Genomic DNA, 72,089 nt, shown 5'->3' on the forward strand with positions numbered 1-72,089 from the left:
ATATATATATATATATATATACATACAGTTAAGTGTCTATAAAGAAGGAATAATCAACAAGTGTTATTAAGGCATGATTCGTCCCAAGGGAGGCAGAGAAAAATCAATAAATACGTTCAATTGATTCATTAACATACTTACTGCATCCCATGCACAAAGGTTAATGATACATTAAATTAGGGATAAGACATAGAGCAACTGGAAAAGAATGTATCAGAGTCCAGATCACAAGTAAAGCATATAAAGTACGAGTGCACAGCAGGAACTAGTTATACAGTACAAGTTGCTAATATCCAAATAAGGAGAAGAATCATGCCTATGACACAGATGTCACAACATAAGTATATCTTCTAGTGAGAGTAATACACAGTGACACATATAGAAAGTTATGGTCCCACATAAAATGAGAGTACAGCCTAGTTACAACCTGTAGATGGCATGAAAGCAGCCCTGACGCGCGTTTCAAGTCCTGCTTCTCCAGGGGGCGATTGTGTATGGGTGACAGGCAGGGGGGTATATATATCCAAAGTATTTTGGCACGTGTAGCGGGGGTACAGCGACGCTTCCAGTGGCGGAAGCCAGCGCCGGAAGCCAGGGAGTCAGTGTCCAACGCAGCAGGTGCCCGCCTCCCGCTAACACGTCAGTAAGGAGGGCCCGAAGTGCCGCGTCATAGGGACACGTATTCATGGCAACCAGGTGCTTCTTGCCGGCTGGCAGAATGTGCACAATCATCAGGATGCCAAGAGATGCAGACATACTTAGAGGGAGAGAAAGAAATTGCGGAGAACATTACCGGCCCATACCTGGTGTAAGTTAATCATGACTTTCTATGTATATATATATACTAGCTATTGAAGCCGTTCTATGCCCAGGTGGCGAGCATTTTTATTGGTATATGGTCTCCCATGCTGGTATGTGTGGTATGTGCTGCCCCCCTCCTGGTATTTGTGCTGCCCCCATCCTGTCCGCACCATCCTATCCTGGCATGCATGGCACTCCTCATCCCTATCCTGGTATGCATGGCCCCTCATCCGAATCCCGGTATGCGTGGCACCCCTCATCCCCAATCCCGGCATGCGTGGCACCCCTCATTCCCAATCCCGGTATGCGTGGCAACCCTCATCCCCAATCCCGGTATGCGTGGCACCCCTCATCCCCAATCCCGGTATGCGTGACACCCCTCATCCCCAATCCCGGTATGCGTGGCACCCCTCATCCCCAATCCCGGTATGCGTGGCTCCCCTCATCCCCAATCCTGGTATGCGTGATACCCCTCACCCCACAATCCTGGTATATGCATGGTCCCCTCACCCCACAATCCTGATATGTGTGGCCCCCTCATCCATTTCACACTGTACACACATACAAAAAAAAATAAAGAGTTATACTCACCTTTGTTCTCTGTGCTCCAGCGCTGCTGCGTCCTCTTCTGCCGGAGGCCGGGGGAGGAGAGCAGCGCCGGGGCACTGCGCTGTCCGGCGCCATTTTGCTGAAGACACACTGTAAATGTGTCTTCAGTAAAATGGCAAAGGATAGCGCTATGTGCACGCGCCGATCCGACGCCTCACTCCTGCCCCCGGTCTCCGGCCAGAAGAGAGGTGCCGTGGCAACGCTCCTCCCGGTCAGGTAAGTATGCAAGTATGGCGCCGGAGAACGCGGTATGCGTTCAGTGTCTACGCATACCGCGATCTCCGGCGCCATACACCTCCTCTTACCTGTAACGGCTGGATGCATGATTCTGTCTGAAGCCAGACTGTGCGTCGCGCATGCGCAGTCTATCGAGGCTTCAGACAGAGGGATGCATCCCCGGTTATATTATATATATATATATATATATATATATATATATATATATATATATATATACAGGGTGGTCCGAAAGTAGGTGGACAGAAAGTGTAATAAGGTTATGAAGGGGGAGATTTATCAAACATGGTGTAAAGTAAAACTGGCTCAGTTGCCCTTAGCAACCAATCAGATTCCACTTTTCTTTCCTCACAGACTCTTTGAAAAAAAAAGTCTATTTTCAACAAGTTGGGGCCCCTCCACATTATTCAAGAGTAATCCGCGAGTATCCTGATGAAACATTTCCTAATAAATGGATTGGCCGAAGAGGCCCACTTGATTGGCCGGTACGTTCACCAGACTTGACCCCAATGGATTTTTTCTTTTGGGGAGAACTCAAGGACAAAATTTATAGTCGAAAACCAAAAAGTGTCAGTGACTTGAAAAATGACATAAGAGATGCACTTCAAGAAATTAATACCCAAAGAGACTTGTGCAAAAAAGTTTGTTGAAGCGCAAGAGGCGACTTCAAAGCTGTGCAAATTGTAATGGAAAACAGTTTGAGCCCCTGCATTGATAACATTTAAGGGCTTTTGTGTTATTGTTCAGAATAAAATGTAATTGTCAATGTTATGCTTGTGTTAGTAAATATAATTTTATATATAAATCAAAATAAATGTTATTATTTTCTGTCCACCTACTTTTGGACCACTATATATATATATATATATATATATAAATACACAAAGATACAAAGATGTAGATAAAAGAGGGAAAATAATATATGAAAACACACAATCAGGAATAGACATCATATTGTGAGAATTATATACAACATATGTGTATAAAGTATAATGTCCACCAAGTAATACCCAAAGTATCATTATTAAATATAAAGGAGTATATATAGAGAGAGTCATGAGACAATATAATATAATATGTACTCAATATGGTACAGAGAATATGGGAATACCATGAGTATCAACAGAACAAAGTTATAAATTGTGCATAAATGTGCAAAACTAATGATGGTAAAAAAGAGGGGAGGGAAGGGAAAGGGAAAAGGAAGAAAAAATGAAGATGTGACAAGTGAATGAAAACATGGAAACAATAATAAACAGAGAGTGCACGAATTGTGTGAATATTTTTTATTATTATTTCGTGACCAAGCCCATGTGGTGCAGATGTCGGATGCATCCAATGGCAACCAGAATCACAGCAACGTGAAAAACCACATATGTTACGTGAAAGTGTTACACTAGTGAGTAGTGATGAGCGAGCACGTTCGTTACTCGAGATTTATGAGCATGCTCGGGTGTTTTCCGAGCATCTTCAGTGTACTTGAATATCATGTTTGAGTCACTGTGTGTGCATGATTTGCGACTGTTTGACAGCTTTAACACATGTGAGGAATCCCTGTTTGTTAGGCTTTCCTCACATGTATTAAAGCTGTCAGTCGCAAATCATGCACACACAATAACTCAAACATAACACCTCAGCACGCTGAAGATACTGGGCGAGCACCCGAGCATGCTCGCCGAAAGGGTTAACAAACCACGCTCGCCCATCACTACAAGTGAGACCAATCACAGGTAAAATAAATATAATAAATAACAATAGTATGAAGAGATAGTTAATGTCACAATACAAATGTATGTGTGCCCTTCACATACGAGTGAGCATAGACATGTGTTATATAGTAACATAGCTACTGACATCAGTATAATGGAAAATGTACAATAAAAAAATCAGAAAATTATAAGCCACAATGGGCAAGAGGAATCGAAAAAAATAAAATAAAAAATATACAAGTGATAGGAATACTGACGTGTCAGTGTGACACAGGAAGTGCATCTTAAAGTGCCCTTTTTTTGCATCCAAAATCACAGATTTAAAGCAACAATAAACAAAGAGTAAAAGCCGATGAATAACAATAGTGAGTAAAATGTTTTATAAAAAATGCTTATAGCGGATGGAATCAATTAGTGGCACACCGCACAGGAAATAGACAGGTCCGAAAAAGAGAGAGCAGCAGGGCGGGATGCTGCTGAAAGGTGAGTACATATCCATAAAAAGGGAGACGCGTGGAGCGCTGGCCCGCAAGGACGATCAGGCACCCGGTCCCCGAGGGGGGCAGAAAAAGGGAGGGAGGGAAGGGAGAAGAAGATCCTCCAAGTGAGTGGTGGTCCAGCATCTGTCTCACAGTAGAGTGTACAAAAATACTGGATACCCTGCATGTAAATAAAAAAGTGAGAAGTTATAAACAGCATAAAACATAAGTAAAACCTAAACACAATAGCACATTACAAGAAAGGGACAAAACTGAGGACCTCGTTGAGGCCTTTGGGGCATATGCAATCAATTTTCATAATCCACCAACGGTCTTTCTCCAATCCCCCCCCCCCCTAGTCAATTAATATCCTGTCAATACCCCGAATTTGGAGGAGGCTAGCATCACACCCATGTTTTAACTTGAAATGCCTTGGGATAGGCTTCAATACAGTATCGGCAAGAGATTCTGATGCATTCTTAATATCTTGCACGTGCTCCCTCACACGCACTGTCAGTTGGCGAAAAGTAAGACCCACATAGATGAGGCCACATGGACACAAGGCGTGGTTGATTACGCCTTCTGTATTGCAAGATGTATGCTGTGTGATTTGAAACTCCTTATGACCATCACTTGATGGGAAGGATGTACACCGCACCAGATTTACACAGGCCGCACAGTTCTTGCATGGATAGAAGCCCCATCTGGGGCCTTTTGAGCTGAAGGCTTTCTCTGGTCCCGGATCTTTATGGTAACTATGTACCAGCAAGTCCCTCAGGTTCATCGCCCTTCTATAGGTGGTGGAAGGGACTGGTGTAGTACATTTGGAAAGGACTAGGTCTTGCTTCAAAATGGGCCAATATTTCCCCAATGCATTTCTAACATCTATCACAGTAATTGAAAAGCCAGAGATGGTAATAAATCCTCTCTACCTTCTCTATAGGGAGTCCGACTGTGACTGCCGGTAGGCTCGGGGCTGAGGTAACTGCACAATCTGGTGCAGGTGTTATACAATGTAGTGTTGTTTTAGAACAGACCTGCACAACAAACAGCTCATGTACCGCATGCAGCCCACCAAAGTTTTGCTGCAGCCCATGGAGCCGTCCAGGATATGGAGCTCCCATCTTCTTATATTCAAATGTTTCAGACGCAAACATATTTGAACACTGTCATCGGGACTAGGGTAAAACAGCGCTCGTCAGTCCCAGCCTCGACATGCTGCTGCTCGGCACGCTGCTGACGTCATCACACTATTGTCGGCACCCAAACACCTCAGAGGAGAAGAGATGGCACAGCCAATAGTAAGTCAAGGAGCCAAAGATTAAATTAATTATATCATTGTGGATGAGGAAGGAAGGGGCTAATGTTACAGTGAGGGCACATAATGAGGGTGACAATTGTCAAAGGGGGCACAATTGTGGTGGGGGGTCCTTCATTCAATCGGGCAATGTACAGGGGAATATTTTGGAGAGGGACAGTATGTGGGCATACAGTGGGTACAGAAAGTATTCAGACCCCTTTAAATTTTTCACTCTTTGTTTCATTGCAGCCATTTGGTAAATTCTAAAAAGTTCATTTTTTTTCTCATTAACGTACACTCTGCATCCCATCTTGACTGAAAAAAAACAGAAATGTAGAAATTTTTGCAAATTTATTAAAAAAAAACCCTGAAATATCACATGGTCATAAGAATTCAGACCCTTGGCTCAGTATTGAGTAGAAGCACCCTTTCTATTTCAAGTGTTTATTTCTGTTAATGTTGATGACTATGGCTTACAGCCAATGAAAACACAAAAGTCATTGTCTCAGTAAATTAGAATAATTAACAAAAAACACCTCCAAAGGCTTCCTAAGCATTTAAAAAGTCCCTTAGTCTGTTTCAGTAGGCTCCACAATCATGGGGAAGACTTCTGACTTGACAGATGTCCAGAAGGCAGTCATTGACACACCCCACAAGGTCCCAGAGTTCCAATTTTCATTTGGAAATCAAGGTCCCAGAGTCTGGAGGAAGAGTGGAGAGGCCACAATCCAAGCTGCTTGAGGTCTAGTGTGAAGTTTCCACAATCAGTGATGGTTTGGGGAGTCATGTCATCTGCTGGTGTAGGTCCATTGTGTTTTTTCCAGGCCAAAGTCAGCGCAGCCGTCTACCAGGAAATTTTAGAGCACTTCATGCTTCCCTCTGCTAACAAGCTTTTTGGAGATGGAAATGTCATTCTCCAGCAGGACTTGGCCCCTGTCCACACGGCCAAAAGTACCAATACCTGGTTTAAAACCAACAGTATCACTGTGCTTGATTGGCAGCAAACTCGCCTGACCTTAACCCCATAGAGAATCTATGGGGTATTGTCAAGAGGAAGATGAGAGACACCAGACCCAACAATGCAGACGAGCTGAAGGCTGCTATCAAAGCAACCTGGGCTTCCATAACACCTCAGCAGTGCCACAGGCTGATCGCCTCCATGCCTTGCCGCATTGATGCAGTAATTGATGCACGAGGAGCCCGACCAAGTATTGAGTGCATTTACTGAACATACATTTCCGTAGGCCAACATTTCAGATTTTAAAAACATTTTTCAAGCTGTTATTATAAAGTATTCTAATTTACTGAGATAATGACGCTTGTGTTTTCATTGGCTGTTAGCCATAATCATCTACATTAACAGAAATAAACACTTGAAATAGATCACTCTGCTTGTAATGACTCTATATAATATGTGAGTTTCATTTTTTGTATTGAATAACTGAAATAAATAAACTTTTTGATAATATTCTAATTTAGTGAGATGCATGTGTATGTAGCCTCTATTTATTTAGTGTGGTAAGTACCATTTTGAGGGTATGTACCATTATTATTCATTGTAGCAAAATGGGAAACAAAAAATCCACTACTGTTGTTGCAGATTCATGGTTTTGCATAGCTTTGCTCTCCTGCACTGATTATGGGGGCAGAAACCTCAGGGTGAAGATCTTTTATCTTGCACCATTTATACTCAAAAAACACATTTCCAACAAATGCATATAAAATTCCCCTCCTTGCTATTTTTTTTTCTTAAAGATTACAAATAGTTTATTAAATAGTAATATGTTGCAATAATCTCATTTATTTTAATGCAGTTATAGTACTTCACATATAACATTTATTTATATTCTCTCATATACAATAAATATCCATACGCTTCAATCATCTGTTTAAGAAAAACAAAATGGAACAAATATTAACCCTTCCATATTATTCCATCATCCCTCCTCCCTTGAATCAAAACAAACCCCACCTGCACCCCCAAACTGAAGGGGAGGATACAAGGAAAACCCTTCACCCCATAACTAGCATTGCTCTACACCTGTCCATTCTTCCCAGATATGCTCATAAACAGTTGTCTGATTTTTATTATCGTAGACCACTTTCTCTTTTTTCGCTTATCAATTAATTTAATTCAGGTTGTTCTTTTACCTTCCATTTCCTCATAACTGCAAACAGAGTTTGAGACAAAATACGTATTAATAAGATCTTATTACTACTTCTTTTAAGACTCAAATATCTACATCTAATAAAGAATTTTTAGGGTCATTTTATAAATGCACTTAAACATTATTTAATACACTATTGAATTACCATACAATATCTTACTATTTGTTTTCTTAAATTCTGTGTCAGTGGCTAATCTAAGGGTTTTTGAGATGTAAATAGAGAGATATTCTCCCTTACAATTGATTATGGAAGATTCATTTATTTAAGGCAGGTTAGTTGGAGGGTGGGTGGATGTCTGGTTGAGGAGTTCTCTAAGAACTCGTTCACACTGCTGTATGACATAGTAGAGTGCTCTCTGATGTTTTATCAGACAGCACTCAGCCCAATATTATACTATGGGGCAGTGCAGATCTGAAATGTTTTTGCTCATGACGATTCGGCATGGGAAAACAATTGCAGCACGCTGAGAGTGGCTCAGCAAATCGGATCACATGCACCCATACAAGTCTATGGGTGCGTGTAAAACCTTGGCCCAGACTTGGATTTCATCCCAGTGCAGTTTGATTTATGCAGACACAGACGATGGAAAAGTTGGAGAAACGAAGTTCTCCATCTTCTCCGCACCTGTAATATGATTGTCTCAAACAAGAGAAACGGATCCCAGTAAACTGACACTCGGCTCAAACTCTGGTCAGAGCTTGAGCCTAGTGTCATTAGCATAAATGATCCAATTCTCTCACATGAGAGAATCAACACTTGTGTGACCCGGCCTAACGTGTAGTTGGGGAGCTAAGAGTGGGAGATGGTTTGAAGGGGTGAAGTGGAAGGTGGAGTGGGGGAGGTATCAGAAGAGGAGGGATATTTTAACTTAATTATTATTTTAATATGGTGAAAGTTATCTAATTTAATGTTAGAAGGGTTTAAGATAAGTTGAAATGGTATTTCTTTGCTTGGATGAGAAGAGATCTGATGTCTCTGATATGTCTTCAAAAGACACATTCAGATAGTGATTCAAGAAAGTAGCTAAAAGTGGGTTGTCAAGTACATGTATATCATGCTGTACATAATATCTACTCACGAGGGTCTTTATCCTTGTTCAAAGGGGTGTAAATATAAATATGTATTACACAGGGTAGAAGTAAGATATATATATATATAAATATATATATATATATATATATATATATATATATATATATAAACTGTTGAAATGTAAAATTAACAACATAAGGTTAGAAATTGCAAACACCTGTATTCCTCTCCCATATAAATCTGAGCTTCACTATGAAGAAAGTGAAAACTTGCAATATCCGATTTTGATTGTAGGAGATTTTAATACTGTAATTGACTTTACCTGTAATAGAAAATCATGTAGACGTGCGTCAAAGTCTAGTGATACAACATCTTTTCCAATCCTCTGGAAGAATTTTTTGGGGAAGAGGCTTATTAATCCCAAGGATTATCAGGATTCATGTTACTCTAAGACTTAGCAATCCTGATTCCCTATTGATATGGTTTTTGGCAATGGAGAAATTTTGTATAAACTCCTTTAAGGGGGTTGATACTCACTCAGCAGCTTTTACGGGGATCTCCCTGGGCAACCCAGGCTTGCACCGACTTTGGAAGGGAGTGGATGAACCTGTCCATGATGACCTTTTCCACCATCTGTACTGGGGAGGAAGATTGAGGTTACAACCACTTTGAACCAAGTGTAGGAGGTCGAACATTTGGGACCTGGGAGGTTTGTCACTGCAATAGGCCCAGTGGTGCACCCGTTGCACCCTAACAGTCAGAGTCACTCCCAAGCGCGCCAAAATTTCTGTTTTTAATTTGGCGCACTCCTTTGCGTCCTGCAGGGCCAAACAAGTCATAATGGGCTTTCTGAGGCTGGCCCACTAAATATGGCACCAGCACCTCCGCCCACTGCTCTGGAGGCAATCTCTCCCGCTCCGCCACCCTCCCAAAGAACGTTAGGACCTCGACGTCATCACCCGGAGTAATCTTTTGCAATGCTCTTCTTACCGTCTTCCTGACGTGTGAATCATTACCTGGAGTTGAGGGAGGGACGGCCTCTCTGCTCCGAACTTTCCCCGCTAGAAGTTCCATCTGCCGTTGTTGCTGCTGAATCTGCTGCATCAGAAGTTTATTAGTCTCTTGCTGCATCTGTTGCTGCTCCCGGTGCTGCTGTTGCAGGCTCTGCTGGCTCTGCAAGTGCTGCCGGTGCTGCTGTTGTTGGCTTTGCAGCAGGTGTTTGAGTGGCTCTTTCATGGTGCCGGACATCTCTGGCTGGCTGGCGGCCTTTACCCAGGACATCCATCGATCTCTGTGGCAGGTACACGTTTTCCTGGAATCTTGCCCACATTCTCCACTAATTGTAACTGGGTTGGTACTCACTCAGCCACTTTTAAGATAGTCACAGGAGTCAGTTTCTTTAAAAATGTCCAAGGTGGGTTTATTCGGACTTCATAAACTGCACTCTCCAGGTAAATTAAACATTTTCTCGGTAATTATTTTGATTCTAGGCTACATATATACCGGGACACGAGGATATGTACTTTAAATGCCCCTGATGAAGCCACCGTGTGTGGCGACACGCACTGGGCACTGAGGTCCCATTTGCACCTTCCCATTTACAGGCTGATTTGATTGAGTATTTGCTTTCTATGATCATATTGTTTAATTGGCTCTACTATTATTTTTTGCTGGGGCAGCACGGGTGGCCACAATTGAGTGTATGTGATGGAGTGGTTATGGAGTAGTCATCTCCAGTGTGAGGTGAAAGGGTCTATTGGCAATCGCCAGTTTACAATTATACTGTTCTATAGACCTATTACCCTGTATACAGGGACACCATATTGATTTTCACACAGATACCTGTTGTTGCACTTTATATACATATTGTTTTTTGTGTATTCTCTATTTATATAGAATACTTTGGGCTTGTGCAATATTGACCATCATAGATATTCTATACAGCCTGTTAGAGTTCATCTATTTGACTGCACTTTATTGTATTTTCTGTCATTATAATATGGGAAGGTCTCTAAAGTAGTGGGTTCCTCAAGCAGTGGATTCCTCCACTATTTTTAATGGTGTTTTAAAATAATTTTTTTTGTGCGTATTCTTATATATGTGTCAGGAGATACTGTAATAAATTGATGTAATTTATATTCAAATATTCCGTAATTATTTCTTCAGGTGATCACCGCTTAGGTGCATGTCTTCTTTTCTTTTTGAAATTCGTATGATGTTGTATGACATGTGGCAGGTAGATCCCAGTTATTAGATGGTGCCCTCCTAAAGTAGTAGGTGCATGGGGTTATGTCCCAGCTTTTTGTCCTTTTTATGGGCACAAGACATGGATTTCCTAATCCAAGCTGCTCTTTGCCCTACTTATTGACCATATATAAGGCTATGTGCCCACGATGCAGAAATGCTCAGGATTTTTTCCTGAGCGTTTCTGCATCTCCCTGGCAGAAAAAAACGCATGCGGATTGTACATGTGGATTGTACATGCAGATTGTACATGCGGATTGTACATGCGGATTGTACATGCGTTTTCCTGCCAGGGACATGCGGAAATGGAGCTTTATTCACTGACATTTCCGCATGCGGATTGACAAGCGCTTTCCAAGCGATTAGCATCACTTGGAAAGTGCTTGTGACAACTAGGTCACACTATATAAATTCATGCAAATTGCATGGATTTATATAGTGTGACCCGAGAGAGTGGTAAAAATAAAAAAATAAATGTATACTTACCCTCCGATGGCCCCCGGTGTCCTGCTTTACACTCCGTTCTCCCTTGCCGGCAACAGTGAATTGAAAGACCTGCCGACGTCAGCATCGCGTGACCCGTCACATGACTCTGATGTCAGCGCAGGTCCTTCAATTCATTGCAAAGTGCCGGGAAGCAAGTAGGAGCGCAGCGCGGGCCGACAGAAGGTAAGTAGACAGTTATTTTTTATTTTATTCTTTTTTTACAGATTTTTTAATGGTACCTGGGTGTGGAGGAGACTCTCCTCTCATCTACACCCGGGTACCATCTGCACATTGGAACGCGTGGATTACGCATCTACATATACAGTGATGCGTAATCCATGTGATCTAAAGCAAGTCAATGGCGGCGAAGACGCAGCACTTCTGCAAAATAATTGGTAGCGCTGCGTTTTTTTCCGCAGCGGAAATTTTCGCAGCATGTGCACAGCACATGCGGATTATCATTGGGGAACATTGCTGCCCTTCTACCATGCGTTTTTAATGCGTTTCAGCAGCTATAAAAACGCTGCGGAAACGCATTAAAAACGCATTGTGGGCACACAGCCTAAGGTTGTAAAGGAATAAGGGGTTCTCAGTTTTGGACTCAGGAGGAAATATTAGCGATGTACACAGGTGATTTGTTATTATTTTAATAAATGTAAAGGAAGATCTAAGGACAGATATTACATTGGTGAATGGATTTGGTATTTTTTCTGGATTGAAGATTAATTGGAATAAGTCAGATATCATTATTGGACAAGAATTTCCAAATTACAGATGGTGATATACTTATTATCCAAGAGGGCAACAGTTTGAAATATTTGGCATTAAATATATCACATAAGATGGTGGACTATATAGAAGTGAATGTCATACCGGTGTTGAGTCGTTTTAGCAGAATGGCAAAAATATGGAGGAACAAGGAAGAATCAATCTGATTAAAATGTATTTGTTTTTTTATGTATATTTAATAAATTCCCCTCTTTGCAACTTAGTGACTGAGTATAGGAAAAAATGTATATTAAAGCAACCTTATACCCTGAGACTGAAAAGTTACTACACTTTGTAAATATACAGTCATCCTTCCTGACGCCCTTCTTTTGCCTCCCGCTACCTCCATTGCTTAGATCTGTGTTCTGTTCCTACTACCTCCAAGATGGCCACCAGTTTGGTAAGTCTAAACCACATCTTCCCTGTCTTTTCTGTGCTGTGGGATGGGAAAGGAAAGGCAGGAGAGGTGAGGTTTAGATTTACCAGTGTACTCCATGCTGCTATGACCGTCATCTTGGAAGCAGGAGGAAAGGAACGCCTATCCCAGCAGAGGAGGCATCGGGGAGCTAATGGAGGGCTTCAGGTAGAGTGCCTATACATGCGAAACGTATACCCACTTCTCAGTCCCAGGGGAAGGGGCCCTTTAACACTGTTGCAGGACAATATTAGCGTTGAGCTGTAATTGTTTTCTAAGGCAGTACACTTAATATAGGACAATCACTGTGCTACCAGTATTATTCCGCACATAAATGATACTGATTCTCCATTTTGTAATAACATAATTAACCCTTTGTGCTAAACTGAATAGTAAATTATAGTCTGTTTTTCAATTAACAGCATAAAGCAATATGTTTACAAAGATGAATACTCCAATGCTGACCAAAACTGAATTCTCTGCTAAGGTTACAAAATAACCAACACTTTATACATGGACAGTAAATTCTTTTTCTAATTTCTCGTCTTATTTCTGTTTGCCATTTTAGGAGACAGTGGTGTGCGGCCATCTCTCCCCGGCAGCACAATCTCTGACAACATCAAGAGACTAGATTTTCATCAAGTGCTTGGCCGGGGGAGTTTTGGAAAGGTAAGAACCTATAACATTACGAGCCCAGATTGTATATTGTTTGCTATACAATATAAGATCATGAATGAAGTAGAGAATAACACTGTTAATAACCATCTTAGATCCCCAAATTCAGGTGTTTCTGACAAAGGCAGATGCAGGGCGGTTTCCAAATGTGTTGCTACCTATATATGTGTAATAGTGTTTTCTGATAGTCTACAGTGGGTTAAAGTATTTTTCTGGTGCCTCTAACTTCTGCACTAGGAAGTTGCAGGTGCTGCTGTTTTCCCCACATGCCTGCACCTTGGAATCTTGGATGGCCAGCAGATAACAACATCTATTTTTCAATACAGGTGCACGATCCTGTTGGCTGTGCAAGTGTGGGCCAGACACCTGTATAGACAACATCATGCAGAAGTGACAGCTGCCGTAGAAACTCTACATGCAAATATGTGACCAGAGCACTTTCATCCACCTTTATCCATGCTAGCTGTGTCACCCACATAGAATGTGGAAGAATGTGCTCTGGTCAGATGAGACCAATAATTTAATTTTTTTGCTAAATGAAAAACACTAAGTGTGGAGGAAAACTAACACTGCAGATCACCCTGAAAACACCATCCCCACCGTCAAACATGGTGGTGGAATCATCATGCTGTGGGGATGCTTTTCTTTAACAGGGACGCTCGTCAGAGTTGATTAGAAGATGGATGGAGCTAAATACAAGACAATCTTGTAGGAAAAACCTGTTAGAGGCTGGAAAAACTTGAAACAGAGATGAAGGTTCACCTTCCCGCAGGACAACGACTCTAAACATACTTCCAGAGCTACAATAAGATGGTTTAAATAAAAACATACTCGTGTGTTTATATAGCCCAGTTAAAGTCCAGACATAAATCTCATTGAGAATTTGTGGCAAGGCTTAAAAATTGTTGTTCACAAACGCTCTCTATCCAATCTCACAGCTAGTTTGCAAAGAAGAGTGGGCAAAAATTTCAACCTATAGTGCAAAGCTGGTAGAAAAATACCTTGCAGCAGTAATTGCAGCAAAAGGTGGTCCTACAAAGTGTTGACTCAGAGGGGCTGAATACAAATGCACGTCACAATTTTCAGATTTACATTTTTAAAATATTCAGAAAAACATGTATCATTTCCTTTACACTTCACAAATACTTGTACTCTGTGTTGGTATATCACATAAAATTCCAATAAAATACATTTAAGTTTTTGCATGTAACTTGAAAAAATGTGGAAAAGTTCACAGGATGTGAATACTTTTTCAAGGCACTACATTGTACATCTGCATGTACGTAGCTACATAAGTATGAGTAAATATATGTGTGTGTACTGAGAATGACATTTATTAAAGATATTGTCCACAGTTAAAAAGTAATAATTCAAAAAATTCCGTGTCAGCAGTGGTGACGTCTCATACATTCTCCTGATTGCTAACCAATGACTCGTCTCAATGGTTTTGTCCAATAAATAGAGACATCCTCAATGAGACCAGTGATTGTCTGCAGCAAGGTAAACAAGTGCAGGTTTGGACTACTGTGCCAGGCTCTGGAATAGCAAAGGATTTATCAGGGTAGTATCGTTTTATTTTTTTAATCATACTACTCCCTGAAGTTAGGACAAAAATCGAATTGAGGACAAGCCTCCTAATACTATTACAGACAACTCTCTGATTTTTTAGGACATTCCTGGGAAAAGGAGAGAGCTCCTTGATTACCAGAGAAGCCAGCAAATATCCCAAAGCATACTCTTCACAATATATTCACCTCTCGTGTTTTCTGCAATTCTTATAAGGCTGGGTGCCCACGTAGCGTTTTTCAAGCGTTTATGATGCGGAATTTCCGCAGCGGAAACGCTTGTGAAACACTAGGTAATCCGCACCCCATGGTCCCCAAGGGGATTCCGCATGTTCTATGCACATGCTGCGCATTTTTCCGCAGCGTTTATGCTGCGTACAAAAATCTGCAGCATGTCATTTAATTTTGCGGAAGCGCAGCGGAAGCCCCGCTATTGACTTGCATTGAGACGCATAGAATGCGCGTCTGTACATTTCTACAAGTGAATTCTATGCGTCTCTATGTACGGATGGTACCCAGTTCAGGAGGAGAGAAGACTCTCATCCAGACCTGGGTACCATTGTTCCTGTAAAAAAAAGAATAAAATAATAAATAAAGTTAATACTCACCTTTCCGAAGGCTTCTCTGCATGCCGGCATCGCTGAAGGACCTTCGGTGACGTCACAGTCATGTGACCGCAGGCCCTTCACCGCTCTGTCTCACGATATGCCGGCAGCCGGGAACTAGACAGGAAGGAGCGCTGCAGCCACGCCGGGGCATCGGGGGTGAGTATAGCTTTATTTTATTTTATTTTTACGTTTCACACTGTATAAATCCATGCTGTTTGCATGGATTTATACAGTGTGACCTAGTTGTCAAGCACTTTCCAAGTGATGCTATCGCCTGGAAAGCGCTTGTCAATCTGCATGCGGAAACGCATGTGAATCCGCATGTGGATCCGCATGTATTCTGCAGGAAAAAAGCATGCACAATCTGCATGTACAATCTGCATGCGTTTTTTCTGCCAGGGAGATGCAGAAATGCTGCAAAAATTTTCTGCTTCATTTCTGCATCGTGGGCACATAGCCTAACTCCTGGCATCACTGCAACATAAAACCTGACACCAGAGGTGCTGTGGAGTGAAAAGGAGTTTAGGATCAGGACAAAGTGTCTGCAAATGTAGTCTCAGGTCTGTGCTGCAGATTAAGGTGCATTCACACTGCGCAGTTATCGGAAACCAGTGGAAACAGGCTGACGTTCGCCCGACAAACAAGCAAAGTGGTCTTTCATAGGGTAAAATGATCTTTTGTTTTGCTTAAATCTTTATCGATCTTGAAATAACCTATACAAAAAACTATGAGCAATAGCCAAGGTAGCATAAAAGGTATATATTTTATTAGTACAATTTAGACACATGATAAAATCTGATGAAAAAAGAGAAAATCAGATAAGGCTAAAAACACAGGCAAACCCCATGGTGCATAACAAAAGAATATGCAGCAATATTAAGTAATGTATACATAATAGGCTATTAGAAAAAGGTATGTTGGGTGGAAATAATTCCTACACACATATAAAGTGTAATAGACGCCAAATGTGATAAAGTATATATGCTGCACAAAATAACCCTAGTATAGATAGGCATACATTTGCAGCATGGTCTTTGATGCCAGCATCTATGTACAGCTGAGCTCTGCACCCCAACACAGTCTGTTTATATTGATTCTCATCTCAGCTTTTCATGGCTGACACAGGAATAATGCCGACCAGCTCTGGAGTTGTAGTTATTCCTGTCTCAATCATGCATGGCTAAGACTGAAGTAATCCTTTAACCTCCTAGCTTTAATGGGTAATTCTAGTGGGGTTATTTCCTAGTGCCCATGTTTATAGCTATTAGATCTCCTGTATGTAAGCTAGTAAGAAACTGTAGAAATATAAAATATTTATTAAAGAAATAGCAATGGTGTCACTTTCCTGCTCCCCTCCACACTTATTTCAATGAGTTGTTCGGCCTTAGGGTACAAGTCTGCAGTAACTATGTGACTACAGACTTGTGAGTCCTCACAGTGTGCAGTGTGTGTGCTGTTGAGGTTCTCCAGTGCCGGTGCCAGGAATGGGCAGGAGCATAACTGCAGGTATGCAATTTGCATACATGTGGTCATGTGCCGACGAGACATGTGCAGCTGTCCATGTCGCCCTGGCACTTTACAGAAAAATTGTGTGCCAGTTCAAATGTGCTGTTGCGTGTAGGGTGCGTTACACTCACTTGTAGGCCACAGGCCCCAGCTGTCTCCAGGTCTTCAACTTAAGGAGCTGCCGCACATAGATTAGGGAACACTCAGTTCGTTTCAACACACAGAAGTTTACTCGACAGTTCAATTGCATCAGATTGTAATACACAGTATCGGGCACAACATTCTCCATTTCTTATTTCCATAGTACAGAACATTTTCAGCATTTATTTACGTTCTAACTGGACTATCCCTACGTTCACTGATCCTGTCAGCCCCAGGATTTCCCAGTTGAGTTCCACAATACACCCGAGATCTGTTACATTTCCCATACACAATTGCACGTCCATCTTCCTCTGTATGTAAAGGGGTGAGGTGCTTGCCATAGCACCTGAATCGAGCCCTGATCTCCGGACATTGCAGGAATGTCTGCAGTGAATTTTTGTAAGGCCTCATATCACCCAGAGCAATATGTACTCACTCTTGATATCAGCCCCAACTGCCCTTGAATTTGATCTTATATCACTCACGAACGCTCTACAAACAGGAAGCAGTCTCCTTTAACTGGCACTTTTCCCTCCCACTATGAGCTAGTCCTAAACATGAACACTTTCTTACACTATTCTCATCCTACCTATGTCAACTCCTAAGTCCTAAACTATGTCTTATCTTGCGCAATCCTATGCTGTACACTATACATTATACATATGACCATATCACACTCTATATTACAATTCACATAATATGACATACTGTAACTATGTAATTACACCATATATACTGAAAACTGCAGGACATCGTTTACACTACAATACAACACGATTGGTGTCTTCAGGGGTATGAATGCGACGGTCCAGTCAACACCCCCTTACACAGGCTCGCTCAATACAAGGGAATTGAGTGAGGCCGGATAAATGACCATCTGCTCCCATCACTGGAGAATCCTCATGAGTCTACACTCACATAAAGTGTCTGCAGACTTGTACCCCAAGGCCAGACAACACCTTTAATGAAGATCATCAACTAATGACCATTTTTTTCTAGGTGGTGCTGGCGGAAGATAGATATACCCGCCAGCAATTTGCTGTAAAAGTCATCACAAAGAGGAACCTGCTAGCTGAAGGAGAGGAGCGCGCGTTGGTGGAGCGGCGTGTGTTACAACTTGCATCTGGCAGCCCCTTCCTTCTTCATGGCACATTCGCCTTTCAGACCAAGGTAAAATTGTGACCTGTTCATTAATATTGGATAAAGAATAAAGTGCACTCATCTATATGCACAGGATATGTCCACGTTTATATCTGGTGTTTGTTAACATTTCAGCATTGGAAACATTTTCATGTCCTGCTCCTTGTATGTGTAGCTGTCACCTACTGTGGGAACACTGGACAAACCCTGGGAACCAGGCAATGTGCCTAGAAATATGATGCTGACGGTTAACTTTTGGGGTTTCTCTATTGAAGTCTATGGAAAGTCTTGGAGTGGTTCAACTGGCTCCCAATATCTGAAGTCATTTGTCCACCCCTATGGATGTCATTCTTAATGAGTACTTCATAATGGTGAGAAATGCAGAAGGCAACATTACAGTGAAAAGTAATGCTGTACATTTAGCACATCACATTCTACATATGTAGATATATCTTCTATATGTATATACTTAGAATAACTAATAAACACATAGTAAAAGAAGAAAGTATCATTACTGCTATTATTATGCAACTATATCTCCACGAGTAAGTGGAACAGAGATTAATCACAGAAGAAATCGCAGAAGAAATCACTGATTATTGAGTGTTAGTAAATGTATGACTGCTACAATGACTTTATCATACGACTGATTTCTACGTCTTGTCTGACAGGAGCTTGTGCTTCTTGGGATGGAGTATGTCACCTGTGGCGAATTCCACCATCTCCTGATGAGGAAGGGGTGTCTTGACATCCCCAGTGCACGGTACAGTATTCACAGTCTAAGCCATACAGCTATGTATTTTCTAAATGAGACTGACTAGATTGATTCGATTGTTAGCCCTAACGTTCACGTAAATTCATATCTCCCATTCACAGGGATGTTATTAGGGAAACACTTAGAAAAATACAGCTCTAATTTTTATTTCCAAAAATAGCCCCGCACCTGTCCACAGGTTGTGTGAGGCATCGCAGTTCATCCTCATTCACATTAGTCATGTGGCGTTATTTTTTAAAGAAAGACACCATGTTTTTCTGATCCTGGATAATCCTTTAACACCATATGAATATACATTGTAATAGTAGCAATTGTGTATCCCTATAGGCAAGAAGGAACTTAAAGAGGTTATCCACTACTTTAACATTGATGTCCTATACTTAGGATGAGCAGGTCCAGGTGCCTTATAATCAATACGATATGTGCGACTGCCCTTCTAGACCATTATAATAATATAAATACTTGTATATAATAACCAGAAATATAAAATCCTGATAAGTCCTGCCTGTCTAGTCTTTTGGGCAATATATATTTCTGAGTTTCTGATTCACTAAAAACTATTTTCTCCTCTTTTCTTTCGGCCAGATTCTACGCCGCAGAACTTGTGTGTGGAATTCAACACCTGCATTCTAAGGGCATCATCCACCGGTAACTAGAAATACATCTAATCCTCCACCACCAGTGATGCCTATAACTATACACAGCAATACTGAGAATTATACAGCGGACACTGATAAGAATCCATTTGTCTTCTTCACAGAGATCTCAAGCCTTCTAACATCTTGGTGGCTGCGACGGGCCATATAAAGATTGCCGACTTCGGTCTGGCACTTGAGAACATCTATGGAGACCGGACAGCCACCGAATACGCTGGGACACCAGGCTTCATGGCTCCTGAGATGCTGGCTGCGGAGGAGTACAATGGTGGGGTAGACTGGTATGCATTTGGCATCATTTTGAACATCATGATTACCAGCAGGTCCAAATACCACCGAGGACTATTCAACGCTTCCAGCAAGGAGGCGAAGAACATCATTAAAAAGGTCAGTACATGATATAAGTTGTATTACTTTTATATTATTGTGTGATTTATTGTGATGTTAGCGGTAATTTACTATTATATTCAGCTCCATTGGTGGGAGTGGAATCTCATGTTAGGTCAAGTGTTTACGTGTTCAATATGGGGTGACGTGATGGTATATATTACCTGTCATGTATTATTGAAGATGTCAGAAAAAAAACACTAATATTAGGCTTTTTTTTTTCATAAATATATATATAATATTTATTTATTTTAGTTAAATTTTATTTATGAAGCTGTTATATAAATATAAACATTTTTTTTTCTTCTTTTGTAGCTCCTCCGGGAAGATCCTGCCAGGCGCCTCGGAGTCCATGGTAACATCAGAGCCCATAGGTTTTTCCAGCGTATTGACTGGGACTCGGTGGAAGCCCTTAGAATGTGTCCCCCACATGTTCCTGTGCCAGTAAGTATTAGAGGAGATGTTTTATACAGACTCATTTATGAATAGTTTCACATAGCTTTAATCACTTTTTCCAAATTCGTCAGATTACTAATAACAGTGAAGGTCGCTGATTTGTCAGTGGTGAGATTGTAAGCCCCCATACATGTTAAATGATCAGCAGATAGTGACAAAATCTGCCGATCATTGGTTGACATATGTAGAGAGCCTCTAGCTTTCCTGAACTTTACTATATACTGTTCTTATGTAATCACCTTCTTGTGTTTTCTTTTTCTCTTATAGCCAAGTAACATCCAGCGCGGCTCCAGACCATTCAATCTTCAAATTCTGGAAGCAGCAGAGGCTAACAACTCAGCCCTCTCAGCAGACCACCAGGCCTTGTTCACGGGGTTTTCATTTACCAACATCAGCTGGAAAACCCCAAACCATCCACCGGCTCTTTAATATCATCAGAGCAAGCTGTCTTCCTAAACCCCAAGAAGAACATCAAAATAAGAAGATCCGGAAGGGCAAGCAGGACCTGGACAAGCAAGAAATAAGCGTGTCAGGACTCAAGCCAGGATCAGGACCCCAGAAGAACACAGAAGATATTCCTGTTCAAAAGGATGGCCATAAAGATGGATGAGGCAAGGGAGGTAAGTGCCCAGTAGGGACTTTTATGTGTGGCATTATGGTGTGCCTGGGAATACCATGCACACTACATGCCCCTGACAATAAGAGCCTTATGATACTATATGTATAGTGTTACGCTATGTATATAGTACATAAGAGAAAAAATATTCTAGTTATATTTACCGGTGACTACCGGTGACTATAATTACAATTTTCCCCTTCCTCCATAACAACTCATTGAGCTGTCCTGGGCGACGGGGAAATAAGGTGTGAGATGGCTGGCTATTAAGGGGTGGAAGGAGGCCAGTTTTTTTTTTTTTTATAAATCATAGCATTTAAAGCTATATTGCTTTGCTATGTAAAATAATTATATTTACCGGTGACTACCGGTGACTATAGTTACACTTTTCCCCCTCCTCCATAACAACTCATTGAGCTGTCCTGGGCGACGGGGAAATAAGGTGTGAGATGGCTGGCTATTAAGGGGTGGAAGGAGGCCAGTTTTTTTTTTTTTTTTTAAATCATAGCATTTAAAGCTATATTGCTTTGCTGTGTGAAATAATTATATTTACCGGTGGCTACCGGTGACTATAGTTACACTTTTCCCCCTCCTCTATAACAACTCATTGAGCTGTCCTGGGCGACGGGGAAATAAGGTGTGTGATGGCTGGCTATTAAGGGGTGGAAGGAGGCCAGTTTTTTTTTTTTTTAAATCATAGCATTTAAAGCTATATTGCATTGCTATGTAAAAAAAATTATATTTACCGGTGACTACTGGTGACTATAGTTACACTTTTCCCCCTCCTCTATATCAACTCATTGAGCTGTCCTGGGCGACGGAGAAATAAGGTGTGTGATGGCTAGCTATTAAGGGGTGGAAGAAGGCCAGATTTTTTTTTTTAAATCATAGCATTTAAAGCTGTATTGCTTTGCTATGTAAAATAATTACATTTACCTGTGACTATAGTTACACTTTTCCCCCTCCTCCATAACAACTCATTGAGCTGTACTGGGCGACGGGGGAAATAAGGTGTGTGATGGCTGGCTATTAAGGGGTGGAGGAGGCCAGGTTTTTTTTTTTGTTAAATCATAGCATTATATCTAGCAACACTGCTAGATATAATCATAACAAAAGCATAAGGACATAAACATATGACGGTGTCCGGAGAGCCTGACGAGGCCGCAGTTGGTGAAATGCATGTCGAGGCTCACACACACCATCTGGATGCTCCTGTGCTTCTCGTGAGACATGGTACTGGTGCACATACTTTATGACTGATTATCTTCGGGCTCTCCTGATACCATCATATGTTTATCTCTTTATGCTCTTGTTATGATTATATCTACCAGGGTTAATTGGCTTCATTATTTTCACCTGCACCTCATATTGGGGATTAGCATCTACTGCGGCCATCTCGTCTTTTGACCAACTTCTGATTATTATATAGATATTGCAGGGGTATTATACAGGCAAAGTTTAAAGTTTTGCCTTCCTGCTCTCTACTATGTATTTATTTAACTGACTGCAATGCACGCCACTTATAAGACACTAGTGCTGTAGAACATCAGGGTTGCTTCACCTATATTTTGCGTACTGTTAAAACGTATTATAAACATCGAGCCTTTTTTCCGGGTTCTTATTAAAACTACGGCCACTCACAATTGATCAGCTAAACTCTCTGATATTTATACCTTATATAATTGTCAGTTAGCTGTGAGGTTTTAGTATTTAATTTATTTAATTATACCGGATTATATGCTTGCATATTCTACTTGTTAGTATACTTCTTTTGCAAGTATATTCATATTTTTTCCTGTTTTTTATAGACTATTCATCATATTTCTTAGTCTCGCAGTTTGCAGTAATTACTAGCCCACCTTAATTGTGTTTGCCCCTAGAACTCTAGAGCATTTTTCGTCTCACAGGAGCTCCTCATTATCTGGTTCTATCCTTATATTCAGGGATTGTTTCCATCCTCCCTGTTTTTTAATTGCACTTCTCCCCCTTACCTTGTATTGTTGTATTATTGGTATTATATTTATAATTGATGTACAATAAAATGGTTTATATATTTAACAAACCTTTGTTTTCGTTTGGGTCTCCGTCTCCTCCATATTTATTAACATTATATATATTGAGCGGTATTTGACTAGGATTCCCTTCTTTTTGGTTTTGATATCTTCTTAGGGGTACAACACACTTCTCTTTAGTGATATCTCTTATGTAGGTTTACATGTGTAGATACAGGTCTGGTGACGAATTCTGTGTTGCTCTGTAAGTGTGCTGCAGTAATACAGTGGGTACGGAAAGTATTCAGACCCCTTTACATTTTTCACTCTTTGTTTCATTGCAGCCATTTGGTAAATTCTAAATAGTTCATATTTTACTCATTAAAGTACACTCTGCACCCCATCTTGACTGAAAAAAACAGAAATGTAGACATTTTTGCAAGTTTATTAAAAAAGAAAAACTGAAATATCACATGGTCATAAGTATTCAGAATCTTTGCTCAGTACTGAGTGGAAGCACCCTTTTGAATTAGTACAGCCATGAGTCTTCTTCGGAATGGTGCAACAAGTTTTTCACTCCTGGATTTGGGGATCCTCTGCCATTCTTCCTTGCAGATCCTCTCAAGTTCCGTCAGGTTGGATGCTGAACGTTGGTGGACAGCCATTTTCAGGTCTTTCCAGAGACGCTCAATTGGGTTTAGGTTAGGGCTCTGACTGGGCTAGTCAAGAATGGTAACAGAGTGGTTCTCAAACCCCTCCTTTGTTATTTTAGCTGTGTGCTTAGGGTCATTGTCTTGTTGGAAGGTGAACCTTTGGCCAAGTCTGAGGTCAAGAGCACTCTGGAAGAGGTTTTCATCCAGGATATCTCTGTACTTGGCCACATTCATGTTTCCTTCAATTGCAACCAGTCATCCTGTCCCTGCAGCTGAAAAACACCCCCATAGCAATGCTGCCACCACCATGTTTCACTGTTGGGATTGTATTGGGCAGGTAATGAGCAGTGCCTGGTTTTCTCCACAAATACTGCTTAGAATTATCACCAAAAAGTTCTATATTCATCTCATCAAACCAGAGAATCTTATTTCTCATAGTCTGGGAGTCCTTGACTGGTGGAGGACTGCAGTGATAGTTGACTTTATGGAACTTTCTCCCATCTCCCTACTGCATCTCTGGAGCTCAGCCACAGTGATCTTGGCGTTCTTCTTTACCTCTCTCACCAAGTCTCTTCTCCCATGATTGCTCAGTTTGGCTGGATGGCCAGGTCTAGGAAGACTTCTGGTGGTCCCAAACTTCTTCCATTTAAGGATTATGGAGGCCACTGTGCCCTTAGGAACATTGAGTAATACAGAAATTCTTTTGTAACCTTGGCCAGATCTGTGCCTTGCCACAATTTTGTCTCTGAGCTCCTTGGGCAGTTCCTTTGATTCTCATTTGGTCTGACAAGCACTGTGAGCTGTTAGGTCTTATATAGACAGGGGTGTGCCTTTACAAATCAAGTCTTATCAGTTAATTAAACACAGCTGGACTCCAATGAAGGAGTAGAACCATCTCAAGGAGGATTACAAGGAAATGGACAGCATGTGACTTTAATATGAGTGTCTGAGCAAAGGGTCTGAATACTTATGACCATGTGATATTTAAATTTTTCTTTTTAATAAATTTGCAAAAATTTCTATATTTCTGTTTTTTTTTCAGTCAAGATGGGGTGCAGAGTGTACTCTAATGAGTAAAATATGAACTATTTAGAATTTACCAAATGGCTGCAATGAAACAAAGAGTGAAAAATTTAAAGGGGTCTGAATACTTTCCGTACCCACTGTATACCAGGAATAAACCAGAAGGGAACAGTAAGCACTGCTTATTACATGTACCTAGCTTTTCTTTTAACCTACTCCTACTCCTTCAACATGCTTACATATGCTCACAGTTTTGGCTCCACTAATCCTCAGTCTCCTTCGCTATCCCCAAACCTCAGCACCCTCTAACCAAATAATTATCTCTCCTTCCCTCTTATCTCCACACCTGTCCTCATCTGCCATACTGCTCTTCAACCTCAGATCTATCCTACTAAAACATGAAAAAACAGTCACTCTCCTTCTCCCACCTGCTCTACCTCTCTCTGCTTCTCCTCACTGCAGGCGACATATCTTCCAATCCTGTTCCCCCCACATCCAGGGCCGGTTTTAGCCAAAGTGGGGCCCTGGGCAAAAGTTTAAAGTGGGGCACCAAACGCTCATATATTGTACCATCACACAGAAACATTTCAGTTGCATTTACATGCACAGAGTTCAGGCCGTTAAGCGAGTGCAATTGTCAAGTCGTTCTGTGCTTGATTTTGGCGTCTTTAGACAGGCTGACTAACAATGATGAGCGCATGATGAACAGTGATGAACAATTACTAGTGATGTGCTGCTGAGAATAATGATTTTTGTTCTGCCATAAACAATCCAATCACCCGATGAATGAGCAGCATTTTGCTCATTCATTGGGCAATTGCCAATCTTTACACTTATTAACTTTTGTCTGTGCTGCCGGGATTTATAACTGTGGATGCTACATACACATAGTTCAGTTTTTCTATTATATCAAATACTTATTTCAAGCAATAATATACAAATTAATTATGTAAAAATGTAAAAATCATACAGTCTGATTTTCTAGATTACTTTTTATATTCTGTCTCTCACAGTTGAAGTGTACCCGCGATAAAAATTACAGACCTCTTCATTCTTTGTAGGTGGGAAAACTTGCAAAATCAGCAATGTATCAAATACTTATTTTCCCCACTGTATATATGAGCACATAGATATAGACTTGTGTTTATATATATATATATATTTATTAAGCACATATATATACAGTACAGACCAAAAGTTTGGAAACACCTTCTCATTTAAAGATTTTTCTGTATTTTCATGACTATGAAAATTGTCCATTCACACTGAAGGCATCAAAACTATGAATTAACACATGTGGAATTATATACTTAACAAAAAGTGTGAAACAACTGAAAATATGTCTTATATTCCAGGTTCTTCAAAGTAGCCACCTTTTGCTTTGATGACTGCTTTACACACTCTTGGCATTCTCTTGATGAGCTTCAAGAGGTTATCACTGGAAATGGTCTTCCAACAATGGTTTTCACTTCACAGGTGTGCCCTGTCAGGTTTAATAAGTGGGATTTCTTGCCTTATGATTGTGGTTGGGACCATCAGTTGTGTTGTGCAGAAGTCTGGTGGATACACAGCTGATAATCCTACTGAATAGACTGTTAGAATTTGTATTATGGCAAGAAAAAAGCAGCTAAGTAAAGAAAAACGAGTTGCCATCATTACTTTAAGAAATGAAGGTCAGTCAGTGCGAAAAATTGGGAAAACTTTGAAAGTGTCCCCAAGTGCAGTTGCAAAAACCATCAAGTGCTACAAAGAAACTGGCTCACATGAGGACCGCCCCAGGAAAGGAAGACCAAGAGTCACCTCTGCTTCTGAGGATAAGTTTATCCGAGTCACCAGCCTCAGAAATCGCAGGTTAACAGCAGCTCAGATTAGAGACCAGGTCAGTGCCACACACAGTTCTAGCAGCAGACACATCGTTTCCACAACTATTAAGAGGAGACTTTGTGCAGCAGGCCTTCATGGTAAAATAGCTGCTAGGAAACCACTGCTAAGGACAGGCAACAAGCAGAATAGACTTGTTTGGGCTAAAGAACAGACGAAATGGACATTAGACCAGTGGAAATCTGTGCTTTGCTCTGATGAGTCCAAATTTAAGATCTTTGGTTCCAACCACCGTGTCTTTGTGCGACGCAGAAAAGGTGAACGGATGGACTCTACATGCCTGGTTTCCACCGTGAAGCATGGAGGAGGAGGTGTGATGGTGTGGGGGTGCTTTGCTGATGACACTGTTGGGGATTTATTCAAAATTGAAGGCATACTGAACCAGTATGGCTACCACAGCATCTTGCAGCGGCATGCTATTTCATCCGGTTTGCGTTTAGTTGCACCATCACTTATTTTTCAACAGGACAATGACCCCAAACACACCTCCAGGCTGTGTAAGGGCTATTTGACCAAGAAGGAGAGTGATGGGGTGCTGCGCCAGATAACCTAGCCTCCACAGTCACTAGACCTGAACCCAATCGAGATTGTTTGGGGTGAGCTGGACCGCAGAGTGAAGGCAAAAGGGCCAACAAGTGCTAAGCATCTCTGGGAACTCCTTCAAGATTGTTGGAAGACCATTTCCGGTGACTACCTCTTGAAGCTCATCAAGAGAATGCCAAGAGTGTGCAAAGCAGTCATCAAAGCAAAAGGTGGCTGCTTTGAAGAACCTAGAATATAAGACATATTTTCAGTTGTTTCACACTTTTTTGTTAAGTATATAATTCCATATGTGTTAATTCATAGTTTTGATGCCTTCAGTGTGAATGTACAATTTTCATAGTCATGAAAATACAGAAAAATCTTTAAATGAGAAGGTGTGTCCAAACTTTTGGTCTGTACTGTATATATGCACAATACTTACCAGTCTGTCTCTTCCTCTTCACTTCTTCTAAACTCCTGCACAGTACAGGACCTGTGATGATATCATGGTTACGACTGTGGTGTCATCAAAGATCCTTAAGCAGTCCCAACAACTGTATTGATAACGCAGAGCTATTATGTAGTTTTTGCGGTAGATGTTTGGTGTCAGTGGTGTAACTTGGGCTGCTCTGTTGCCAGGATGTGACTGTCAACATCATGCTAATTGAGAGACGGCTCCCCGCAATGAGGCAGCGAGGAGCTGGCTGTCAGCATGACATCAGCAGTTACACCCTGGCTACAGAGCGGAAGACAAGCTGTTGCGACAATGTGACGTCAGCGGAAGTCTCAGAATGATCGTCAGGAATGGTCTGTGACCACTCTGTGCTAGGAGAGATCTGCGCTGGGTAGAATAGGCAGGTAGTTAGTAACCACCTGCCTGTCAGCACTTATGCCCATAGTAAAAAATTAATATAATTCTAGATAAACCCTTTGAGAGGGGGTTCCCTAGTAGTTGACAACCCCTTTAAATCCATTACCTGAGGTTGAATATGACACAACAAAATACTAAAGTTTTCTTTGTGCACCTTTGAGAAATGCTGCTAATGGCTGGTCTCCTTTCTGCACAGTGGTTCTGCGCTCCTCCCCTCACCCTCTACAGCAACTATTGGTTGCTCAAGTCAAGTCAGCTGGGTATTGTAAAGAGAGCCTGTCACCAGAAAAAAACGCTATTAATCTGCAGATATAGGCTTAATCTGCAGGTTAATAGCGTTACTAACCTGCCCGGTGCCCACACATATCAGAACGCTATGGGGAGAAAATGTCCTTTATTCACTCCAGCAACGTTCAGTTTCAGTCATGGGGGCACAGGGTCAGTCACCGATCTGAGTTTACAGTACCGTGCCCCTGGCCTTGACTGACAGCCGGCCCCAATGCAGAGCGACTGTCAGTCAGGGCCGGGGGCGCAGTTACAGCCACTGCTCTGTATTTTCAGACCGGTGACTGAAACCGCGCCGGCACCGCCCCGTGACTGAAACTGGAACACTGCTGGAAGGAATGAAGTTCATTTTCTCCTCGCAGCGTTCAGCTAAGTGCAGGCACCAGGCAGGTTAGTAACGCTATTACCCTGATGATTGACCCCATATCTGCAGGTTAATAGTGCTTTTTCTGGTGACAGGTTCCCTTTAAATCTCCCGCCCAGGACTTATCAAATCTTCTTATTGTGTAATAAGCACAGTAAACAGGACCTCTTCAACAAATTTGAACTGCTCCAGATGCTCCCCCTGTCATCACACACTTGATGTGATTCTGCAGGCTGACAACCAGGGTCGGACTGGGGTGGCTAGGGCCCACCAGGGGAACTGACTCTAGGGGCCCACACTACAGCCCACCATAAACGGTTTTATTACTTGTTATGCTTTTCTATAATGTTCTATAATTACATGATTGGCCGCGCTGTGGAGCACCAAGTTGCAGGACTATATTCGAACAGTCATTCCGTACTGCCAGAGTCCCTTTAATGGTAACTTGTCACCTTGAAAAACGCTATTTATCTGCAGATAAAAGGGTAATCTGCAGGTAAATAGGGTGTAAAGCCTGGTTAGACGGCTTATTGGAAAAGCATTGGCTACACAGAGAAAATTACATTTTATTCTCCCTGCCGCCACTCGCTTCCTGTTATTGGGTCGGTGCAAGGAGGGAGACATTACAGTCACCACGAACTACAAAGTGAGGGTGCTGCAATAACGTCCGGCACCTTGATTGTGACATCTTCTATGGAGCCCAACCTCAGGCTGAGCTTCATTGAATGACTAACATGGAAGCAACACCCGGCAACTAGTGCTGAGTGAGTGTGGTCGGATAAGGTGTGATCCCAGCATGTTCAGGTGTTATCTGAGTATCTTGTAGTGCTCTGCTAATATGCTCGAGTCCCCGGGGTAGCATGTTTTGCGGCAGTAGACAGACGCAACACATGCAGGAATTGCCTGTTTGTTAGGTAATCCCTGCATGTGTTGCTTCTGTCTACCGCCGCAAAACATGCTACCCCGGGGACTCGAGCATATTATCAGAGCACTACAAGATACTCAGATAACACCTGAGCATGCTGGGATCACACCTTATCCAACCACACTCACTCAGCACTAGTTGCCAGGTGTTGCTGCCATGTTAGTCATTCAATAACGCTCAGCCTGAGGTTGGGCTCCATGGAAGTGTCACAATTAAGGTGCCTGACGTTATTGCAGCACTTTGTAGCTCGCGGTGACTGTAATGTCTCTTATCCGACCACGCGCACTCAGCACTACTGGCAACCCATCAGCAACCTGCAACTGCGTCACAGGGGGCTGAAGGGAACAGGTGACTGCATGCACCGGCCATTGTGCTATCTAAATGCCGCTGTCAGTGATTGACAAGGGCACTTAAATACTCAAAACAGCAGCAATCAAGGCGAGCTCTGATCACTGCTGTTACAGGCAGACGCCGGCTATGTAACACAGCCGACATCTGCCCAGTATGGAGCAGGCTCAGCTCCTGAACCCGTGTCCATACAAGCACATCCCTATGGTGACAGTTTTGTCAGGGTTAGCATATTTCACTTGTCTGTTCCTAAATGTGGAAAGACAAATGGAATTCCCTAACACATGTGAAAGATACCTAATAGATTTAGTAAAGGTGCCTCAAGCATATGAATGTTATTACACACCACAATGCACAGTTACATACACGCATCTTACAAAAATACATATTATTCCAGATACGCAGACGCGCACAAACACGCAGACGCGCACATACACATCAGTACACGAATACATCATCTGAACCACCATCAATTGTAATGTCAGGTCAGACCCATATATCTTTGTATCGCATAAACCTACAACTCCCAGTATGTAACTAACAATAGAGATACTGGGAGTTATCAGTCATCATCAGACTGCGGACCATACAGGAACCACATTACTGATGAGACACAGGCAGGATCACAAATGAACATTTACATGCAGGTATCTTACCTGAGACGGCTTCTCTGATTAGAGTCGTTCTCTTTCTGTTCTTCCTCTTGTCCAGACTCCATGATGAGTTCCACAGCTCGTCTCTGCAGACTTCCATCTTCTCCGGTCTTCTGCAGCACATCCCCACATGATGCCCTTAAAGATGGCAGTGTCATTATGATGCTCCTGAATAAAAATATCTACACTGAGCCCCTAAATAAACCTAACTCTTACAATGCTCCCTGCACAAAATATGACATACACTCTACAACTCTTATGGTACATGCTCTCCACACTGTCCTCTCCTTACCATACTGGGCCCCCTCTTCACACTGTCCTCTCACACTGTGTCCCCCCTATACTACCCAGTCTCTATACTGTGCCCCTTCATCACACTCCACCTCCTCAGCATACTGTTACCTCCTTTCTGTGCCCTCACACTGTTTCCCCTATACTGCCGCATCTCTATACCTTCCCCCTCACTACCTAGTCTCTGTGCTGTGTCACATCACACTTTTCTCTCTCCATACTGTCTCCTCACACTATTCCCCCACTCTCCATACTGTTTCCTTATAAATCCCCCTTCCCCATTCTGTTCCTGCACTCATTCCCACCCCTCCTCTAGTTCACCATACCGTTTCTTCACACATCTCCCCATTTTGTCTCCTAAAATTTCTCTCCCCAAATATAATAAATCATCGGAAGACCACACAGACATGCAGAAGCGCGCTTACACACACGAAAACAAGCGCACACAGACACATACTAAGGGCTCTTTCACACGTCAGTACATGCGGTGACAGTTTCCTCATGTACCACAGACACTGGTACACGTAGACCCATTCAAATGAATGTGCACACGTCAGTGTGTTTCCACTTTCCACAGACCATGTGTTGTCCATGGGCAAAACACGCTGACACGTCTGTTTTTTACCTGCTGCACAGGCCGCAAAACGTCCCGCACACTGATGACAGTTAGTGCTCTTCCCAAGCACTGGGTGCTGAGCGCTGCCCTCATCATAGATCCCTGCTGGCGCTGCGATCAGCAGCAGCAGGGTCAATGATGAGAGTAGTAGTCTACTCCAGCAGTGTCCAACTGTAAAAATAGGAATAAAATAAAAAAAATCCTTATACTCACCTCTCCTAAGAGTCACCCGCTGTAATCCGTGCGAGCACTCACGCCGAGGAGAATGACTCCTGCAGCGAGTGGACCCCGGAGCTGCGCTCAACAAGCGGTGCCCTGTCAATCACTGAGTGCAGCTCCGAGGCCCGCTCGCTGCAGAAGTCATTCTCTTCGGCGTGAGCGCTCGCACAGATTACAGCGGGTGACACTTAGGAGAGGTGAGTACAAGGATTTTTTAATTTTATTCCTATTTTTACAGTTGGACACGGCGGGAGTTGACTACTACTCTCATCATTGACCCTGCTGCTGCTGATCGCAGTGCCGGCAGGGATCCATGATGAGGGCAAGCGCTCAGCACCCGGCTCTTGGGAACAGCGTTAACTGTACACTGATTCCCAAGCACTGGTATGTGTCACACGGATGACACACAGGTGGACACATATCTCCAGTCCCGTAAATATCAGGACATGTGAAAGAGCCCTAATATACACACGCAGATACACATACCCACAGAAATGGGGACACGTACACACGCAGGCAAGCACACACAGAAATGCACACGCAATCATGCACAGACACACTCAGACAATCACACACAAAAATGCAGACAAGCAGGGAAGCACGCACAAACGTGTGAAGACACATATACACGTAGGCATGCAGGCACTCAAATACATACACATGCTGGCATATACACACACACACACGCAGGCATATACACACACACATGCAGGCATATACACACACACACATGCAGGCATACATACACACACACACAAGCAGGCATATACACACACACACATATGCAGGCATATACACACACACACATGCAGGCATACACAAACACACATACATGCAGGCATATACACACACACACATGCAGGCATATACACACACACACATGCAGGCATACATACACACACACAAGCAGGCATATACACACACACACACATGCAGGCATACACACACACACATGCAGGCATATACACACACATGCAGGTATATATACACACACACATGCAGGCATATACACACACACTGTACACACATGCAGGCATACACACACACACATGAAGGCAGGCATATACACACACTGTACACACACAGGCATATACACACACAAATGCAGGCATATACACACACACAGGAATATACACACACGCAGGCATATACACATACAGTCATGGCCAAAAGTATTGAGAATGAGACAAATAGTAATTTTTCCAAAGTTTACTGCTTCATTTTTTGTAATGGCAATTTGCATATACTCCTGAATGTCAAAGATTGATCAGCTTAACAGCAATTACTGTACTTGCAAAGTCAATATTTGCCCAGAAAATGAACTTTAACCCCCAAAACACATTTTAACATCATTGCAGTCCTGCCTTAAAAGGAGCAGCTAACATCATTTTAGTGATTGATCCATTAACTCAGGTGTGGGTGTTGATGAGGACAGGGCTGGCGATCAATCAGTCATGATTAAGTAAGAATGACATCACTGGACACTTTAAAAGGAGGCTGGTTCTTGGTATCATTGTTTCTCTTCAGTTAACCATGGTTATCTCTAAAGAAACATGTGCAGCCATCATTGCAATGCCCAAAAATGGCCTAACAGGGAAGAGTATCGCAGCTACAAAGATTGCACCTCAGTCAACAATCTATCGCATCATCAAGAACTTCAAGGAGAAGCATGTCAAAAAGGCTCCAGGGCACCCAAGAAAGACCAGCAAGCACCAGGACCGTATCTTAAAACTGTTTCAGCTGCGGGATCGGACTACCAGCAGTGCCGAGCTTGCTCAGGAATGGCAGCAGGCTGATGTGAGTGCTTCTGCACGCACTGTGAGGCGGAGACTCTTTGAGCAAGGGCTGGTTCCAAGGAGGGCAGCAAAGAAGCCACTTCTCTCCAGAAAAAACATCAGGGACCGACTGATATTCTGCAAAAGGTACAGGGAGTGGACTGCTGAGGACTGGGGCAAAGTCATTTTCTCTGATGAATCCCCTTTTCGATTGTTTGGGACATCTGGAAAACAGCTTATTCGGAGAAGAAGAGGTGAGCACTACCACCAGTCTTGTCTCATGCCAACTGTAAAGCATCCTGAAACCATTCATGTGTGGGGTTGCTTCTCAGCCAAGGGAATCGGCTCACTCACAGTCTTGCCTAAAAACACAGCCATGAATAAAGAATGGTACCAGAATGTCCTCCAAGAGCAACTTCTCCCAACCGTCAAAGAGCAGTTTGGCGCCCAAAAATGCCTTTTCCAGCATGATGGAGCACCTTGCCATAAAGCAAAGGTGATAACAAAATGGCTTATGGAACAAAACATAGAGATTTTGGGTCCATGGCCTGGAAACTCCCCAGATCTTAATCCCATTGAGAACTTGTGGTCAATCATCAAGAGACGGGTGGACAAACAAAAACCAACAAATTCTGGCAAAATGCAAGCATTGATTATGCAAGAATGGACTGCTATCAGTCAGGATTTGGTCCAAAAGTTGATTGAGAGCATGCCAGGGAGAATTACAGAGGTCTTGAAGAAGAAGGGGCAACACTGCAAATATTGACTTGCTGCATTAACTCATTCTAACTGTCAATATAACCTATTTGTACTCATAATATGATTGCAATTATATTTCTGTATGTGATATAAACATCAGACAAACACTAATAAAAACCAGAGGCCAGCAGATCATGGGAAAATATAATTTTGGTGTCATTCTCAAAACTTTTGGCAATGACTGTACACACAGGCATATACACATACACAGGGATATATACACACACACACACAGGCATATACACACACAGGCAGGCAGCATATACAGAAAAATTCATACAAACACACACTATATTACACAATCTGTACAGTACAGAAGCGCTCCTAAGGCGGAAGACTGCAGTGCAGGGCGCGCTGTGACGTCACTTTCAGCAGACGTGCGGCCCTGTCTGCTAAATGTGACGCTGCAGTACAGCCCCTGCTCTGCTCTTCGGCTCTCCTGCTCCCAGGCCACTCCCGCTACTGTTCTGGGCATCGCGGCGGCGGTGAGGGTGTGTGCACGCGCCCTTAAAGGGCCCGCGACCACTTTTTTTTTCCTTTTTTTTTTTTTAAATTCTCCTCTGCCTTCTCTGCAGGGGGCCGGGGCCCACCGGGAAATTTCCTGGCACCCCGCCAGGCCTGTCCGAGCCTGCTGACAACCCCCCACTCTCCTATCTCCCAGCCTCCCTCATCCCCGCTCCATCAGCTACTAGTTACCAAAGTGTTTTCTGCTTGGTGAGCTCAGCTGACATCAGTCTGACAGTTTCCACTAAGATATATTGCAGAAAAGGCAGCCCACCGCACAGCCTGGAATGCCGGCTGCACTTTTCAGTAAGATATCTTGCTGTTGTCCATAATAGCATGGAACATTAAAAGATAAGCTTCAAGTCACGGACCATGAGCTGGGAGTCAGAGGGAACAGACAGAGGCTGCAGTGCTGGGACGAGGCACAGGTTTTGCCTCACACACTTGTACGTGTCAGCGCCTCACCTGATTCCTTCAGCATCCTGTCACATGCGCAGAAAAAACCCAGCTCAGTCTCAGACCAAAGTCACTGGCAGGGGTTGGAGGGGATGGAGCGCTGCCTGGCCGTTTCTATTGAGAGTGCAGGAACGACGTAGCTCCTGTCTCATTGATAATTGGAAAGGAGCCCCCAACACAGCCCCCAGTGTGACCGCAACCATTATGCCCCCACTGGGGGCCCCTGAGGGAGTGGGGGCCCCAGGCATTTGCTTTGTTTGCCTCCCCATAATGTCAGCCTGCCCACATCTGATACTTCCCATTTATTCCCCCTCTTATCGCTCTCATCCTAATATGAATTACCGCAATCTCTCCTATGTAAAACCTGTGTCCTTGACGACCACCCCTCTGCTCCCTCTCTCTGGAGCACTCTGAAATGCCCACTCTGTCTGTAATAAGCTCCATGTGATTCATGACCTCCTTACCTCTCACAATTTCTCCTTCCTGGGCCTCACCGAAACATGGCTGACACCCTCCAACACTGCCTCCCTTGCTCCGCTGTGTTATGATGGCCTCCACTTTGCCCACACTCTTCTCCTTGGCAACATACATGGCGGAGGAGTGGGTCTTCTTCTTTCTACCAACTGCACCTTTAATCCAATCCCACCTCTAACCTCCCTTATCTTCTCTTTTGAAGTCCACTCTGTCCGCATCTATTCTACCTCCAAGTGGCCGTCATATACCGACCTCCGGGCCCGGCCACTACCTATATTGACTAATTCTCCACCTGGCTTCTTCACTTTCTTTCCGCTGACATTCCCACTATCATAATGGGTGACTTCAGCATCCCTACTGACACCCTCCAGTCAGCAGCCTCCAAACTCCTGTGTCTTACTTTATCTTTTGAACTTACTCAATGTTCCTCCTCAGCCACCCACACAGACGTAAATACATTAGACCTTATCTTCACCCGTCTCTGCTCCCTATCTAACTTCACAACCTCCCCTCTCCCCCTACCTCATCACCATCTACTCACTTTCTGTTAGCAGAGGATTAATCCGCGTGACATCCAGAGTTTAGAACACAGAATGTAGGTTTATTCATATCCAGCATAGGCACAGCATGGAGTCTGGTGTTACTGCAGCATGAGGAAATCAAATCAGATATATAACAACAACACAGGAAGAGAAGGAGGGGGCATCCTGTCTGTGGGAGTTTTTTTTTAACTAAACTTTGTTAACAACCTCACAATATGCACAACATATGAAACAGCACAGTAGTTGTTGCAATACACATACAGATTAATATGTATTATTCCAACACCCCCACTCAACAACTACTTATCCTCTTAGTCCCATTGTGGTTCTCAATTCTTTTAACCTAGCTCGTGGCAATGGCTTTGTCATAATGTCAGCTACCATCTTATCAGTTTCACAATAGACAAAGTGAATTATCCCACGATCTATCAAATCACGTAGATGATGATGTCTGACGTCAATGTGCTTGGTTCTAGCACTGATTTTTTCACTGCATGCAAGTTTAATGCATCCTTGGTTGTCCTCATAAATCACCGTCGGCTGAGTTGTCGGTTTGCCAAGATCGTCCATCAATTGTCTTAGCCAAACAACCTCCTGGCTTGCATAGGCTGCGGACACATACTCCGCTTCTGTAGATGACAAGGCAACAGACACTTGTTTCCTACTAGACCAGGAGATTGAACTTTCTCCAACTTTAAACAAGTATCCACTTGTGGATTTATGATCACGAAAATCACCAGCCCTATCCACATCTACATAGCCGGTAAGTTCTAGATCTCCTGCTGCAGATAGTTTTAAATTTACATCTTGCGTTTCTTTCAAATATCGGAGAAGTCTCTTAACAGCATTCCAGTCTCTTTGGCGCGGTTTTTCCACATATCTGCAAAGGATTCCAACTGTTGTTGTGATATCCGGTCGAGTCATAGTTGATATGTATAGAAGTGTCCCCACTGCCTGACGATATTTCTCATTGTTAGGCAACAGGTCATCTTCTCCTTCCAGCTTCAGGTAGGATGGTTCCATTGGGGTTGATATACCTTTGACCTCCGACATTTTAAACTGATTCAGAATCAAATTAATTTTTGCACTTTGGTTTAGAAGAAAACTTCCATCTTCCTCTCTCTGGATTTGGATTCCTAGATAATATGTCACACTTCCAAGGTCTTTTGATTCAAAGTGCTGATTCAGAATTTCAGTCATTTTTCCAATTTCTGCGTCGTCTTGATGAACAACAATCACGTCGTCCACATATAAGAGAATATACATCCACTTTCCATCTGTATATTTTGTCTTCCAACAAGACTTTATTCATCTTGGTGTTCCATGCTCTTGCTGATTGCTTAAGACCATAGAGAGATTTTTGTAGTTTGCAAACAAGATTCTCTTGACCTCTTTTTACATAACCTTCAGGTTGAGTCATGTATAAGTCCTCCTCAATGTCACCATTTAAAAAGGCAGTTTTTATATCCAAATGTCTGACATACATCTTTTGTACAGCAACTACAGCTAACAAAGCTCTGAACGTGGTCTGTTTAGTGACTGGAGCAAATGTAGCATCGTAATCTTCGCCATACTTTTGAGAATATCCTTTTGCGACCAACCTTGCTTTGAATCTGTGGACTTTACCTTCTGAGTCATATTTGGTTTTGAAGACCCACTTGCACTTGATTGCCTTTTTGCCCTGTGGTAGCTTGGTGAGTTTCCAAGTTTGGAGTTGATGAAGCGATTTGATTTCCTCATTAGCGGCATCGATCCACTTTGTTCTTTCATGGACAGGTAGTGCTTGCATTTCATCCCATGACTGCGGCTCTGACTCAGGTAGTGTCTTGACAATGTAGGATAGACGTTTAGCTGGTATACCTTTGCTTGATCTTGACGATCTCCTGATTTCAGATTCACCTGATTTTTCTGTTGTTCCTTCATTAGTTGAAGAATCCAGCCAGACCTCTACATCCTCCTTGTTGCTGTCTTGTAATTGTGACTTCAGCTGGACTACTGGCGTGATGTCACAAAACTTGGGTGATACAAAGTTCTCATCAATCACTACATCTCTACTTATTGTGATCTAGTTTGTTTCTGGGTGTAGAATCAAAATGCAGCAGCAGGGGTTTTAGAAATAACTACACAAAAAAATAAATGTAAACACAAGCAGGTGTAGTGCTATATAAATGTAAAACTTAACATTTATTACCACTAGATAAAATATGTGCAAAATACAAGGACCTAAAAACACAGATGTACTGTCTGTGATATTAGATAGCCAAAATACTTCCATGTATTTGTGACACCCCAGGGGTCTGGTTGCCACAGTGATAGAGATGTTATGTCTGAGAGCAGGTGGGAGGTCCTTTGGTCAGGGATCCTGTGCATGCCACACCTCCTGCCCAGTCTTGGGAGGGGAAGAACTTCCCCTGTATAAACCCTGGGCTGAGGCAGGGTTAGTCAGTCGAGGAGAGTAGAGACAAGAAACAGCAGAAGCAATACTACTACGAGTCAGGGGCTGGCAGCTGCAGAGCTCGCCCTGACTGAGAAGCTTTCTTACCGGACCCGGCGTCCGAGGCTGTGGGGACTAACTCTTACCCAGCAGCAGAAGCCGACCGGCAGGGGATTTCAGGTCCTCTGGCCCAGAAACCCGAAGGCACGGTCACACGCGTGGGACCAGCACCGCCATCGTGGAGCGGAAGCCATTAGAAGGCCCCGAGTCACCGGCCATACGGGTGAGCACCACACGGTACACTCAGGGACGTGGGCTACTTATATCCGCTTCTAGCAAGGTAGCCAGAAGAGTACAGTCAGTTTGGGAGGCCTACAACTCCGCCTGGCCAGGGGAGATCCCATCTGCTCAAGGACTGACCAGGCCCCGTTCACTAGCAAGTACTCCGGGAGGGTCTATCGTTGTTACCAGTAAAGACCCTGAATTACACCGCACCGTCTCTGAGTGGTTCCTGCTACCCCCATCATCCACATCTGCTGCCCTGAGGCCATACCCCTCCCGTTGGGGGTTATACTATCTACGCTGCACCATCCATCCACCGGCCTCAGCGGACTGTCTTGCAGCGGCAGCTCCATAGCTGCATTCAACGGGTGGCGTAGTCGTCCTACATCTACCGCTGTTACATTGCCGCTCAGTTTGACTCCCTGGGCACGGACCGGGTCACCGCCACGAGACTACAACCCTCAAGAGATCCGGCTCCGGGTAAGCTCCCGCGTGCACAACGCAGCGCGACACAGGCCCAGGGGCGCGTCATATTGTTGCGTCCAAAGATATAGATATATGTCATATAAGCATATTGTATCTCTGACGCAACCAAGAAAGTGTGGCAAAAAGAAAATGATGGAGCCTACGGGACACTATAACAACTTATTGTGTCTCAATATGTGAGAACGCAGAAACATTAACCCTATCAATGGTAACCATTTAACCTTGCTATATATAGAAATGGAACATCCTCACCAATTTTGATATCCGTTCCTGCTCTCAGACTTCAAGATAGCTCCATATGATGGGGGCAGACCAAGTCTCATAGGGTCACCAGCCCATCACAATATACCGCTCCCGACGCGTTTCTTTGCCTTAGCTAGTCATCAGGGGAAAAAAAGAGAAGACATGCGGTATGCACGCTGCCCACAATCGCGCAGCTCATTCACCAGACAGCGCCATTTGACACTCTGATAAGTCCTCTTTTAAATCCTAGTCGCGCTATACTCGCGATCGTGTCACTTCCGGTTCCGGTCAGCTGACATCCGGTATGTGGAACGCAGGTGCCGGGCGTGACACGCAAGCGTCACATCCGGTGTGCGCATCACAGACAAGGAAAAACCGCACACTACGGAGCGACGATTAAGGGGCACACAAGGTAACCAACTGACATCTTGTGTTGGATGGTGACATGAAGCCCTCCCATCCATAAGTACCCCAGGCCAGGGCATATGTCCAAGTTATACAGTAGCTGACACCCATCCAGGCACATACCGTATGTACCGCGGTATATACTAACCGCGTATATTCTGCCCCAATGGTTCATGAGCTGGAAATACCTCATAGGTCAAAACCGCACAGTGGTGCCACGGCCCAGGTCGAGAGCGCACTTAAAGCCCAAACAAAAAATTATTATGAAAATAAAAATGGAAATAAAGGTGAAATTATGAAAAAAAAAAAAAAAAAAAGGGGGAATATGAAGAAATATGAAGAAATATGAAGAAAATATCTTTGGACGCAACAATACATGGAAGTATTTTGGCTATCTAATATCACAGACAGTACATCTGTGTTTTTAGGTCCTTGTATTTTGCACATATTTTATCTGGGTGTAGAATCCTATAACCTTTCTGGGTTTCGCTGTAGCCTACCAGGATACCTTCCTTAGCGTGAGATTCCCACTTAGTTCGCTTTTCTTTGGGAACATGTACAAATGCTTTACTTCCGAATATTCTTATGTGATGTAGTTTTGGCTTTCTGCTATTCCATTGCTCAAATGGAGTTTTGTCTGTAGCTTTACCTGGTAGTCTGTTCTGAAGATAGCAAGCTGTCATGATTGCTTCACCCCAATATGCTGTGGGCAGATTTGCATCAAATAACATGCTTCTTCCACTTTCACATAGTGTTCGGTTCCTTCTTTCCGCGACACCATTTTGCTCTGGGTTGTACGGTACAGTGGTCTGAAATAGGATTCCATTTTTCTTTAAAATGCTCTGTGTCTCATTACTTGTATATTCAGTCCCATTATCTGCACGTAGAATCTTTGACATTCTTCCAAATTTATTATATACTTCAGCTAGGTATATTTCAAGTTTCTCTGGAACTTCCTTCTTGCTGTGAAGCAGGTGGACAACTGTATATCTTGAATGATCATCAATAAATGTGAGAAAATATCTCTTCTTCCCTGGGGTCAGAGTGCTCATTGGACCACAGACATCTGTGTGTATTAAATCTAGTGGCTGTGCTGTTGTTGTACTAATTCTCTTAGGAAAAGCTTTCCTAGACATTTTCCCTTTGATGCAGCTAGTACACTTCATTGTCTGGTTACATAGATCAATTGTAATATCCTCAGCTAGTTGCTTTTGGACTAACTTTCTTATTGCTTCTGGGTCTCTGTGTGCCAGACGCATATGCCACACATGAATACAGTTTTTATGCTCTTCTTGTTGCGCTGTATACACACACTCTTTGCATTTCAGCTGATAAAGTTCATCTGTGATGTTTCCCTCTACTAGTGTGTGACCTTCCTTTGAGATGATGCAGCTATCATGCTTAAATGTAACTTCATTTCCTTGTTTTGTGAGTTTCTTCACAGATAGTAGATTACTTTCAAGACTAGGCACATACAGCACATCCTTTACTGGGATCTTCCTGCTTTGTGTTGGTGAGATTTGACAATCAATATAACCATCTCCTATGCCTTCTGAAGTCATGTACTGACCATTAGCCATAATCACTTTCTCTGATTTACTTTGGTTAAGCTTAGAAAAGAAGTCTCTGTTATTAGTCATGTGACTAGCTGCTCCAGAGTCTATACACCATGCATGCTTTGATGTATTTGCACTGACAGTAAATGCAGTTTTAGTATTCACAGAATCATTTTCTCCAGATACAGCACTTTTAACCCTTTGATGACTGCTTTGCTTTTTCAGCTGATTCATTCTAGCTTTCCAGACTCTGCAGTCAGCTTTCAAATGTCCTGATTTCTTGCAAACAAAACATTCACGTGTTTCTTTTATGTGCTTCCTGTTATCAGTTAGGTTTTGTGTCTGTAAAGCAGATTCTGTGTTGCATGTCCTACTGTTTACACCTTCTGCCTTTCGCTTATATTCATTTATGAGCTTCCCCCTGACATAATCCAGTGTAAGCTCATCATCTGGACGCGCATCTAGTGCGGTTACAAGCGTATCATACCTCTCTGAAAGGCCACTAAGCAGTAATGCGGCCACATGAAAGTCCTTTAGATCTTCCCCAATGACTCTCAGGCGTTCTACAACTTCCAGAACACTTCTTATGTAATCCTGCATATCCTGGCCTTTCTGTAGCTTAGACTGGTACAGCTTTCTCATGAGATAGAGCTTATTGCTTAAATTTATCCTCTCATGTACCTTTTGCAACTGCTCCCACATTTCCTTTGCAGTATTACATTTACACACATGCACAATCTGGTCATCATCTATACTGAGTGATATGGTACTTTGTGCTTTCTGATCCATCTCTGTCCACTCCTGTGGCACTGGGTCAGGTTTAGGCTCCTGTGTGTATTTCCACGTACCTTCTCTTATTAGCAGCATTTTCACTTTGAATTTCCAGGATTGATAATTCTGGTTAGTGAGACTTGGCACTGTAAATTTCATGGAGCTGCTGCTGGTGGCCATCTTTGCTTCTTCTCAGTTTGCTGTCTTTCTTTCTTTTCTTTCCTCTGTGTTCTGGGGATCTGTGACTCTGGGACTCTGGTACATCTGGGCCCATAACCTGTTAGCAGAGGATTAATCCGCGTGACATCCAGAGTTTAGAACACAGAATGTAGGTTTATTTATATCCAGCACAGGCACAGCATGATGTTACTGCAGCATGAGGAAATCAAATCAGATATATAACAACAACACAGGAAGAGAAGGAGGGGGCATCCTGTCTGTGGGAGTTTTTTTTTTTTTTTAACTAAACTTTGTTAACAACCTCACAATATGCACAACATATGAAACAGCACAGTAGTTGTTGCAATACACATACAGATTAATATGTATTATTCCAACACTTTCTCATCTCTGTCCTCCTCACCTGTCACCCATGTCAGCAAATAGCACACCCCTGAAGAAACCTTGCATGTCTCCACACTCACACACTCTCTAATTCTATTCTACCACTGACATCCATATCTTCACTCCACGACACAGACAGTGTCACTGCCTTCTACAATGCCACTCTAGCATAGCACCAGCTATTGACTCGGTTACCCCTCTCATGCATGACAGAGTGTGACGAATCAATAGACAAAACTGGCACAATAGCATCACTAAAAAGCTTTGGCAAGTGTCCAGGGTCGTGCAGGGCTGCTGCTAGGAATTTCGGTGCCCCATACTGGCAAAATTTTGGGGCCCCCTTGAAACTCCACCCAGGCTTCACCCCAGCTCCGCCTCCACTCCTCAAACCTTCCACAGTCCCACCGACCACTCTTGGAAAAACTCTACTTTCTGCCACACTGTGACCACACCACATATTACCACCACATAGTGACTGAATAATACCACATACAAGAGACAAATACTGTCACACCATGACCAGATCAAGTCTATGAGAGCATCGTTCAGGCTTTCAGACTTGCATTGAGAGATTGTGACATAGCTTCTGACTTCCAGTCAGTCAGAAGCTGCATTCACAAGATGGCGCCGCAAGACCGAAGCAGTGCTGAAAATTGATGAAGACGCCAGAAGATGAGTATGACTTATGTTTAAAGGGACTCTGTCAGCACAGGATGACTGTTCAAATAAAGTCCCACCACTCGGTACTTCACGGCAGAGCCAACCCTTTAAATTCACCTGCCCACCTGTTTGTTCTCCCTCTATCTCCACACCCCCCCTTCTGGCTGGGAGTCTGCATTTCACATCCTTGAAGCCAAGTGATTGCCATTCCTGGCTCTGACACCAGCGAATCCTCACAGTGCTTACGATGTGTGGATTCACAAGTCTTCAGTCAGTGACACAGAGGGACTGCTGGCTTGTGGATTTAGACTGGACAACCCCTTTAAGGCTCCTTCAGCCATCAGTGAATATCGGTCTGTGCTCGGACCGCAATGCATGGACTTGCCGCGGGTCTCCTGACCTCAACTCAGCAGTCTCACAGCATGTATGAGCATGCGGGTCAGCATGATTGGTGCCCAGTCGAAGCACTGCAGACTGAGAGCAGAACGATTTCTCACTTCCAGTATTTACACTGTCATAATAATAAAGATGTTTCCCAATCATATACAGTGCATTGTGAAAGTATTTGGCCCCCTTGAACTTTTCTACCTTTTGCCACATTTCTGGCTTCAAACATAAAGATATAAAATTCAATTTTTTTGGAAAGAATCAACAACAAGTGGGACACAATCGTGAAGTGGAACGAAATTTATTGGATATTTTAAACTTTTTTAACAAATTAAAAACTGAAAAGTGGGGCGTGCAATATTATTCGGCCCCTTTACTTTCAGTGCAGCAAACTCAGTCCAGAAGTTCAGTGAGGATCTCTGAATGATCCAATGTTGTCCTAAATGACTGGTAATGATAAATAGAATCCACCTGTGTGTAATCAAGTCTCCGTATAAATGCACCTGCTCTGTGATAGTCTCAGGGTTCTGTTTCAAGTGCAGAGAGCATCATGAAGACCAAGGATCACACCAGGCAGGTCCGAGATACTGTTGTGGTGAAGTTTAAAGCCGGATTTGGATACAAAAAGATTTCCCAAGTTTTTAACATCTCGAGGAGCACTGTACAAGTGATCATATTGAAATGGAAGGATTATCAGACCACTGCAAATCTATCAAGACCCAGCCGTCCCTCTAAACTTTCATCTCGAACAAGGAGAAGACTGATCAGAGATGCAGCCAAAAGGCCCATGATCACTCTGGTTGAACTGCAGAGATCTACAGCTGAGGTGGGAGAGTCTGTCCATAGGACAACAATCAGTCATACACTGCACAAATCTGGCCTTTATGGAAGAGTGGCAAGAAGAAAGCCATTTTTCAAAGATATCCATAAAAAGTCTCATTTGAAGTTTGCCACAAGCCACCTGGGAGACACACCAAACATGTGGAATAAGGTGCTCTGGTCAGATGAAACCATTATCAAACTTTTTGGCCACAATGCAAAACGATATCTTTGGCGTAAAAGCAACACAGCTCATCACCCTCAAAACACTATCCCAACTGTCAAACATGGTGGTGGCAGCATCATGGTTTGGGCCTGCTTTTCTTCAGCAGGGACAGGGAAGATGGTTAATATTGATGGGAAGATGGACGGAGCCAAATACAGGACCATTCTGGAAGAAAACCTGTTGGAGTCTGCAAAAGACCTGAGACTGGGACTGAGATTTATCTTCCAACAAGACAATGATCCCAAACATAAAGCAAAATCTACAATAAAATGGTTCAAAAATAAACGTATCCAGGTGTTAGAATGGCAAAGTCAAAGTCCAGACCTGAATCCAATCGAGAATCTGTGGAAAGAGCTGAAAACTGCTGTTCACAAACGCCCTCCATCCAACCTCAATGAGCTCGAACTGTTTTGCAAGGAAGAATGGGCAAGAATTTCAGCCTCTCGATGTGCAAAGCTGATAGTGACATACCCCAAGCGACTTTCAGCTGTAATCGCAGCAAAAGATGGCGATTATTAACTCAAGAGGGCCGAATAATATTGCACGCCCCACTTTTCAGTTTTTAATTTGTTAAAAAAGTTTAACATTTCCAATAAATTTCGTTCCACTTCACGATTGTGTCCCACTTGTTGTTGATTCTTTCCAAAAAATTTGAATTTTATATCTTTATGTTTGAAGCCAGAAATGTGGCAAAAGGTAGAAAAGTTCAAGGGGGCCAAATACTTTCACAATGCACTGTATATGATTGGGAAACATCTTTATTATTATGACAGTGTAAATACTGGAAGTGAGAAATCGTTCTGCTCTCAGTCTGCAGTGCTTGGACTGGGCACCAATCATGCTGACCCGCATCCTCATACATGCTGTGAGGCTGCTGAGTTGAGGTCAGGAGACCCGCGGCAAGTCCATGCATTGCGGTCCGAGCACAGACCGATATTCACTGATGGCTGAAGGAGCCTTAAAGGGGTTGTCCAATCTAAATCCACAAGCCAGCAGTCCCACAGTTTTTAATTTGTTAAAAAAGTTTAACATTTCCAATAAATTTCGTTCCACTTCACGATTGTGTCCCACTTGTTTTTGATTCTTCCCCCAAAAATAGAATTTTATATCTTTATGTTTGAAGCCAGAAATGTGGCAAAAGTTAGAAAAGTTCAAGGGGACCAAATACTTTCACAATGCACTGTATACACTTATATCAATCATTCCCTCCCCTCCCCCCTTTCAGGAGCAGAGGGAATGATTGTATCATATAATCATGTACTGAGATGGTGGACAAATTAATACATGAACTTAAAGGGGTTTTCTCACGAACAAAAGTTAATTTTAATCAATAGATCTTTGAATAATGTAATGGCTGTGTCTGACCGTGTACAGAACACGGTCTGATCATACCATGACGCGCCCTCTGGGCCGTGGGCTACCCGGTGCCGGGCCGGTAAATGCTGGGGGATGTCACAGTAGCGGTGACCCGGTCCGTGACCCAGGGGTTATTGATAGGGGATTTATGGTGATTGTATAAAGTTTGTGACGCCACCTGTGGTATGCGGCTAGGGGAGCCGCCGCTGCGGAGCAGGTCCTCTGGAGCTGATGTTACTGCAGCAGGGATAGTGTGGCTCTCCACAGGTAGAACTTAGCTCCAGGGCAGTGTAGATGTTATGGGTCATGCTGGACGTTGTAGTGCAGGGGTTGATGGCGCAGCAATAATCCACAACTCAATGGCGGTTTCCTCTTATCTTTACTGGTGGTGATTAGACAAGCCGGGACTAGGGTGCTGGCTAGAAGTGGAAGTCCGGGCATCCTGGAAGCAAGTAAAGAATCCTCCTTGCCAGGTGAAATTGGAGGCCTTCCCTTTACACTAAACTCTTTGGCCCTGCTGCTTGTAGCTGTGCGCGGCCCTCGTCCCTGAGTGCAACGTTTCTGTGCTCACCCGTATGGCAGGCAGCTCGGGCCTTGCTGGTGCGTCGCTCTCACGTGGCGGTGCTGAACCCTGCGGTGCTGCTGAGCCTTTGGGCGTCTGATGGGGCCAGGAGACCTGCAGTCTCCTGCCCTCCGGTTTCTACTGCTGGGCCTTCGGTGCCCCACAGCCTCGGACTCCGGTGTCCGGTTCTTCTGTGCTGGTTCTTCTGGGGTGAGCTGCCGCGCAGCTCCAGTCCCCAGCTCCTCTCTCCTCGATGTCCTGACTTCAACTCCTCACACACTAAGTCTCACTAACCACGCCCCCAGATCCCAGTTGCCAAGGGGAGGGACTCCCCTTGCTGGTCTGGAGCCAGGAAAGTGTTGCATGCTTAGTAAAACCTGATTAGGGGACTCCTGCTTGCTTCCAGGCATGGCATCAACTCTTGTGAGGGAGGCAATGCCACTGTGGCAACCGGACCCCTGGGGTGCCACAACCACATCTCATGCTAAGGGGAGGAAACAAAAGAGTATACAGACATTTCAGCATGGGATCCCAACTGTTTCTTTCTTTGAAGTAAAACATTGTTTAAAAACAGGCAGTGAAATGTTTTACCTCACAGAAAGAATCAGCTGTGATCCCCTGCTGTAATGTCTGTATATTCTTTTTCTTCCTCCCCTGCCCAGGAGATGTGGTATGATCAGACCATGTTCCTGCACGGTCAGACACAGCCATTACACAGTACACAGCAGGGGCACATGTATAAGATTATCTCAGCACAGGAACATTTTATTTAAACACATCCAATTGTGGAAGTTATTATTATTCCAAGGTCTATTGATCACCCTATTTGTCAACTACTCTTGTTCCTCCTACCTGTCCACAGAGGTTGGCATCATCTTGATATGCAATTGGCATATCCTTGTCGACTAGCCCTGGTCGTCCTCGCCACCGCCTCCTCAGCCTCTCGCTGCCGGTCGCAGCCTTCCCTCAGCACCAGCCTCACCCTGCCGGACGCAGCCTCCCCTCAGAAACAGGCCCCCCTCAGCACCAGCAACAGCCTCAACTCAGAACCACCAGCAGCCTCCCCTCAATACCAGCAGCAGCCTCCCCCCAGCAGCAGCCTCCCCTCACCACCACCAGCAGACTCCCCTCACCACCACTTGCAGCCTCCTCTCACCACCGCCAGCCGCCTCCTCTCATCACCACCAGCCTCCCCTCATCACAACCACCAGCAGCCTCCCCTCATCACCAGCCTCCCCTCATCACCAGCAGCAGCCTCCCCATCAGCCTCCCCTCAGCACCAGCAGTAGCCTCTCCTCGGCACCAGCCACCACTCAGCACCAACCTCCTCTCATCACCAGCAGCAGCCTCCCCTCATCACCAGCAGCAACCTCCCCTCATCACCAGCAGCCTCGCCTCACCACCACCAGTAGTCTCCCCTCACCAACATCAGCAGCCTTCCCTCACCACCTCAGCAGCCTCTCCTCAGCACCAGCAGCTGCCTCCCCTCAGCAGCTGCAGCAGCAGCCTCCCCTCATCACCAGCAGCAACCTCCCCTCTCCACCACCAGCCTTCCCTCACCTCCAGCCTCCTCTCACCACCAGCAACAGCCTCCCCTCAGCACCAGCAGCAGCCTCCCCTCAGCACCAGCATCAGCCTCACCACAAGCCTCCCCTCAGCACCAGCAGCCTCTCCTCTGCACCAGCAGCAGCCTCTCCTCGGTACCAGCAGCAGCCTCCCCTCGACACCAGCACCAGCCTCCCCTCGGCACCAGCACCAGCCTCTCCTCGGCACAAGCAGCAGCCTCCCCTCGGAACCAGCACCAGCCTCCCATCGGCACCAGCACCAGCCTCCTCCCAGCAGCAGTTTCCCCTTGGCACCAGTAGCAGCCTCCCCTCAGCACCAGCAGCAACCTCCACACAAGCCTCCCCTCAGCACCAGCAGCCTCTACTCAGCACCAGCACCAGCCTCCCCTCAGCACAAGCCTCCCCTCAGCACCAGCAGCCTCTCCTTAGCACCAGCAGCAGCCTACCCTTGGCACCAGCACCAGCCTCCCCTCAGCACAAGCCTCCCCTCAGCACCAGCAGCCGCTCCTCAGCACCAGCAGCAGCCTCCCCTTGGCAACAGCACCAGCCTCCCCTCAGCACCAGCAGCAGCTTCTCCTCAGCACCAGCAGCAGCCTCCCCTCAGAACCAGCAGCAGCCTCCCCTCACCACCAGCAGCAGCAGCCTCCCCTTGGCAATAGCACCAGCCTCCCCTCAGCACCAGCCTCCCCTCAGCACCAGCAGCAGCCTCCCCTCAGAACCAGCAGCAGCCTCCCCTCACCACCAGAAGCAGCAGCCTCCCCTCATCACCATTAGCAGGCCCCCCCACCGTCATCAGCAGGCCCCCCCACCACAATCAGCAGGCCCCCGCATCACCAGCAGCAGGCCGCCCATCACTAGCAGCAGGTCCTGCCATCACCAGGCCCCCCACAACCATCAGCAGGCCCCGCATAACCATTAGCAGGCCCCCTCATCACCATCAGCAGGCCCCTCTGAGCACCACCAGGCCCCACTCACCACCAAACTCAGCAGCAGCTTCCTCCTCCTGCTACTCACACACTAGCCACCGCCTCCGAGACATGCTGCTCTGCTCAGGAATGAAGATGAGCATGCAGTGTGTCAGGAGATTGGAGTCAGGACCATGATGCACCTGGCCGCTGCTTAAAGGTAAAGCACCCATTTCCGTCTGCCGGGTGCATCGGGCATTTAACTGTTACCCCTGAGGCCCGGTAAGAAGAAGCAAAGAGAGGGGCCCCGGGCTGCCAGCGTGCCTGCCCCCCCTTCTTGCTTCTTTTCACCGGGCCCCATACAGTAGTAAGGGTAGTAATGCCCTGATGGCGGCCCTGGGGTCATGGAGCGGCATTGGAAGAAAACACATTCGCAAGATGACTTCTCGGCATTCAAACAAGCAACACTCGCTTTCAAATCAGCCCTTACCTCTGCTAAACAGGCTTACTTCACAACCCTCGTATCTTCCTTATCCAGGGTCACACTGGGGTGTCTGGGGCCCACAGGGGAAATTGACCCTAGGGGCCCACCCTACAGCTATATGCACATACCTGTTAGCCGTTATCCCTGTTATAGTGGAGCGTCGACTGTAAATCACAGGCGGCTCCTGCACATCTACTGTGCGCCACCATAACTGGGATGTACAATTACTGTAGTCTTGACAAAGAACGCATCTTTAGCGTTCGAAACGCATTGCCCTGGCTACACTATGTGACTATGGAATCTGTTTTTAAAGAGCTTTTGTCACAATAAAGAAACCTATTTTTTGAACTATTCATGAAGCTGGTAATCCTTTCTCCTTATGCATTGCAAACCGCACTGATTGAAAGAATGGGGAACTTTTATCCCTGACAGGACACTTTTATCCCCATTTTAAAATGGAGCGGCATGTGGTATGTCTGACCGTAGCTCCATTCATCCTCTTTGGGGGCTTCCAGAAAAAGCCAAGTGCAGCCCCTTAGGGAATAAATGGATCAGTGGTCGAGTCGTACTTGCCGCTCCATACTAATGGGGATAAAGGTTGCACATTCTCCAGGTCACAGCATTCAATAACTTATTTATCCTTTGGCCACGTTCACACGATCAGCATTTGGTCAGTATTTTACATCAGTATTTGTGAGGAACAATCAGAAGAAAAGTAAAGTAGAAAGATGTCACCACTTCTGCATTTTTCACACACTCCTGGTTTTGTCTTACAAATACTGATGTAAAATACTGACCATATGCTGAACATGTGAACATGGCCTTAGGAGAGGTGATTACTTGTTTTCACCGTAGAACCCCTGTAAGTGCATATTTGCTACTGTGCAATAGCCACAGGACAGGGAGGCGTTAAACATCCAAGTATTTAATCTCCATTGGAAATCAAGAATCTTCCCCTTATTGATATCAAAGGGAACAAGTGACCTCCATACACAACACAATCCACTATACCAAGACCAATACCACCACATACAAGAGATAAATACCGCCACACCATCACCAGACCACATATTGACCAAATACCACATACAGGCAATTAATACAGTCACACCATGACCAGACCACATATTACCTCCACATAGTGACTGAATAATACTGTCACACCATGACCAGAGCATGTATTACTACCACATAGTGACCGAATAATACCACATACTGTACAAGGAACAAATACCTCCACACCATGACCAGATCATATATTACCACCTCAGTGACCGAATAATACAATACTGATCATTAATAAAAAACACAATACTAATAACATTAATATTACCACTGGTGACATAATACACAGGAGCTCTGTATATAGTGTCGGTGTACAGGTAATACAGTGATCACCAGAGACATTACAGCATATACAGAGTACCTATATATGCTGTAATACAGAAATATACAGGTAATACAGTGACCACCTCCATACAGAATTATGGGCCCCATGTAATGCTGCTCCATAGAGTATACTGGCCCAATGTAATGCTGCTCCATACAGTATATTTTCCCCATATGATGCTGCTCTATACAGTATATTGGCCCCATGTAATGCTGCTCCATACTGTATATTGGTGCCATATGATGCTGCTCCATACAGTGTATTGGCCCCATATGATGCTGCTCCATACAGCATATTGGCCACATGTCATGCTGCTCCATTCAGTATATTGGCGCCATATGATGCTGCTCCATACAGTATATTGGCCCCATATGATGCTGCTCCATACAGTATATTGGCCCCATGTAATGCTGCTCCATACAGTATATTGGCCCCATGTAATGCTGCTCCACACAGTATATTGGCCCCATATGATGCTGCTCCATACAGTGTATTGGCCCCATATGATGCTGCTCCATACAGTATATTGGCCCCATGTCATGCTGCTCCATACAGTATATTGGCCCCATATGATGCTGTTCCATACAGTATATTGGCCCCCTGTCATGCTGCTCCATACAGTATATTGGCCCCATATGATGCTGGTCCATACAGTATATTGGCCCCCTGTCATGCTGCTCCATACAGTATATTGTCTCCATATGATGCTGGTCCATACAGTATATTGGCTCCATGTCATGCTGCTCCATACAGTATATTGGCCCCATATGATGCTGGTCCATACAGTATATTGGCTCCATGTAATGCTGCTCCATACAGTATATTGTCTCCATATGATGCTGGTCCATACAGTATATTGGCTCCATGTAATGCTGCTCCATACAGTATATTGGCCCCATATGATGCTGCTCCATACAGTATATTGACCCCATATAATGCTGCTCCATACAGTATATTGGCCCCATGTAATGCTGCTCCATACAGTATATTGGCCCCATATGATGCTGCTCCATACAGTATATTGGCCCCATGTAATGCTGCTCCATACAGTATATTGACCCCATATAATGCTGCTCCATACAGTATATTGGCCCCATGTAATGCTGCTCCATACAGTGTATTGACCCCCATGATGCTGCTCCATACATTGTATCGGCCCCCATGATGCTGCTCCATACAGTTTGTGGGCCCCCACGATGCTGCTCCATACTGTATGTGGGCCCCCATGATGCTGTTCCATACAGTATACTGGCCCACATGATGCTGCTCCATACAGTATATGAAGAACAAATAAAGTAGCACACTGTAACACTGAGTATATAGATATGAAATATGAAATATGAATAACATAACTGCTGTAGAAAATAGAAATAAATGAAAAATTTTTTGAAAATTTATTTTTAGCGCATGTAAATATGAAGTATGAAAAATGAATAGCATTACTGCTGTAAATAAATGAGAAATCTTAGCGTATAAATTGGCCAATTCATGTGTACCCGACAGCCGCGGTAAGGCGTTTCTCGATGTCAGGACCTACCAATGTGAATACCTCTCTAAGAGACCTCTGTCTGATTATGTGTACCTCTTAGAGAGGTATTCACATTGGTAGGTCCTGACATCGAGAAACGCCTTACCGCGGCTATCAGGGACACATGAATTGGCCAATTTATGTGCTAAGATTTCTCATTTACTTACAGCAGTAATGCTATTCATTTTTCATACTTCATATTTACATGCGCTAAAAAAAAATTTTCAAAATTTTTTTCATTTATTTCTATTTTCTACAGCAGTTATGTTATTCATATTTCATATTTCATATCTATATACTCAGTGTTATTTGTTCATTATATATGGAGGTAGCTGCTCTTAGTAAGCACCTGTTCACACCTATTTTTTGTAGTGGAAGTGCCGTCATTTTCTTTGTTGTCCATATAGTATATGGGCCTCCATGATGCTGCTCCATACAGTATATGGGCCCCCATGATGCTGCTCTATACAATATATTGGACCCCATGATGCTGCTCCATACAGTATTTGGCCCCCATGATGCTGCTCCATACAATATATGGGCCCCCATGATGCTGCTCCTTACATTATATGGGCCCCCATGATGCTGGTACATACAGTATATGGGCCCCCATGATGCTGCTCCATACAGTATATGGGCCTCCATGATGCTGCTCCATACAGTATATGGGCCTCCATGCTGCTGCTTCATACAGTATATGGGCCCCCATGATGCTGGTCCATACAGTATATGGGCCCCCATGATGCTGGTCCATACAGTATATGGGCCTCCATGATGCTGCTCCATACAGTATATGGGCCTCCATGATGCTGCTCCATACAGTATATGGGCCTCCATGATGCTGCTCCATACAGTATATGGGCCTCCATGATGCTGCTCCATACAGTATATGGGCCCCCATGATGCTGCATACATAAAAAAAATCAAATACCTCTCCCGTTCCCTGCAGGTTTGGTGTACTCAGCACATCGTCTTCTGACTCTGCAGTGCTCAGAGCAGAGTGCGGTAGTGATGTCACCTCGCCCTCTGCCCTGAGACGTCAGAATCAGAAGACGCTAACATCACTGGAGCTGCAGGGAACGAGGAGGATAGGTAAGTATTTGAGGAGGAGAGGTGGGGGCGGGGGCTCTCCCTCCTGAAGGGGGCGCTCCCCCTCTCCGTAGGGGGCTCTCCCTCCCCCGACTCATAGGCCCAGTAGCGTGCCGGTGTCCCTCAACCCCGGGGCCCCAACACTTACTTGGGTGCGCCTAGTGGCGGTGACGCCGGCCATGGTCATCACGGCGGGTCAGGTGTTACGATGTTAGTAGATACCCTGAAGTCCAATGGCGTGGGCCAAGGAAGAGACTGAGACAAGAGTAGTGTGAAGGTCTATTTTAAACGCAAGTGCAAAAGGGATCACAGCAAACAGTTTATGAAGGTAAGTTCATTCCAAACAATACTTCTCAGAACATAATCTGTAAGGCACAGGCTTCCTTACTTTGTGGAATGTAAACGCTAACAATAGTCCAAGTTTACTTAGGTACAGTAATATGCAAGCAGAAATAAGGATAATAAGCAGGCGTAGGTATTCCTCAGTTGATTGTGGACTCACGTAGTAAGTAGAGAAGACAAACTGGAATATGGACCTTGATGCTGAGGAATGCAGGAGGTGCAGCGGTGGAAGCAGCGATGTCTTAGGCAGAGCTGGAGCCGGGTATTAAACACTGAGCAAAGATGGTGACTTTACCGGAAATGTGAAGATCCAGGAGAAGTCCACTTCAGGAAGACAAAAGTTCTGAGATCCCAGAGAGAGTGAAACAACAGCCAGCAGTTCCTTTCAGCAGAAGTCCCTTTAGCGGAGGATTCAGGCAGCAATCCTTTCAGCGGATGACTAGAAGTAAACACAAAGTCAGCAAGACTCTATTCAGAGGGCTAGCACAGGTGAGTAGCAAGCTACAGGCACACAATACTCAGGCAAGGCATGATTGCAACACATGCAGTTTAAGTAGATCCACAGGCAGGAATCACATGACCCCAGTGAGGCAGTGGAAGCCATCTTGGCTAAGGGAAAAACTACTGGCAAAGTAAAATTAAACCTGGCATCCTGACATTACTCCCTCCTCAGGGGTGGCCTCCGGACGTCCCCAAACCAGGCTTTTCAGGATATCTTTCATGAAATTCGGCTATCAGTCGAGAGGCGTTGATGTTCTCCACAGGTTCCCAAGAGTTCTCCTCTGCTGAATAGCCCTGCCATTTTATCAAATACTGAAGCCGGTTCCTGTGAATCCTGGAGTCCAGAATCTTTTCCACCACAAATTATTCTTGCCCATCAACCACCACAGGATCAGGAGGAGGTGCTGTGCGTCCCTGAAAAGTACTCGATATCGTGGCCTTTAGTAATGATACATGGAAAACAGGGTGGATCCTCATGGTCCTCGGTAACTTCAGGCGACATGCAACTGAACTCACGATACCACTGATCTTAAAAGGGCCAATGAATTTTGGTCCCAATTTCTGTGAGGGAACATTTAACTTCATATTCTTGGTTGACAGCCAAACCGAGTCTCCTACCTTGAAAATAGGTGCTGGCTTCCGGAACTTATCAGCAGTCCTTTTATACCTCTCTTGTGCTGACGTCAATGTTTCCTTTAGGAGTTCTAGATGTCGTTTCAGGGCGGTTAACCTCTCTGCGACCGCTGGTACAGGAGCCTCAACTGGGAATCTAGGTAGAATATGTGGATGATAACCAAGATTGGCAAAAAAGGGTGTTACCTTTGTGGATGCACTTTGGGAGTTGTTGTAGGAGAACTCTGCCAAGGGAAGCAGATCTACCCAATCATCCTGTAGATGGCCAACGTAGCACCGAAGATAAAGCTCTAGCGTCTGGTTAGTCCGCTCTGTTTGTCCATTCGTCTGGGGATGGAAGGCTGTGGATAAACAGACATTGATATTTAATGCAGAACAAAACCCCTTCCAGAATTTGGAAGTGAATTGTACCCCCCGGTCTGAGATAACTTCATCCGGAACCCCATGTAGCCTGAAAATATCTTGTATCACCAGATCTACCGTGTCCTTAGCCGATGGAAGGCCTGTGCATGGAATGAAATGGGCTGCCTTAGTTAGACGATCTACTACTACAAAGATCGAATTTTTTCCCTTGGAGGTGGGCAACTCCACAATGAAGTCCATTGAGATAGACCCCCAGGGACGAGACGGGATCGGTAGAGGCTGTAACAATCCAGTTGGTGGTGAACGAGGGGTCTTACAACGGGCACAGACTTCACAAGAACGGACATAATCCCTCACATCCTTCAGGCAATTAGGCCACCAGAAGAAACGGCTCAGAAATTCCTGTGTCTTTTGTACTCCTTTGTGGCCAGCAATCTTTGAGTCATGCACAAACTTCAGGATCTGCAGCCTCATGGCTTCAGGAATGTATAGTTGTAGATCTCGAGACCACATCCCATTTTTGAAGGTCAGATTTACGTCTTCAGTAGGCTGAGATAGAAACGAATCCGAACTGTAGGCCTCCTTAATGTCTTTCCATAAATCCTGGTTCTGGATTACTCCAACAAAATTGGCATCGGACAGAATTGTCTTAGACGGGGCATCAGATATAGCATCTGTAGCGTACATTCGAGATAATGCGTCTGCTTTACCATTGCGGGAACCTGGACGGTAGGAGATGATGAAATTAAATTGGTTTAGGAATAAGCTCCATCGAGCTTGACGTGGAGACAAACATCTAGCTGATCTGACAAACTCCAGGTTACGGTGATCTGTGAGTACCGTTATTTGTTGTGCAGCTCCTTGAAGATGGTGCCTCCATTCTTTAAAGGCAGCGATAATCGCCAGTAACTCCTTATTCCCAATGTCATAATTCTGCTCTGCTGAAGAAAGTCTTCGTGAAAAGAAAGCACAGGGATGTAGCAGATTCTTCTCTCCGGTTCTCTGAGAGAGTATTGCCCCTAAAGCGCAATCAGAAGCATCCACTTCAATGACAAATGGAAATGCAGGATCTGGATGAATCAGTACTGGTGCAGAGGTGAAATGATCCTTGAGGCCTTCAAAAGCCTGTTGGGCTTGCGGAGACCATGAAAAGGTTCTTCCCTTCTTTGTAAGTTGTGTAATGGGTAGGGCGACTTCTGAGAAGTTACGAATGAATCGTCTGTAGAAGTTGGCAAAGCCGATGAAGCGCTGCACCTCCTTGACACTCCTTGGGATGGGCCAGTCCTGAATCGCCTGGATCTTGCTAGAGTCCATATTTATTCCCTGTGGGGAAATTACGTAGCCCAAAAACTGAATCTCTGTCTTGTGGAACTCACATTTCTCAAGTTTGATATAGAGGAGATTCTCCCTAAGTCGCCTTAGCACAGTCTTGACATGTTCTTGATGCTCTTGTAAAGAATCAGAAAAAATCAAAATATCATCCAAGTAGATCACAACAAAATGGTCCAACAAATCCCTGAAAATGTCGTTAGCTAAATGCTGGAACGAAGCAGGCGCATTGCAGAGCCCGAAAGGCATCACCAGGTATTCAAAATGTCCATAGCGACACCTAAACGCCGTCTTCCATTCGTCGCCTGGTCGAATACGAAGTAAATTGTAGGCCCCGCGGAGGTCTAGTTTAGAGAAGATTTTAGCGTGTCGTACTCTTTCAAGCAGTTCGGGTATCAGGGGTAACGGATACCGGTTTCGAATGGTAATTTTATTGAGTTCCCGATAGTCTATACAGGGTCTGAGAGACCTATCCTTTTTCTTCACAAAGAAGATGGGAGCTCCTGCTGGCGAAGAAGAGTGTCGAATGAAGCCCTTGGCCAGGTTTTCATCAATATATTCTTTTAAAGCTTGCAGTTCTGGTCCTGCCAGGGGATAGATGTGACCAAAAGGTATCCCTGCACCTGGAAGAAGTTCTATAGGACAATCGTAAGGTCTATGTGGAGGAAGCTGATCTGCGTTCCGTTTATCACAAACATCAGTGAACTCCTTGTAAATAGATGGTAAAGATAATACCTGTATCAGATGTCTCGGCTCCTGAGGCTCCTGAGTCGGTAGTGTTGCGGTTGGGCTCCCCTTGAGTGGAAAAGAAATCTCCTTGGTCTCCCAGTCTATAATGGGATTCTGTGACTGCAGCCAGGGTATTCCTAGAATTAGGGGAAAATGAGGAGAAGAAATTAACATAAAGGTGAGCGACTCCTGATGGTTGGGTTCCATGAATATCTCAAGGGGAACCGTCTCCTGATCCACGGGCCCTGAGGCTAGAAGGGAACCATCTACTGTCTCCATTGTTACTGGAGTGGCCCTCTTTTGTATTTTAATGTCATGTTTTGTGGCGAATGCAAGGTCCATAAAGTTACCACCGGCACCTGAATCAATCATTGCTGAACTGGTGATCCATTGTCCTGCAACCAAAATCTTGATGGGGAGAGAAAGGTGTGAGTTCTTCTCTTTTCGCCCCCTAGAAGGAGCAGCCGCCGATAACGAGCGGATCACCGCATTAAGAGGCAGACTGGATTCTGATGCAACTGATTCCGAGTCGGAAATATCACACTCAGCGATGGCAGCTATGGACTTGCGGGGCCGACTTGGGCAGTTGATGAGGAAGTGATCTGATTTACCGCAGTAAAAGCACAGGCTCTCTCGGAGTCGGTATTCCCGTCGCTCATCACTCCCGCGTCTCTGTAATGCGTCGACTTGCATAGGGATCGGTTCTGCATCTCGAACAGTTCTGCTGACAGGTTCCTTAGAGGAGGAAGAGAGGAAGACACTTGAACGATTCAATGCAGTCCATCTTTCCTGCTTACGCTCTGTGAGGCGAATATCTATGCGTACACAGTGATTAATAAAAGCTTCTAGCCCTTGGGGAGACTCTGTTCGGGCGAGCTCATCCTTGATGGTACTAGATAATCCTCTTCTAAAAATGGGCAGTTGAGCATTACTGTCCCAAGTCGTGTCCACTGCCAGTCTTCTAAAGTCTGTTGCATACTCAATTACAGAGTGCTTACCCTGGCGTAGTGATAACAAGGCAGCCTCAGCTGTGGCGCGACGATTGGGATCATCAAACATTTGCGCCATCATTGCCACGAAATCGTTGAAATTATTCAAACGCGGATCACGAGTTTCAATCATTGGATTTGCCCAGGCCAGAGCTCGATGAGTAAGCAGCATAATAATGCACAACACCTTCGATCTATCAGTCGGGAACTGAGCTGCATGAACATCAAAATGCAAGGTACATTGATTGATAAACCCACGAAACTTGTCACGGTCACCATTGAATTTAAACGGTGGCAGTTTTGGACTGACGGCAGAAGGGGGCTGAACCAGGTTTTGAGTCTCTAGATTTGATAGCCGTGCCCGTAGTTCCTGAAGAGACTGCCCCCACACTTGCGTGTTATGATTTGTCTGAGCCTCCAAAGCCTCCATCTTTGTCTTCAGGTTCTACACATCAGTATGTAAAGCATTAGTAACTGTACATAGTCTCTTAACACGTGTCTCCAGAGTTTCAGACCCCGCGGACTCCATCTTTAGGCCTGAGTATCCTGTTACGATGTTAGTAGATACCCTGAAGTCCAATGGCGTGGGCCAAGGAAGAGACTGAGACAAGAGTAGTGTGAAGGTCTATTTTAAACGCAAGTGCAAAAGGGATCACAGCAAACAGTTTATGAAGGTAAGTTCATTCCAAACAATACTTCTCAGAACATAATCTGTAAGGCACAGGCTTCCTTACTTTGTGGAATGTAAACGCTAACAATAGTCCAAGTTTACTTAGGTACAGTAATATGCAAGCAGAAATAAGGAAAATAAGCAGGCGTAGGTATTCCTCAGTTGATTGTGGACTCACGTAGTAAGTAGAGAAGACAAACTGGAATATGGACCTTGATGCTGAGGAATGCAGGAGGTGCAGCGGTGGAAGCAGCGATGTCTTAGGCAGAGCTGGAGCCGGGTATTAAACACTGAGCAAAGATGGTGACTTTACCGGAAATGTGAAGATCCAGGAGAAGTCCACTTCAGGAAGACAAAAGTTCTGAGATCCCAGAGAGAGTGAAACAACAGCCAGCAGTTCCTTTCAGCAGAAGTCCCTTTAGCGGAGGATTCAGGCAGCAATCCTTTCAGCGGATGACTAGAAGTAAACACAAAGTCAGCAAGACTCTATTCAGAGGGCTAGCACAGGTGAGTAGCAAGCTACAGGCACACAATACTCAGGCAAGGCATGATTGCAACACATGCAGTTTAAGTAGATCCACAGGCAGGAATCACATGACCCCAGTGAGGCAGTGGAAGCCATCTTGGCTAAGGGAAAAACTACTGGCAAAGTAAAATTAAACCTGGCATCCTGACATCAGGTCTGCATGCGCGTTCTCCTGCCACCCGCACTTTTAAAAGGCCCATGTCCTTACAAAAAAAGTTTTTTTTCCTCTCCTTCTGTGGGGCCCACCTGGCATTTCACCGGCATTCCGCCAGGCCAGTCCGACCCTGTCCTTATTTTTCAAGTCCAAATGGTTATTTAATACTTTTAACTCCTTCCTCTGCCCACCACTGCCCCCTCCAACCCCCTCATCTCTGCCGAGGACAAGACAAATGGGCAAGGCACGTGGCAAGGGATGGGGAACTGGACGTGATGGTGATGGTGCATGCAGAGGCCGAGGACAAGGCCGTGGGCAAGCTGAAATTGTGCCACAACAAACACCCACATCTTCTCGCCCGACCTTACTGTCCCAACTGCTAGGGGACCGCAGCACACCACTATTGAACCCAGAGCAGTGTCAAAAGGTTGTTGGTTGGATAGCGGATAATGCTTCCAGTCACTTAGCCGCCACCACCACCCTGTCTTCCACACGGTCAAGTCTCAGTAGCCGTGAGTCTGGACCGCATATTCCTCACCCTGATCCTCCTTCCTCCCACCATGCCAAGCGCCCAGAGACAACTGATCCCACACATGGACACTCTGAAGAGCTGTTCACTTTTACATTCATAGATTCGGGCCTCTCACCCGGTCCACTTGAAGCGGGGCAAGATGCATACCAGGATGGGGGTTCAGAGGGTGCCATGCATACCAGGATGGGGGCTCAAGGGGTGCCATGCATACCAGGATGGGGGCTCAAGGGTTGCCATGCATACCAGGATGGGGGCTCAAGGGGTGTCATGCATACCAGGATGGTGTATAAAGGGGTGCCATGCATACCAGGATGGGGGATAAAGGGGTGCCATGCATACCAGGATGGGATGGGGGCCACTTATACCAGGAAGGAGAGGCCATACATACCAGGATAGAGGATATTAACAGAATTGAGGGACATTACCCCAATGCCAGTGTCAGCAGCAGACCCCCTCCCTCATAACAGGGCATCAGGACCACATTTTTTGCTTACATTTTTTCTTCCTATTTTCCTCCTTTAAAACCTAGGTGCGTCTTATGGTCCGGTGCGTCTTATAGTCCAAAAAATATGGTAGTTAAAAATGCCATTGCATCTTACTGGAAAAAAACGGATGTACCTATCTTTTCAGTTATTAAAGAAAAAATGGCTCTACATAAATTATATGAATACTGATTTGCAAACTCTAATAATAACCTTAACAAATATTTCAAAAAATGAACAAAGTGGCCTGAAATATATTCCTGATTGTTACTTAAATTATTAATACATATACTTATTAGATTTAATTGGATATCTATTATATTACGACTAAGTTGTTCTATAACCAAATTTTGATTTTCATCTTAATTTACTTGTTGTAATACTATATATTCTACTGTTTATTCAATTTTGAGTTCTCCTTCCCCTTATCCATTTTCCCACACTTATCCATTACTCTCCCGTCCCCCATATATTCCTCTATTCCCTAACCATATCCCTACCCCTTGAACTGTTATAAAATATTAATAAAAATGATTGAAAACAAACATAGTGTCACAGGGACAACTGTAAATCAATGTACAAGGTAAAAAATCCTACGATGTGCCACGTCATATCCTTCACAACCCTGAAGGTTTAAATCATGTGATATCTAGCCTCCGTCAACCATTGGTACAGTGATCACTTAAAAGGTCCAGCGTCCCTCTCCTCTGACACGGCCCTGAGGAAGTGTGGACAAAATGCGCGTCGGGGAAGAGGGATGCAGGACAAACCCTGTCTCACACTCCACTGTGTAAGTGGCACAATGCTATTAGCAATACATTTTACCAGGGGCGTACATAGGATTCATGGGGCCCCATAGCAGAAGTTCAAATTGGGCCCCCCCCAAAAAAAAATGTAAATAATTGTCGGTGTCACAGAAGAGCAGATCACACAACCTTCCAGCCTTTACATAGTAATTTTCCTCCTGCTGACGTCCTAGACCCCTCTTTCATTGTCCCATGAAGTGTGATACCAACAAAAGTGTCCCCCAAACACAGTATGATACCCCCATGGTGAATTCCTCCACATGCGCAGTATAATGACCCTACTGTACCTCACCTCAACTACCAGGGCAAAGTTTGCTGACCCCAACACAGTATGATCCCCCAATTGTGAGCTCTAGAACTAGAGAGGATGGTAGGTAAAAAGGGAGGGTGTTATATATAATAAAAGATGAAACTATATAACTAAGGACGGCGCTATACATAATAAGCGAGTACACTATATACTAAGGGCGTATGCTATACATAATAAGTGATTACACTATGTACTAAGGGACTGTGCTATACATAATACGGCTATATTCCTGCATTTGTGTGCAGTGTCAGTGTGCTACCCTGTTTTACAGACGCATTGAGCATGTCCTATTGTAATCCTCAAAATCGGATCAGAACAGGACATTCTCTGATCCTCACAGATCTCATTCTCAGATCCGTGATCCGTGATCTATAAAACTCTACAAGTCCGTGGACCATCCGATAAAAAAATCTGACATTTTACACAAATGTGAGAATGCAGCCTAAGGGATTTTACATGTAACATTATCACTCCAAGTCATACAGCGCAGATACAGAATAATATTTACATCCAGGCACTTACCGCTGACGTCTCGCCTGATCAGAGTCAGTTTCTGCTGCTTCTTCTCCATCTGGTCAGACCTTCATGTCGACATCTCCCAGTCACGATTCGTCTTGTCATGATGATCTCCAGCCTAGATAATAACAAGGTCACATATATTGTATATGTGACACCCCAGGGGTCTGGTTGTCACAGTGATAGAGATATTACGTCTGAGAGCAGGTGGGAGGTCCTTTGGTCAGGGATCCTGTGCATGCCACACCTCCTGCCCAGCCTTGGGAGGGGAAGAACTTCCCCTGTATAAACCCGGGGCTGAGGCAGGGTTAGTGAGTCCAGGAAGAGTAGAGACAAGAGCAGCATAGGAAGCAGCAGAGTCACAAGGAGTCAGGGGCTGGCAGCTAAAGAGCTCGCCCTGACTAAGAAGATTCTTTACCGGACCCGGAGTCCGAGGCTGTGGGGACTAACTTCTACCCAGCAGCAGAATCCATCAGGCAGGGGATTTCAGGTCCCCTGGCCCAGAAGCCCGAAGGCCCGGTCACACGCGTGGGACCAGCACCGCCATCGTGGAGCGGAAGCCATTAGAAGGCCCCGAGTCACCGGCCATACGGGTGAGCACCACACGGTACACTCAGGGACGTGGGCTACTTACATCAGCTTCTAGCAAGGTAGCCAGAAGAGTACAGTCAGCTTGGGAGGCCTACAACTACGCCTGGCCAGGGGAGATCCCATCTGCTCAAGGACTGACCAGGCCCCGTTCGCTAGCAAGTACTCCGGGAGGGTCTATCGTTGTTACCAGTAAAGACCCTGAACGCTACCATACCGTCTCTGAGTGGTTCCTGCTACCCCCATCATCCACGTCGGCTGCCCTGAGGCCATATCCCTCCCGTTGGGGGTTATACTATCCCGCTGCACCATCCTTCCACCGGCCTCAGCGGTCTGCCCTGCAGCAGCAGCCCCCTGGCTGCATTCAACGGGTGGCGTAGTCATCAACCATTTTCTACCGCTAACAGACTGCCGTCCAGTTTGACTCCCTGGGCACGGACCGGGTCACCGCCACGAGACTACAACCCTAAACAGATCCGGCTCCGGGTAAGCTCCCGCGTGCGCAACGCAGCGCGACACAGGCCCAGGGGCGCGTCAACTTTGGCGTAGTCGGCAGGATCACGTGCCCGCAACCACCGGGTACTGCGTGCCTGAAAAGCAAAGACTGTTCAAACTTACCAGTGGTGAAGATTCCCGCCATCGGTGAAGATTCCCGCCATCCGGCGCCATCTTCAGCCTTCTTCCCGCCATCGGTGAAGTTTCCCGCCATCCGGCGCCATCTTCAGCCTTCTTCCCGCCATCCGTGGAGTTTTCCCGCCATTGGACGCCATCTTGAGGACGCCGCGCGGGAAGAAGAGGGGCGTGGACTCCGAAAGCGCGCGAGAACTGAAGCCCCGCCTCACGTCCGGACGTTGCGTAAGGTCCTGGAAGGAGCCCAGCAGACGCCGACGTCACAGGAGCGCGACGGAAGGTCCTCAACCCTGACGATCCACTGCGGAGCCGCGGCCTACGGAACAGGATCATCGCAAGGTAGGCCACGGTCCACTAGGGGGGAGGAAGATGTCGGATACGGAGGAGAGCTCCACTGCCTCAACCCCCGCCAGCGCTACCGCTGTTGCAGTTATGCCCTTCACCATGCCCTATATCCCGGGAGCAGCTTGGCTACCCCAGTACTCAGGGGAGTCACATACCCTGCATGACTTTAGAGAAAAGCTGGATAGCCTCTTCCAGGTGTACCCCCTCACAGAAGAGCAAAAAGTGAGCATCCTGGTGGCCCAACTAACTGGGGCAGCCAAAAGGGAAGTAAAATCCTGGCCACCTGGGAGGAAGACTGTCGCAGGGATACTAACCCGGCTGAAGGACACCTTTGATACCCGCACCTCAGCCGAGATTAAACTTAGATTCTACGGGTGCAAGCAGCGAGCGCATGAGAGTATAAGGGACTATGCACTCAACCTACAAGAGGCCCTGAGGGCCATTAAGCAGACCGACCCTAATGGAGTGGGAAACGAGGACAGGCTGTTGACCGAACAATTTATAGAGGGTTTATATTGCAATGCCCACCGCACCCAGTTGCGGGCAATGGCCTTACAGGACCCTCATCTAGAATTTGCACAGTTCAAGGACAGAGCCATCCGGGTGCTCCGAGAACCGGCACCAGGTGGCGTTGTGACCCACAGACGCCCCACTACCACTTACTACCAGGAGGCGGCGCCCTTGTCAGCAGGGCCTGTGGGAGCTGATGCGCAGGCTTTGGACAATGACCCGGCTCCAGACCTACACCATCAGGTCCAAGAGCTAGCTAAAAGCGTTGCTGCGCTAACCCGAACTGTGCAGTCTTTACAGGTTTCCACTCCAGGGAAGATCCAGCTGGCATCCGGACCGGAGGACATCCCGTGGCGTCGACCAAGGAGGACCCCACCGGCCAGAGGAAGACCCAGTGACCGATACAGCGAGGACGGACGACCCATCTGCCGCCGCTGCAATCAACCCGGACATATGGAAAGGTACTGTTCTTTAAACGGGCACAACCTGGGGTAGAGGGCCAACCCCCAGGAAAAAGATCACCAGGCCCATCGAACTGGCGCGACAGATATGTGGGAGGACGTCCAGTCTTGCCTGTGGTACTGGATGGCATTCCCATGAGTGCCCTACTGGACACCGGGTCACAGGTCACCACCATCCCGTACGTGCTCTTCAAGCAGTACTGGAATGACTCGGATATTACCCGCTACCCTGACGACGACTTGAGTATCATCGCCAGCAATGGTCAGCCCGTGCCACAGATCGGATTTAAAGAGGTGACCATCAAAATTGGTAGAGTCGAACTGGCCGCACAGGGACTGATCATTGTAGATATTGACAAACATGAGAGTCACCCAAAAATAACTCTAGGAACTAATGTAATTGAAAATTGTCTTGCAGAGGTGATTTTCCTTTTACAGCAGGTTGCCAAGAATGCCAGCTCCTGCGAGCAGCGGGTGCTCCAGAAAGAGATCCGGGCACTGATGCAACGGCAACAAGTGGAACTCTCCGGCGGTGAGATTGGTAGCGTAAGAATGTGTGACCCTTTTCCTATTGCCATGCCCCCAAAAAGTGAAATGATGATTTGGTGCCGGGCAGCTATTGGTCTGAGAGGTAGAGATTACCAGGCAATGGTAGAACCAGTTTACTCAGACAGTAGGCCCACCATTTTGACAGCACGGGGGGTGGTCAATGTACGCCATGGGAGGGTGCCCGTTCGCATAATAAATATCGGGGAGAGGGAAGTGTACCTGCCCCGGTATGCCACGCTAGCCAAATTATATACCACTAATCAAAATTCTATACAATCTGTGGAACCCTTGCCTCCATCTCACCCGGAGGAAGGTAACGGCTCTAAGAAAGACATGGAGGACTGGTGTCAGCAACTACATCTGGGTACTGACTCCACTCCCTCACACCAGAAACAAGGAGTCTATCGGGTGGTTCAAGAGTATGAGAGAGTGTTTAGTAAACACCCGTTAGACTTCGGGCGAGTCAAGGGGGTAGAACACCGCATCCCCACGGGAGATCATCCTCCCATAAGAGAGAGGTATCGACCCGTACCCCCTGCACATTACCAACACGCCAAGGGGATGCTTAGAGACATGAAGGAGGCTGGGGTAATCCGGGATAGCTGTAGCCCCTGGGCAGCCCCACTAGTTTTAGTCAAAAAGAAAGACAACACCATGAGGATGTGTGTAGATTACCGGAAAATCAACCGTATCACACACAAGGATGCGTACCCCTTACCAAGGATAGAGGAGTCATTGGCTGCTTTAAGATCTGCTAACTTCTTCTCTACCTTGGATCTCACTAGCGGGTACTGGCAGGTTCCTGTAGCAGAGGCGGACCGGGAGAAGACCGCATTCACCACCCCGATGGGACTTAGCGAGTTCACCTGCATGCCGTTCGGACTCTGCAACGCCCCAGGAACCTTCCAACGATTAATGGAGTGCTGTCTGGGCCACAGAAACTTCGAGACGGTCCTGTTGTACCTGGACGATGTCATCGTATACTCCAAAACTTATGAGGACCACCTGAAACACCTGGCGGAGGTGTTCGAAGCTCTGGCGAGTTACGGCCTAAAGGTGAAACCCTCCAAGTGTCACCTCCTGAAACCAAAGGTGCAATACCTGGGACACGTGGTGAGCACTGACGGAGTGGCTCCTGACCCCGATAAGATCACCGCAATTAAGGGATGGCCAAGCCCCTCCAGCGTAAAAGAAGTGCGGCAGTTCCTAGGGTTGGTAGGCTACTACCGAAGGTTTATTCCCGGTTTCACCAAAAAGGCAGCACCTATGCAGGACCTCCTGATAGGCCAGTCCCGGAAGGCCAAGAACCAGAAGCCGCCCTTCAAATGGGAAAAGCTAGAAGAAGAGTCCTTCCGCCAGCTGAAGATGGCCCTCACGGGGGATGAAATCTTGGCGTACCCGGACTATAGCCAGCCCTTCATCCTCTACACCGACGCCAGTAACATCGGGCTAGGAGCCGTACTGTCCCAGATTCAGCAGGGGAGAGAACGAGTAATCTCCTATGCCAGCCGAAAACTGCGACCCACCGAAAGGAACCCCGAAAATTACAGCTCATTTAAGCTAGAGTTCCTGGCCGTGGTATGGGCAGTCACCGAGCGCTTTAGGCATTACCTCGCTTCTTCCCGGTTCACCGTATACACGGATAACAACCCGCTGACACACCTGGACACGGCAAGACTCGGTGCCCTGGAGCAGAGGTGGATGGCCCGTCTGTCCAACTACGAGTTCACAATTAAATACCGGGCAGGGCGCTCCAATACCAACGCGGACGCCCTGTCCAGGATGCCCAACCTGCCGGACGGAGGAGAAGATCCGGAGGGACTGGAAGAAGTTGAACTCCCTGCGTTCCACCGTCATGGGACTATCCAGTATTCCCACCGGGTAAGGAGTAAGCAGGCTGCTACGTTGAACCCCTTACCTCACTACAACTGGGCGGAAACGCAAGACAGCGACCCTGCCGTCCGACTGGTGAAGGAGATGCTGACTCGCCCGGAGGCTAGCCTGGAATCAGACGCTCCAGAGGAAGCCAAACAACTATGGGCAGAGAAGAGTCGACTGTTCCTTTACAAGGGGAAGTTGTGCCGCAGAATGGTTAACTCCAGGACGCATGAACTACTCTGGCAAGTAGTGGTGCCACGAAGAGACGCAGCCATGGTGATGGAGGCATACCACGACGGAGCTGGACACTTCGGGTGGAAAAAGCTGGAGTTCCTGCTGCGCGAGCGGTTCCACTGGGTAGGCATGAGGGGAACCATCGAGAAGTGGTGCAGAGACTGTGGCCCGTGCAATCTGAGAAGGAAGGACCGGGCCAGCCAGAAGACTCCCCTGCAGTCCATCGTCACCCGGCAACCGTTGGAACTGGTAGCCTTGGATCATGTAAAACTGACCCCCAGCAGAAGTGGCTACGTCTACGCGTTAACCATCGTGGATCATTACTCCCGGTTTCTGGTTGTCGTCCCCGTCAAGGACTTAACGGCTCGAACAGCAGCTAGAGCCTTCCAGCAGCACTTTTGCCGTCCACACGGGTACCCGGACCAAGTGCTGACGGACCAGGGACCTGCCTTTGAAGCGGAGGTCTTCCAGGAATTCTGCAATCTGTATGGCTGCCGGAAGATAAGGACGACACCCTACCATCCGCAAACTAATGGACTTTGTGAGAAAATGAACCAGGTGGTAATGGATCTTCTAAAAACGTTGCCCCTGGAAGAACGCAGTCTGTGGCCTGAGAAGTTGCCCGATCTGGTGGACCTATACAACCACATCCCGGTAGGTTCCACCAACTGTACCCCGGCTTACCTAATGAGGGCAAGACCTGGTAAGTTACCTGTTGACCTGGAAATGGGAGTCCTGACGCCCGAGGACACTTCACCAGAAACGGACTGGGACACAGAGAGGCAGCAGCAGTACCGGAAAGTACAGGAGAGCGTGGAGCGAAGTCTCTGTCAGGCTAGGGAAAGACAAGAGAAGACTTACAACCAGTATGCTCCCGCTGTTCCCCTGGTACCCGGAGAGCAGGTCTTGAAGAGGAAGAGACGGCTCCACAAGTTGGACGACCAGTGGGAGAAGGACCCGTACACCGTACTGCCCTCAAGCCACGAGAACCCGAAGGTCTGTACCATCAGTAAAGACGGAGGGGAAACCACAGCCATTGTATCCCGGGACCACCTGAAGAAGTGCCCCGAACAACTGAGGAACCCTGAGGAGGAACAGGAAGACCATCGACCCGTGGAAGAAAGGGAAGATATGGTTAGTACCGTGCTCGGGGACTTCCCTCGGTCTTGGACTCAAGTCAATGGTGCAGTTGTGGTACCCGTACTCACCTTCCTCCAACCATCATCCCAAGAACCTACGGAGCAACGGGTAGAGCTGGAAGAGCAGCCGGTCCAGGAGGCAGAAGACTCCACCCAAGCGGAACAGGAGAATCCACCCTCTGCTTATAGTGAGCCTGCCGTACCCCTAGTGAGACAAAGAGCCGGTAGACAGCTGCCCAGTTTACCCTTGACAGCTCCTACACCCTGTAGTTCAGGGCCAGACAGTCAGCTCCGTAGGTCCACTAGGGCCACTAGAGGCCAGTTACCCGCACGTTGGAGGATCTAAATGTTTAAGTTGTTTTACAATGTTTACCTGTTTATTGTTGCTTGTGTGTAATTTTGTGTTTCTAGTTGTTTTTAGGAGTCTTCGGTGGATTTACCGGGAATCCTTTGTATATAGTTGGAGCGTAACCCAGGATGGACTAGAGACTGTTAAGGACTCGGGGTAGGACAGACCCCTACCTGGTTACGTCTCCCTGTGTTGGTGAAATGGACACCTTTGCTTTTCTTCAAAGACTGCACCCGGTTGCGGACATCCGTGACCATCTTATTGTGTTTCCTTATTGTATTTTATTGTTCTTTGATATACCTTGTTATATTTTTCTAAAAAGTGTTTAGTCCCGGAGTACTAAATTTCACTAGGGGGGAGTGTGACACCCCAGGGGTCTGGTTGTCACAGTGATAGAGATATTACGTCTGAGAGCAGGTGGGAGGTCCTTTGGTCAGGGATCCTGTGCATGCCACACCTCCTGCCCAGCCTTGGGAGGGGAAGAACTTCCCCTGTATAAACCCGGGGCTGAGGCAGGGTTAGTGAGTCCAGGAAGAGTAGAGACAAGAGCAGCATAGGAAGCAGCAGAGTCACAAGGAGTCAGGGGCTGGCAGCTAAAGAGCTCGCCCTGACTAAGAAGATTCTTTACCGGACCCGGAGTCCGAGGCTGTGGGGACTAACTTCTACCCAGCAGCAGAATCCATCAGGCAGGGGATTTCAGGTCCCCTGGCCCAGAAGCCCGAAGGCCCGGTCACACGCGTGGGACCAGCACCGCCATCGTGGAGCGGAAGCCATTAGAAGGCCCCGAGTCACCGGCCATACGGGTGAGCACCACACGGTACACTCAGGGACGTGGGCTACTTACATCAGCTTCTAGCAAGGTAGCCAGAAGAGTACAGTCAGCTTGGGAGGCCTACAACTACGCCTGGCCAGGGGAGATCCCATCTGCTCAAGGACTGACCAGGCCCCGTTCGCTAGCAAGTACTCCGGGAGGGTCTATCGTTGTTACCAGTAAAGACCCTGAACGCTACCATACCGTCTCTGAGTGGTTCCTGCTACCCCCATCATCCACGTCGGCTGCCCTGAGGCCATATCCCTCCCGTTGGGGGTTATACTATCCCGCTGCACCATCCTTCCACCGGCCTCAGCGGTCTGCCCTGCAGCAGCAGCCCCCTGGCTGCATTCAACGGGTGGCGTAGTCATCAACCATTTTCTACCGCTAACAGACTGCCGTCCAGTTTGACTCCCTGGGCACGGACCGGGTCACCGCCACGAGACTACAACCCTAAACAGATCCGGCTCCGGGTAAGCTCCCGCGTGCGCAACGCAGCGCGACACAGGCCCAGGGGCGCGTCATATATATACATGTGTCTCTCCTGCACTGCGCCCCTGAATACAGGTCTGTTATCCCCCATTAATATACTAGGGGTAGCCACTTAGTAATCAAAATATAAAGTGATAAGCAGCACTGTGCCCCCCATTAACTATAATCTCCACCTGCCAATAATATAAATTATTCAGTCTCTGTGACTCTCCCCAATTAACTGTAAGGCTATGTGCACACGGAAAATATACAAGCGCCCCCATCATTGCTCTGTCCCAGCACCTCCATCATTGCTCTCTCCCAACACCCCCAACATTGCTCTGTCCCAGCACCCCAGTCATTGCTCTCCCAGCACCCTTGTAATTGCTCTCTCCCAGCACCCCCGTCATTGCTCTCTCCCTGCACCCCCGTCATTGCTCTCTCCCTGCACCCCATCATTGTTGTCTCCCAGCATCCCCGTCATTGCGCTCTCCGAGCACCCCCATTATTGCTCTGTCCCAGCACCACTATCATTGCTCTCTCCCAGCACCCCCATCATTGCTCTCTCCCAGCACCCCCGTCATTGCTCTCTCCCAGCACCCCCGTCATTGTTCTCTCCCTGCACCCCGTCATTGCTCTCTCCGAGCACCCCTATCATTGTTCTCTCCCAGCAACCCCCGTCATTACTCTCCCAGCACCTCCATCATTGCTCTCTCCCAGCAACCCATCATTGCTCTCCCCATCCCCGTCATTGGTCTACTAATCCCCATCATTGCTCTCCCCGCCCCATCAGTCCCATCACTGCTCTTCCCAGCCCCACCATTGCTCTCCCCAGACCCATCAGCGCTCTCCCCAGCCCCATCAGCCCCACCATTGCTCTCCCCAGACCCACCATTGCTCTCCCCAGCCCCATCAGCCCTACCATTGCTCTCACCAGCCCCATCAGCCCCACTTTTGCTCTCTCCAGCCCAGTCATAACCATTATTGCTCTCCCCAGCGTTTCAGTAAAAATAAAAAAAAAAACACTTACCCCTCTGCCCGTTCCCCCGCAAGCTGCATCATCACTGCTCTTCCCAGCCCCACCATTGTTATCCCCAGCCGCACCAGCCCCACCATTGCTCTACCCAGCCCCATCAGCCCCCTTATTGCGCTCTCCAGCTCCATCAGCCCCATTATTGATCTCACCATCGTTTCAGTAAAAAAAACAAAAAAAAAAACACTTACCTCTCTGCCCCCGCAGGCCGCTGCAATTTCCTCCCTCACACAGGCCCGCGCTGCATGATGATGTCATCAAGGAGCGCGTGCCTGTGTAAGGGAGGAAGCGGCGGGCAGGAAGCAGAGGATGGATCTCTGCAGCTCCGTTGCCATTCTGTCCTGTCAGCAGCGGGGATGCAGGGATCGCTCCCTGCCCGCCACGAGCAGGGAGACGCTGCACCGGCGGGCCCCCCGGCACAGCTGCACCAGCAGCGATATGTCCGCCCCTGGACTGCTATGGGGCCCCCCAGCTCACGGGCCCCATAGCAGTCGTGTGGTCTGCCTCCATTAGTGGTACACCACTGCATTTTACCTATTTTTGATTGCATCTAGCAGGGCTTTTGTACATC

The sequence above is a fragment of the Phyllobates terribilis genome, unplaced genomic scaffold (assembly GCF_046119375.1).
Source record: "Phyllobates terribilis strain yellow unplaced genomic scaffold, ASM4611937v1 Scaffold_140__1_contigs__length_4765195, whole genome shotgun sequence".
NCBI classification, from domain to species: Eukaryota; Metazoa; Chordata; class Amphibia; order Anura; family Dendrobatidae; genus Phyllobates; species Phyllobates terribilis.